Raw genomic sequence first — 72,089 nt, forward strand, 5'->3', positions numbered from 1 at the left:
TGCTTATGGCAGGTGCGAGCTATAGCTCGCGTGCTAGCTCGCTGCGCTTGTTGCTTGCGGTAGGTGCGAGCTATAGCTCGCGTGCTAGCTCACTACGTTTATTGCTTGCGGCAGGGCCGAGCGATAGCTCGCTCATATGAGAGCGAGAGCTCGGCCGCTCGTGGGCTTATCGTGGAGGCCTTGTTTGCTTCATTTATATCCTTTCTTTTGTACATATATATATATCGTCCTAAACCCTCAAATTGAGAAACACACAGTTTTGTTATCTCTGGAACCCTAAACACATAAACACAAACCTACCCTTTGAGATCTGAACAGTTCTTGAGTAATTCCACGCTTCGGGTTCGGGTACACGAATTACGAAGGAGAGTTGCGTTAAACTTGGGGGGCGTGCGTCATCAGGAAACCTGTACTGGTGGTGGCGTATTTCGCTTCTAAGGCAGTGGATTATGTTCCATGGCGCAACTGTGAGTTTGAGATCAAGAGTGGTATTATGGTGGCGAGTAGTTAATTTAAGTCGACTGAGATAAAGCACATCAGATAAAGTGGTCGGCCATGGGAGCATGATTCAGGTTCATTGATTGTCCATGCCGTCTATCGACGAGTATGTGGCAGCGAGATCGATTAAGCCTCGTAGCTGTACAAGCATTGTATAACAATGAAAGTCACAACTCGAAGGAGTCGATCACGCTCGACATACCAGGGAAGTTCCTTCTCAGCTCGTATATTAATGTTTATCAATTTCTAACTTTACATAATATTGGTGTCTATTATTATGTGCCCCTGTTTTATATGCATAAGTTTATTATTATGAGCTATTGCTGCATGTGGGGATGAGATGAGTTAGTTCTTGAGACTAACTAGTAAGTTAGTTGTACTCTTGTTGATGAGTGGCATTGAGGAGGAAGGTCTCCGAAAGTGACGTTTATCTGTGGCCTTTTGCTTGTTGGTTTGCAAATAATTTACCTCTGCTAATGTATGTTAGTTAATTTACTTATGCTCATGGACTTTAATGTGTTTTGTCCAAGTAGATTAGGGATGATATGTGTTCTATCTTACGATAGTGTGTTGTTGACCTTATTCCTAATCATGGACAATGTTTTGTTGAGCACGGAGTATGTGATAAGATTGTAAGTGTCCCTTTTTTAGATTAAAAGGGGATTTAGAATTATTGTTTCTTTTAATTCTTGTGATCTTAATTAGCTTTATTCACGAACTTGAAATGTATTTAATTTGCTAGAGGTCTAGCAATTATTTTCTTGTTGATGGTCTAGATGAGACCAGGTTGATTTCCGTGCTTATTAGCAGAATTAAAAAGGCTTGATGTAGCAAAGCCAGAATGGTCGTGCAAGTTTAAAGTGTAAGTGCCCCACATGAGGTAAGGATGGGAATTAACCTTCCATATGTCTTTAAGATCTATTAATATTCTGTGAATGTTAGGACTGTGGGGGTTGCAGATATGTTTCAGTTGTATTTTTGTTTAAGTAAGTAGTTCACCCAAGAATTTGGTTGATACTCCCTTATTTGTCACCCGATGCATGATTATTCTCATGTGGTATCTGTGATGTGGGGGTTTCCAATAATGAAGAATTGATTTCTATATATGTTTCACGTAAAGCAAGAAGGCTTGTGGGACTGTGGGTGATATGTATACTGAATATCTGCTACGTTTATCATGCATGACCTTGATATGCTAAATCCTGTGAAATATCTCAAGTATATGTTTTCTTCTGACATGACATGTTAGTTATGCTCGTTCATATATTTTGTTCTTGCTTCCTAAGCTTTTTTCTGCCAGAAAAATTGATGAGTTCATCGGCTAAGGTGTATTTGATTAAAGCTTGAACTAGTTTTGTATCATCTTGGTTTTACTTTCTTGATCGAAAGTTGTATGTAGATGGTTTGTCGTGTGGTATGTTTTCATGTAGTGGTGGATGATTTAATCCTGAAACCATATGAATACACCTTGATTAACTAGTTGTGGAAAGAAGCATGTTAATGCGAGTGTGAGCTCCTTTGAGTATTATATGCTTGAGAATAGTATTTCTTTCCTTGCTATTATAAATCCATCAGTTACAAGTATCTTTCAAGGTGAGTTGAAAGGTGGTTGATTGGATATAAGCTGAAGGTAAGGTATTGTGATATCAGGTTTTATTCTGTAAGTTTGGTGCTGACCCACATTTATGACTCACCTGGTTTGTTCTAAGTTGTCTGTTTTGCAGTATGGTTGCTTAAGCTTCCTAGCATGATTGATTGTAAATAAAGGGTGTGTATTTAAAACGTATGCACAGGTGACAACTTAGAAGATGAGGTATTTTTGCTCATGATGTTATATCCTTTGTGATATGTATGGTGAGTGGGGGTTAGATTTGAGTACCCTAACTTGTTATGTTAAGTTTTTCTTGGCATGTGTGTTGAATTTCTTGATGCATGTGTGATGTTACTATGGTTCGCATTGATTGAGTTCATATGCTAGAATGATCATAAGTTGTTAACTTCACATGCATGTTGTTTATTGAGATAAAGATGTATATGTGTCTCAAAGCCAAGAAACAAGTACAAGATAATGAGATAAGCAGAATGGTTCTAGGCAGTAAGCCAATGAACTAATAAAGGTACGCATTAATCTCATTTTTGTGATGTAGAGAAAGTGTTTTGGTAAATTATATTTATCATGCTAAAGCCATTTTTTATGATTTGGCCTTGATGTTTGATTCAAATATGCCAATGTTTTGCAATCTAAATGATGAACAAATTATTCTTGACGTGTAGTGGTTTTGTTGTGAACTATATTGTTCATTCTGGTTGCCAAGAGAGAATTACTCAATTATTGTTTTGAGTTTCAATTAGTACAGGGATGAAGGTTAAAGTGAGAAAGTTTCTCAAGTACCTGTCCAATCACTAGTAGAAAATAAGTGATGGGAAGCCCCAAATGGCAAGCGGTTTTGAAAATCCGCTTGCCATTAACCCAATTTTTTTTAAATAAACCTATAATATTAAATGGCAAGCGGTTTTGGCGCGAACCGCTTGCCAATATATGTGATGACAAGCGGTTTGGGGTTGAACCGCTTGCCATTAGATATATTGGCAAGCGGTTCAACCCCAAACCGCTTGCCATTAAAAAAAAAAAAAAAGCGGGATCACAATCTACAAACCCTAACCCCAGTAAATCCTCATCTCACGGCCTCTCTCTCCTCTCATTCATTCCCTCACTTCTCTCTCCTCTCTTCCTCCATTATCACGCCATCTTCTCATCTCTCCTTTCTCCTTCTCTTTCTCTCTCATCTCTTTCTTTCCTTTCTCACGCCAAGACCCTCATTGGTGCTTGTGGATTTTTGAGCCAATTCCGGTGGTAGTCCGGTGGGTTTTCGAGCGAATTCTGGTGGTAGCCAGGTGGGTTTTCGAGCCGGTGGTGCGTGTGGGTTTTTAGGGTCGAATTCGACCATAAAAACTCTAGATCTAGAGTTTTTATTATCGAATTTGACCCATGAAAACCAAATTTAAAGCCAATTTCGATTTTTTGGTGGTATTAAAGGTATTTCCTTTTTTTTTCTTTTATTTTGTTTTTCAGTTTTTTTTTTAATTTTATTGTGATGGGTGGTTGAATTGGTTTGTTTCAGATCGATTTGTTGTTGGTGGGGGTCGTGGTGGGTGGTGGTGTTGGCCGGTGTTCTGGTGTTGGTGGGAGTCGTTGTGGGTGGACGGGTGATGGTGGGTGGTGGTGTTGGCCGGTGTTCTGGTGTTGGTGGGAGTCATTGTGGGTTTGTTTGGGTGGGTTTTGGTGGCTACGGGTGAAGGTGGATCTGGTGGTGTTTGTTTGGGTGGGTTTTGGTGGCTACGGGTGAAGGTGGATCTGGTGGTGTTTGTTTGGGTGGGTTTGTTTGGGTGGGTTTCGGTGGCTACGGGTGAAGGTGGATCTGGTGGTGTTTGTTTGGGTGGGTTTTGGTGGCTACGGGTGACGGTGGTGGTGCGCGTGGACGGTGGTGGAACAAGAGCTGTTCATATTTTTATTTTTTGTAGATAACTTGTATTAATTATTTACTTGTATAAATTTTTGTAATTTTTTTTTTATGAAAATGTAATACTTACATCAATTAATTAATAAAAATATTATTGTTCTTATATATATTTTATTTGTGTTTCAATTTCAGAGAAAAAAAACAAAAAAAAAAATTTTTTTTTTTTATTTTTTATACCCCTAATGGGCAGCGGTTTGGCGCCAAAACCGCTGCCCATTCTCGTCAAATGGCAAGCGGTTCCGAACCGCTTGCCATTTAAATGGACAATGGCAAGCCCCCTAACAGGGAGCGGTTCAAAACCGCTTGCCATTAGGGGGTTTGAACCGCTTGCCATTTTGTTTATTCTACTAGTGAATAAGTTCTAAAAGGGCAATGATTGAATGAACAACGGGGTGGTGCTCTGTTTCGAGCGAGCTGCAAAACAAATTTTTGTACACTATCCATTATGAAGCAAAGGTTCATAAGATTGGATGACGTGTGTCAAGAAGATGATTGTTGCAAAAATTAATCTCTGGAAGTTTGTCCAGTGTGGGGGTAAGTTAATCCTCATGTATGTTCTCTACATTATTTTTTCACAAGTGTCTATGTATGTTGTTAGGAACTACGGACGTAGTGATAGAGTTAGACAGATCTTGTGGAGGTGATACTCATGTTAGAGTATGTGAAAGCAAAGAAAAATCAAGAAAGTCCTTATACAAGGATGAAGCACAGGTAAGTGCTTGTTTGTCTAAGGGAATATAGTTAAGATCCTGTGTGGTATTTTAAATTATTCCAGAGACGAAAATTTAAAAGATGAGTCTATGTTTGGAAGTGATCTGGCTTGATAACCCTCTAATTTATATGGATATGAGATGCTTTGGTAGACTTGTTGCTTGATGTTTACAGGTTGAGCTTTAAGTGCTCTTAATATGTCCATAACCCAGGTTGGGTGGTCAGTTGAGACGGCTCACATGGACACACCGAAGTGTTTTGATTTGTTGAACTTTTGTTTAGAATGGGTCTAGAGCCTTGTTTTGGTTGACTCATTGTTGGATTTACACCATTTATGTTTATTGAATCTATAACTCTTTTTAGTGGTTTGTTGACCAGGTAGATTCAGTAAGGTTGAGCGTGGCTCTTAATGTCGTTTGTCCAGTTACTCTTTGAGCAGGGATTGATAATGGTTCTTAAGTGGATTTAAGACCATTAGCCCAGTGGCTTTTAGAGTAGGATTGATAATGACACCAAAGGTGGAAGGTTGAGGATTGCTTGCTCTTAATACTACTAGCCCAGTTGCTTGAGAGTAGGGAACGATAGTGATCCTTAAATGAATTAAAATCACTAGCCCAGTTACTACTCAAGTAGGGAACGATAGTGGTACCGAATGAATGAGGTTGGGAGTAACCCTTAATGCATCTAGCCTAAGAGCTCGTTGAGCAGTGGATTGATAGATGCACCGTCTAGTTGATAGGGTTGAACTTTTCGTTCTTAATGTTCTTATTCCATTGCACAGAAAATCTTGGGTTTGCAAGGTGCTTGAATGTGTTTTAAGCCTGCATGGAAAGACCCTAGATGTGCTGGGAATGTGTATTTTATACACAGACGGAACACCTACGTGAGTACGAGGGGTGGCCTCCTTCAAGGGAAAATTGTGGTGTAGTTTTCCTGAAGTACTCATGAGAGCCCAAGGTGTTGGCCAAGATTGGCGGAATTACTCAAGTTCAAAAGGTGAAGTATGTGATACATGTTCCTTCCTCGCTCCTGGGAGTTTAAACCTTTGGATACTCACCAGAAGAGTGTTGAATACCTGTGTCACTAAGGCATTAGTTCAAACCTTATGGATACTAGTGCTTAAGTACCTAACCTTTCATTTTACTGTTCAGATTTCATGATCTCAAGTTCGTTTTGCATTAGTGGGGGATTGTTGGAATTTTAATACTTGTAATGCAAATCGGAGTGTTGCTAAGTGAGTGTTGTTATCCGTTAGCAACGTTGTGTGCATGGAGCTAGCGAGAGAGCTATAAATGGCATGGCAAGTAGACTACGCAAGGTCGAGCTAGCGTTAGAGCTATAGCTCACATGGCATATGAGCTACTGCAAGTTCGAGCTATAGCTCGGATGGTAGCTCGTATGGTCGCTCTTCTTATGGCAGGTGCGAGCTATAGCTCGCGTGCTAGCTCGCTGCGCTTGTTGCTTACGGTAGGTGCGAGCTATAGCTCGCGTGCTAGCTCACTACGTTTATTGCTTGCGGCAGGGCCGAGCGATAGCTCGCTCATATGAGAGCGAGAGCTCGGCCGCTCGTGGGCTTATCGTGGAGGCCTTGTTTGCTTCATTTATATCCTTTCTTTTGTACATATATATATATCCTCCTAAACCCTCAAATTGAGAAACACACAGTTTTGTTATCTTTGGAACCCTAAACACATAAACACAAACCTACCCTTTGAGATCTAAACAGTTCTTGAGTAATTCCACGCTTCGGGTTCGGGTACACGAATTACGAAGGAGAGTTGCGTTAAACTTGGGGGGCGTGCGTCATCAGGAAACCTGTACCGGTGGTGGCGTATTTCGCTTCTAAGGCAGTGGATTATGTTCCATGGCGCAACTGTGAGTTTAAGATCAAGTATTTTTCCCTTTCATCTTTTTTGTTTGTCATTGGAATCGACAGGTATTTTACCAACACTCATATTTCCCAAATAATCCTCCAAATATCCTCACTTTGCTGAAGTTGCACAGGGTTTAGACTTTGCTTACCAAGGCAATAACCGGACTTGACCTGAGTTGATGATAAATGTTCTAATAATGATGATTTTGTTAGAATACTATAGACAATGAAATCTAAATTGACGGACTTGAACTTGAGATCAATCAACACGATTCTTATTCAAAAATTACTTGACCCGATCTAATTCGATTAGAACAATCCAATAGCCGCCCTAACTCTTTCACTCGTAACTGTAGACACCTGATTGTGTCTCCCTGAAAAACCAAACCCAATGATGAATATCTTTCAAGTCATTGATTATCGAACGAGCTGAAATGTGAAAGAGTCTCGTGAATCTCTCTGTTTTTAATAAAAATACTTCTTTCTGTTTTTGAAAATATTTCTTTTCGTACCATGTTTATGAAAAACGTCTAATCCAGTTTAGTTTAGTCCATAATATGGGTCCAATAATTGTGTAGTTGGATGGGGTTTGAAAAGACCTTTCCAACGATATATTATAAGTCCAATTCTGATGAATAATGAGGAAGTTATAGCCAAAATACTAAACTGAGTCCAAACCGGATTTTACCTACAACTTAATGATCATGTGGAGGGTCCTAAGGCTTTAATCCCATTCCTAAACTAATTAGGATTAATTAGAAGCTTCTATAAGTTTCTAAGAGATTTTAATTATCCTTTTTTGAAAAGATAAGATTAAAGAATTTGAAATTGAATAAAACTCCTCTTTTTGAGAGTCCTTGTTCTGTGCGAAATGGAATGTGTTCAGATATTATTTTCGTGCCTCATAATTTTTATCCAAATTTTATATGGTTGGATAGATCTTGAAATTATCTTTCTAATATATATTATATATTAATTCCGAGCTATAACGAAAAAGATATGAAAGAAATACGAAATTCTATCCAAAACTGACACCCTTCCACTATTTCAGCCATATCTTTTTATCTACAAATGCTTTTAATTGGGTTGGAAAGTAGACTTCAAGAGCTTTCCAACGACATATTATATGACTTATTTCGACTTCTGAATCAAAAGTTATGATAAAAACAAAATCCACAAAAAACTGTTTTTATCGCGACGCGATAGTCTTATCACACCGCGTCAAAAGGAATTTTATTCCAATTCGAATTCTAACTCTTTTCTAATCGTTTCCAAATGTTTTTCTCTATAAATAGGGTCGTATTTCCCCGTTTTAATCACCAACAATCATCAACAATCATCTAAAGCTATTCTCTTCTCCCTTTAACCTAGAAGCTTGTTCTTTCTCCCTCTTTCTAAGCCTAGCCTTTTCAAAATACAATACCGCATTCACGAGACTTAGACACACATAGACAAGCTCGAATTTGTCTTCGCCCTAGACATGAAAGGTTGATAATTTCTGAGGGTTTGGTCCCAAATCCCTATTTCAATTATTTAAATTAATTGTTTGATTTAATATTTTCCTTGAAGTTACTAATGTGTGTATTGTTTTGATAGAAAGAGATACGAGACAACAAAGTAAGTAGTTTTATTACTATATATTTTTAAGAAAGCATGCTTATATTATTTTAATTCCTAGTATCATGTTAGGATGTTATTTATTACTTTCTAGTATCATGCTTAGGTTGTTTCCTATTTTGTTCCATCCTGTTATTATCATATTAGGGTTAAAGCTTTGATCATTGCTATTTAGTGACATGCTAGGATTTGTTATTAATCATGATAGTATCATGCCTAGGATCTTGCTAATATTATTATGCTTTGATGATAATATGATGATGATGATGATTTGTTGTATCATTAATTATATGTTGTATCATTAATTATATGTTGCTTGATATATTGTTGTTATTGCTTGATCACGCCCTCTCTGCAAGTTTAAAGGGAATTTGTATTTGAAATCACGCTTAATAAGATAATTAATAATTTTATTTAGGCTAATGTGATTTTAATTCAAGTGATCGCCAATAATAGTTTTGTTTGTGCATTAATAATCAACCAACATAGATTAAACAAGTTTAGGGTTAATATTGATTGTATGTTAGTTAGATAGCGCACATGAATATGAGAAGAATAAAGTAGAGGCCTATTTTTAGGGCAAATTCAATCTCTTTTAGGTTGGATTTGTACCTTCATCCCCGAATATCCAGTCATGGTTCCGGACCACTATAGAGTTAGCGATCTCATAGATTGTGAAGGGGTGTAACCTTCACTTTGTGAACGGTTTACAAGTTCCTAAAACTTGGTGGCGACTCTTTTGCTCTAACTTCCTTCCATTTGGACGCCACCATGCTTAAGTGTATGATCACAGTGGAACTCAAGTGTGGGATGCTTGAAATATTCCTTACAGTAACAAACTTGCATCTTTTTAGTTTTGTGTGTTAGATACTCCTACACTTTAATTTCCTTCTTCCTAATTATTATAAATGTATCATAAAGGTCAAATCAAGCCAACAAATGGGCTTAATTACACTTTAAAGCTAGTGGCCCTTTGTTACTTTGTCTAAAAGTTGGGATATGTTTTTTTTTTAAGTTCCCACTCGTTCAGCCTTTGAGATATTTTGAATTTGGGGGTCAATTGTGGGTGATTAGGTTTCAATCCCCACCTAATTGTTATTATGCGAGATCGAATACATGATATTCCTTATCAAATGCAATTTTAAGTTAAGTGTTGGTAATCTCTAGACTATTGAGAGTTCAATTTCCACAAGCATTTGGAGTGGGTTCCTCTTACCCATTTTCCTGCAACCCGAATGATAAAGTTCGAACTAATAAGACAATTTTTCCGAGATAAAAGAAAATAAAAAATAAAATTGTTAAAGAGTTTGGTGACGTAGTCTAACACTCTAACATTGGTCTCAATCTTTCTCAAACTGTCAAGTCTCCCCTACTCCAGCACTGCCATTGAAGCTATCCACCCCACAAAACTCTGCTTCCTTCAATAAAAATGGCTGCCATTATCAACACACTTGCAGCAATTAAACTATCCAATTCTGCAAATACCCATTTCCGACCTCGCCCTTTTCTCTCTCCTGCTTCAACTTCTTTCACCAGTAAGCTTCAATTTTTCCCCACTTCTTCATTTTTTTTTTTCCTTCTGAAAACTTAAACTTTATTACTATTTATAATTTCTTTTAAATTGTTGTTTTAGGAAGAAGATTGGCGATTAAAGCAGCTGACACTGAAACTGACACTGATGAAGGTTTCCTCTTGTCCTAATTATTCAATTTTATATTTTTGTGGATTTATTTGCTTAATTCATTGTTGATTAGAAGAAAGATTGGGTTTTAATGTCTAATTTATGTAGTTTACGGGAAAAAAAATCTGGGTTTTTTTAGAAATTTGAATTTGTGTGGCAGTGAAAGGTCGGGTACCAGATAAGGCACCATCAAAGGAGGGTTCTAGCTTCAATCAACTTCTTGGAATCAAAGGGGCTTCACAAGAATCTGTGGGTTCTTCCTCTTAACAATTATTGTATTATTTTCTATTTTAAGTTTTTGATTTGGGGTTTTTCTTTCTAATTTGAGTATTTGATTGGAATGGTACTCAATTGATGATAACTTGAATCTCTCCTGATTTATATTGTAGTTATAAAAGTGTAGTTGGATTTTGGATAGTTGGTTTGAACTTGTTTATTCATTGGAAAATACTCAGACCTTGTAGGAACTGACTGACTAGTAGTTATGCCTTGGAATGATAGACGATTCCGAATCTGAATCCGTGCTGATTGTCATTTAGCTAATAAGGCCACAAGCAATCCTTCTGGATACTTTTTTGAAGCACAGTCTTTTCTGTTATTGTGCTTTTGTTTTCAGATATATGGATTTATGGGATGGTGGACATGGTTCCACATGGATGAGAGTTGTGATGCAAAATAGAAGCTGGTTCTTGTGTCTACTAGTGTGTGTGTGGTGGCTATTCAAAAACAGGAAACTATTTCTGTAGCAATACTCTGGAAATGTTACAAACTCTTTATTGCATTCAAGTGATTCAACAAGAGTTGGATGGAGTATGTGAGGGTTAGAGCGTGAGAGGTAGATTATAGATAATGCTTTTTTGGAAGGTAGGTAACTGCTGAAAGGGAGCATTAGTGTACTGTGAAGTTGATTATTAATAGTACTTAGTAGCTCAAAAATCTTGATAAAGTCAAGATGAAATCTAAATTAGGTACTCCCTTCGTCTCTTTATTAAAGACCTATTTGGGTTTTTTCACACAAATTAAGAAAGTTAGTGGAACTATGGAAGTACATAAGTGCATATGGGGTTAGAGAGAGATAGAGAGAAAAAAAAAGTAATGGTTGGGAATAATTGAAGAGAGTGAGAGAGAAAGTGTTGGAAATTGATGTAAAAAGTCATTATTAGTGCAAAAAAGTGACGATAACTCGTCAAAAAGTGGAGAATATTCTCAAATAGTACAACTTTAAAATAGAATTATATCTTTAATTTTGATTTGCCAAAAAAGGAATACAGGTCTTTAATAAAAGGACGGAGGGAGTAGTACTAAAGCCATGCTCAGGATTTGAAATTAGTCTGAAAATATGAAGCATAAGTTAACTACATTTTATTCTTCACTGCAGTTAATCATTAATAGACCAAAGATATAGCAGCATTCTTTAAGGGCCTGCCTGGATTGTAGGTAATAGGCCATAATATTTTATGGGGTAATTGTTATGGGCTTCTGCAAACACCTGGAAATCTGGAATGAGGGTAATAAGTTTGGGCTGTAACTTTTACCCCCTAAAACAAGGGTAAAACATTACTCTAGGGCCCCCCCAGCGAAACTATTACGGGATGAAAAACTACAGCCAAAAATCTACCCCACTAACTATTTATTGGAATCCAGGCGGGCCCTAAATAGTTTTAACATCAAGATAAATTTAGAAAATAGGTAGCAATACTCTGCAAATGTCTTGCACTCTTTTTGGTATTCAATGATAGTTGAATGAAGCATAGGGGAGATAGAAAAAAGCTTCTTCAGAAGCTAAAACTGAAAGGGGGCATTATTGTACTATGAGATTGTTTAGCTATAATCACTATAAGATCTTGAAAAGGATAAAACAATTTGAAATTTTAACTAGATACTACCCCATTTATGCCTGGGATAGGACAATATTCATTAAGTAGATTTAGCATCACGAAATATGGAGAATAAGTTTAGGGGGAAATTTCTGGAGGTAAAGCATGCTTTGATGGCTTTTGCTTTTGTATATAATTTTATTAGATATTGCATTGTTTTCCTAAATGACTTGTGGAATAATATATAGGCCTTATATAATGAAATAGATCGAGAGCATAAAAAATATGTCTGTTTATAGGGTGTTAGCTTTTCTATGCGTAAATGTTTGCTGGTTATTTTTGTAGTTCTGTTTGTGTACACCACTACATAGTACTCTTACAATGTCAAGATATTGAATTGTATTAAAAAGAGGAAAGAACAATAATCAGGAAAGGGGAAAGAAACAGATTTATTGCTTGAACTAAATGTTATTTAGTTCTATTGCTGCAGAACAAATGGAAGATTCGCCTCCAACTTACAAAACCTGTTACATGGCCTCCATTGATTTGGGGAGTAGTTTGTGGAGCTGCAGCATCTGGTATACTTACATATGGTCCTTTCATCTTCTCCGATTTGTTATCTCCTGTTTATCATAGACATTGTTCTTCATAAAATTGTCATGCTGTCCATTGTGCTAGCGACTTTTTCTCAGCCCATATTACATTCGTCTATAGAAAAATTAATTTTGTTCTATTTATCATCACGGTTATGCTTCTGAGGCAATTTCTTGTTTTGCTAATGAAGTCCGATATGTGATCCATATATGAAGCATATGATGTACGTTTATGGTTAAGCGAACCCATTCTTACTCCCTTACCTTAATATTTTTTCAAGCTAGGATAGTGGACATCCCAATACTACTTCCTAAAACAGTCGATTCTCTTTTTCTCTGCGTCTTTTCCTCGTTTTTTATCCTCAAGAATTCAGTTTTAAAACCATTGAGACTTGTGACCAGCATATTGAACCAGTCAACTGGTCTTATGTATTAACGAAGTGCTATTATGTTACTATATATAAGATGTAAGCCACTGCTTGCTAAAATTTAACTTGACATTTGTTTATCCGATGTCTGTATCTTCAAACCAAATAACAAGCATGTTGGAACTGCCGATCAGTCTTTTTTTGATGAAACTGTATTGTATATAAAACCATTGCTAAAGCTTATTCAATATTTGTAGGGAACTTTCATTGGACTCCAGAAGACGTGGCTAAATCGATTCTTTGCATGATGATGTCTGGACCTTGTCTGACTGGCTATACACAGGTTGGGCTCCAGAAAATTATCTTTATCTAACCTGATTTACATTCGATTTTTGTTATCTCATGTATATATATTTCTTTATAGACCCTGAATGATTGGTATGACCGAGATATTGATGCAATTAATGAACCTTATCGTCCAATTCCTTCAGGGGCAATATCTGAGAATGAGGTATGTGGTACATTTGACTATGATAACTAACTTGTGGCCACTAATATTCTTTGTTATTGACGATTTATTCTAACTTCTTGCAGGTCATTACTCAAATTTGGGTTTTGTTTCTAGCTGGACTTGCTATTGCTGGAGGATTGGACGTGTGGGTAAGAAGATTTCAGCACCTATTATCTCTTCTCAATCTTTTCTTGTACTGATAAGTTCTTTTGCTACTTCAGTTATTTCCTTTTTTTTTTTTTTTTTTTTTTTTTAATCTGTCTTATTTTTAGGCAGGGCATAAATTTCCTACACTTTTCTACTTGGCTTTGGGTGGATCTTTTATTTCTTACATATATTCTGCACCTCCCTTGAAGGTAATTTCTTCTTTTCCCATAGTATTGTCCAACATTGGAGAAGAGTCCCATTTTACATTATTTTATTTTTTCTGCAGCTTAAACAAAATGGTTGGATTGGAAATTTTGCTCTTGGGTCAAGCTACATCAGTCTTCCATGGTGTGTTTTCTTCCTCTGTCTAATTCCCTCTGTCTGATTCCCTCTCTGTCACACACTCATAAACCTGTTGTGCTCTTGGGTTATTGGAGCTCAAGGAGTTACCTTCATCAGATGCCTAAATTAATGGCTTGGACTTTTAGGAGCAACTAAAACAGACCTATATCTCAGGTTGCTGGTTCTCAGTCAATTTATTATGTCAAAATGAATAGGGAGATGAGCTTTTCTTAATGACGTTTTAAAAATACTGTCCTTAGAGTCATCATATTTTAACTTGACAATTAAACTTGTGGTGAATCTACCAGCTGTTTCCATCTTTCCTCACATCATAGAGCAAAGCAATATATGCTCTAATCTTCAGTCAGCTTTTCCATGAACACTGTAGTGTTGTGCCATTCTTGCTCTCTTATGCTTGAATTATTGTTTTCGTACAAACACATGTCCCTGTGAATTCTCTTATGAATTGTTGTCTTTTTTCACAACTGAAATGAAGATCTACTTTTATGGATGCTTGTTCTGGTTTTGGCTGATTTATCGTAGTTAAATTCCTGATGTTGTGTTGGTAGGTGGGCTGGTCAAGCTTTGTTTGGCACTCTAACACCGGATATAATCATTCTTACCCTCCTGTACAGCACTGCTGGGGTATACTTTCTTCATTCTTGACTAACTACTCTCCTGTCCTATAATGAAGTTCACGTTGGTGGGCACAGAGGTTAGGATTACTTATAAAATTTTGAAGTAAATGTTGTGATAGGTCGAAAGAGAAACATATATAAGAATAAGTGTTGGGAAGGAGAGACGAAAAGGATTGATGGTTTGGAGGTCGAAACAACGATATCGGGATTTTTAACTTTTGGTTAAAAATGAATTTTTAAATTGTTTTGGGATATTCCAAAATGACAAACGTGAAGTTCATTATGGACCGAAATTTACATGATTGAAACCAATTTCTCACTAATTTTCTGTCTTTCACATTATGTCATAGCTTGGCATTGCCATTGTAAATGACTTTAAGAGCATTGAAGGCGACAGAGCTATGGGACTGCAGGTTGGTCAAATTTTCTGTGTTAAATTAGTTTCGCTGAGGCCTGAATTAATTCCCAGTATAAAATTCTTTGCAGTCAATTCCAGTAGCTTTTGGCATTGAGGCTGCTAAATGGATTTGTGTTGGTGCCATTGACATAACCCAGCTATCAGTTGCAGGTAATCAACGTCGTATGCATGAGAGTACATGTCATCATGCATTTTGAAATGTGCTAACTTCATTTTTAATTCTTCCAAGTCAAATTGGAAAAGGTGGCCAAAGTTTAGAGCTTGTTACATATTTTTTGATGATTAAAGATTGCATCTTCTCAATGCGGGCATACCTAGATTGGTCGAGAGAGTGATAATAATTTGACAATAATTACTCCATTTAGACCAAGTTTAAAGTGATATTCTATGTTGGATCAACTTTTTCTCTCCCTAAAGATATTTTTCTGTGGCTAATTTTTTCTTAGGGAAAACAAATTATTCTGAAAGACGACACTCTAGAGTATTTGTTGAAAACTCGAAAAGGAGAATATTTTAGGGCTACATGGTCTAACAGCTATAACTTGTGTCATTCTTGTTTTTGATCTATCCGAATCTGCACAAATGCACACATCTAACTATTGCATTATAATAGTTTCTTCTCAAAAGCTGTAGGAGTGTATATATCCCAGCCCTCCCACAGAAAAGTGGTCACTGATTCTTTCAATTAGGATGATTTTTTTCCTATTGTCATTGTGAAAATATCCCAGCCCTCCCACAGAAAAGTGGACGATATAAATTTTAGATATTCTTGGAAGGTATGTTTCTGCTGCTTCTGTGGATTAATCTCTGATCATTCTACTTGTATTGCAATTCAGGTTACCTCCTGGGGGCTGGCAAACCATATTATGCTTTAGCTTTACTGGGCTTGATACTTCCACAAATTTATTTCCAGGTATGCACATAGCTGGCTAATAATCCACATCTATGCTAATCACTGTGTTGCTAACATGAATAATCTTTCAATCTGCCTTTTTTGGTTGTCCGAAAATAATCATCCTGTTTTTTTTAAAACAAACGTTACTTTTCTTTCTCTGTAAGACATGAACCATTTTCCCACTATTTCAATACTATTTATCTCCCTCTATCCTCTCTTTAAACATTTTAAAATCACAGTTTAAACTCGTTTCTCAATCTTATTGCTAAAAGCTAGCATGAAAACTGTTAGGTAAGATTCCACCTTCACTAGTGTATAACTGTAATGCAAAGTTATACATAATTTAAGCATTTCAAAGGCAGTGTTACGACTGTTACCTTCTATAAGGAAAATTGTTGGGTGTGACTCATCAAATTCATTACCGCAACGTTTTGCATTCAGCATTTTACATGCTTTTTTCCTTGATTTTTTTAGAAGTTTCTTCTTTTACTTTATTATTTTATTTTTTGGTATTTTCTTAAATAATTTTGTCTTTTGCAGACCAAATGTATCCTGACAGACCCCATCAAGTATGATGTCAAATATCAGGTACTTCAAATATCTCTAATTTCTGTATTTTGCTATGGCTTGTGACAAGAATGTGATTTAGAATATACTCTCCTATGACTTGTGACAAGAATTTGAATTAGAATATAAACTGTCCTTTTGCTCTCCTTTCCAGGCTAGTGCACAACCATTCCTTATTCTTGGTCTTCTAGTGACTGCATTGGCAGTCAACCATTAAGTGGCTGTGTCACCTTGGTCTGCATTACCTCGAGCAATTGAAATTCAAACATCAGCAACAGGAAGTCCAAGACTGCGGAAAATTCTGTTTCAACACGCGCATATTCAGTTGGACATTTTGGGTGAGCACCCATTGTTTATGTACTGAAGCACAATAGAAATTTTTTCTTGTGCCTTTCATCATTCTCATATAATTGGATTAGTGTATCCTCTGTATACATCATTTTGTGCAATTAGAAATCGCTGAACGTAAGCATTTTGTATTACGATGTTTTAGGTTGTGTACTAGAGAATAGAGATCACGTAGACCTATGTTGTATTATTCTATTTGTAATTTTTCCCCCTTATATATTCATCTTTCTGTTGAGAAAAGAGCCAAAGAGGGGATTTAAATTGTGTACCAATAAACGAAGTTTCAAATGAGTAATATTATTCCTAATTCAGACTCACTTCCTTTTTCTTTGATTTTTACATTTCTTTTTTTTTTTTTTTTTTTCTTTTATTTTGTTTATATCACTTGATTTGCTTCTTAAAGAGCATGTCATAATGTTGTGTTTTACATGTAAAAAGAAAACAAAGAAAGTACTTATTATTTCAAGATGAAGAGTCAAGATAAAGAGAATGTACACTAATTAATATTGGAGTAGGTATTAGCTTTGTTTACAAGAACTCTAACATGCAAAAACGGAAGATCACCGTGCATTAACTTCAACGAGCAACGCTAGTAAAATTAATTAAAAAACCTTGAAATTACTTGGGAAACCATAGCAATACATGATACAGCTGAAACAAACGACTACAATTGTTCTACACTTCTACATACATACGTACTTGGTACTCACGACCTGAGATACTAGGTTGCAGGAAAACGACTAGAGAAAAATGTGAGATATTAATAAAAATTCATCCGACACCAAGCCATTTACAGGCTACATTAGCACGGGAACGGTGGGTTTCAAAAAACGGGAAAACATTAAACATCCGCGGTGAAAACTACGTACTAGATATAACCACCACCGTACCTAAAGTTAACTAAAAGGGTGTAACTGTAACATATATTTTATTACATAAACTACGTACTAGAGTGTAATTTAAAGGTCTTGAGTACTCCGTGGATAAAACTAACTAAACAACGGAAAAATGCGGTTTGAGTTGACAACACCAACGCAAGGTTAACGAAGAGGATTCATTGATTAGGAGCGAGTACGGAACTTGGACTCGTCGATATCGATGCCTTTCTCCTGAGCTCGCTCCTCGCCGGATTGGTCCATGGTGCTGAGTCCACCCTTGCGGCCCATTTCACTGTAGCCTTCGGTACCCATTTGGTCCTTGCGAGTCTGACCACCCTTGGTGCCAAGCTCCTGGTATCCTTCGTGTCCTAGCTGCTCCCTTCTTGTCTGTCCTCCCCTGCTCCTTCCTGCATTACAAATTTATTTAACTCTAAGGAAATTAAATCATCATGCATGCTTCTGTTACGTAAATACTCCGTTTTCAATACTCACATATTTGGCTAGCAATATATTATGAAAAAGTTTTCATATAAACAACTGGGAAAATTGATGAGGATAATTATACAAAGTACTCGTACCATTTAATCATGTTATATTCACCTGATATATGGATATATACAAGTACTATTAAATGTAAATTATTAATACAATTTAGTCATGTTGTTTATAGTTACAACTTTTTACTCTCAAGGTGAAAAAAACATGACCTAATAAATTAGTACTCGTATATTAACTTCTTTAACTATTACTTCAAATGACACACGGAGTACTGAAGAATAACTACTAAAAAAACAAAGAAAGTACGTACAATAACTACTAATATAATAGGAACTCTACATTTAAGTGTTATTATTGTATCATGTGATACTGTCATATTTACATTATGTAAAACTATGATGTTAAAATTCTATCTAAAACTAATGTTACATAAATTAATCTTTATTTAATTATATAAATAAATTTAACACAATACTAATATTTATTAGCACCTACCAAACTCGTACAAAAATAATTAAAATAAAAAAAGAAAGACCTTCGGCAAGGTGCTCTTGGGCTTCAAGTGACTTGCCACCAGTACCACCAGGAATAACAGTCTCACCCTGCCTAGCCCTTGCATCCAACTCTTTCCTACTCTCTTCTTGTGCCGATGCCATTTTCTCTCTGTTTCTTTTCTTTCACTCTAAGTTTAGCAAGTTAAAAAGACAGTTAACTTCTAATTATGGAATGTTATTATCTGAGTAGTAACTTTGACTATATATAGTAGTTTGGGTAATAGGATGACGCTTAAATAAGAAGGTTACGTGGCAGTAGAGGGTACAACATGGTACTATATAAGTGACACGTAAGTGCTTCATCAGTAAAATGTAAGTGAAGTAGCTCCTAAGTTGATGCCACCTTTTCACCAGTGGTCACTTCTTATTGGGCCGACTCTGTTACACTATTCGGTGTTAGATTGGTACGACAATAACTCCTTTATTATGGATATACATGGTCTATCAGTAATCTTTTGGGCCTTGGATTCTCACATCACATCACATCTCATCTCATCTCAATCTTTTCATTTACTATGTCTTCTAATGTACTTCGTATCCCTCTATATCTCTTTATACGAGAGGTCTTTGAGATTGAAATGTAGATACAGATAAACCTCTTTATTTAACCGATTTATATATTTTATCACACTCTTTTATACAAGAGTGTTTTAGGATTAAAATGTGCATGCAACATAACCTCCTTACACTCAAGGTGGAATATTCCTTGATTTTGAAAGAATAGGCGAATGAGATTTGAATCCGTGACCTTTTGTCATGTTGACTCTTGATACCATATTCGAGGAATCTATGCTAGAGGTCTATCTCAACCAAAAGTTTAAGCCGATAATTAAAGTTCATAATCGATTTATATACCACATAAGCCAAATTATCAGTCATGTTATAAACAGAAAAATAAATGTATATAATAGCATATCACAAGTTATTACTAAAATCAATTGATTGGTGGTGATTGGGGATACACTTGGTTGGGAGGACCACATGCTTGATCCTACAACAACAATTGGAGGGAATTGGAACATAAGCACTCATAATTAGACCTGGCAATCCTGACCCGACCCGACCCGAAATCATTAACTCGAAAATGACCCGAACCAGAACTAACCAGACCCGAACCCGAAATGGAGTTGACCCGAATGTGACCCGATGCCCAAAATGACCCGACCCGAATTGACCTGAAACCCGAACTTGACCCGACCTGAAGTGACCTGACCCGATTTTAATCCGAATTGATTGACCCGAATCGACCCGACCCGAAGTGACCTGACCTGAAGTGAATAGGGTGAAATGGTTAATTACTTAGTTTAAGCCTTTTTACTTTCCTAATAAGTAATAGGTACTCACGTTTTTTTTTTTTTTTTAACGAAATTACTTTATTCTTCCAACTATTTTTTGTAAGTGAATTTATTTTGACAATCTGACACAAACTTGGCCCGGCTCGAACTGACCCGACCCGAAAATTGACCCGAAAATTTATCCTAAAAATTGATCCGACCCGAACTGACTCGACCGAATTGGCACGACCTGAACTTGACCCGAAGTAATGACCCAAATTTGACCCAAAACTCGAATTGACCCGACCCGACCTAAATATTTGCTAACCCGAAATTGACCCAACCCGAACCCGACCCGAACGACCCGTTTGCCAGGTCTACTCATAATCAAGCCCCGAATTCGTAATAGTCCAAAGGCTGAATCGAGTGGAACACCAAAAAAACAATTTCTAACTAATTTAACAAAAGGAAAAAAAGACACCATATATATTCAATACATATAATCACAAGGCTTAACTAATGTAGCAATCTAAAAAAAAAAAATCTAATATAGTGCACAGCCCTAATTTTGGGTCCGGGATTGCCAGCCCTAATAGCAATGACACACTAATTAATAATTAAAAAAAAAAAGACTTCTTTTCCCTTTGTACTTGTTCGTTTTCCTATTTTATTTACTTTTTCGAAATGGCTCTATAAATGCCAAAATACTTTTTTTTGGTGATAATAATTAGAATTTTTTATTAGTTCAAAAAAAAAAAAAACAAAAGAACTTTTATCCTCGACTTTTATAGATTCAATTAGTTAGCATGATTATTTATATCAATTTTTAATACAGTATATATTTTTTGTAATTTCTAATGTATGTCAAATTTCAAATTTATTGTTGTATATGTAGATCAAATTGGTATTGAATTCTTGAAATTGGGTGACTGCATAGAGCTAGTTTCATACAAACCTAGGCCATTATTCGGGCCAAAATACTAATTAATCATCTAAACGTATGTGATCAGATAAGCATTTGAATCATGTTGTTTTGAAGGGAGTTGTTATTTCGAAATTTATAGACTATATGAATATTGATTTTTTTTTTTTTTTTTTGTGATTTTATTATCAATTATTAATAATTTTGAATTCACATTGGAACGTAATCAAGCTCTTATTCATGTATTTTAACCCTTTTAATAACTTTTTCATCCTATTCATGTATTTGGGAGCATCTATGGCCCGATTAGTTGAGTATTTGTATTTTGGTTTCTCTTTAATATTTGTGAACTGTTGTCAATTTAGTTCGTTAGTAAAGAGTTGTACGAGATTGCATACATGTATGTTTTTCAATTTCAGTTAGATGAAGAAGATACAAATTGTCCTCACATTTACAAAAGCTCCCTACATCATTTCTTTGAAAATGTTGTATATTCTAGTGATATATGTGAGAGAAATTATTATACTGTACAAAATCTTTTCAGCAATTGTTGTTTAGATGAAGGAATATCTTTAATTAATTCAACAGGTTATGAAGGAAAAATATTGTACTATATAAGATCTTTTCACCGATCATAGTTTTGAAAGCATAAAAATACAGCTGTTGTAACTTATAAGGATTAAAAAGCATAGGAATTATATGTTACTTTGTAAATGAAAAACACAAAGAACGTTTTAAATTTAGATTCTTACAAATCGTATTTACATTCAGTTGTCTTAATTTTATTCTGCAATTTATGGTTGTCAAACAAAAAATTTAACAAATGAAAAATTATTCTCTAAAAAATAAAGTAAAGATGCAAGTAATTTGAAACGATTGGAGTAATAGTCTAACTTGTGTTTGTTTAGAGACCATCAAAACAAACTTCAGCGGTAGAAAATACTATAGGGGTGTAAAACAAACACGTGAACAAGTAAAAATTTTGTTGGTTGCATGGCTCACTAAATTTCCCTTATAATTCAATTTCAATTTACTCATGATCGTTTGTTAGTTAGTGTACTGACTAGATGCTTCTAGTCCCAAGACAAGTTTCCAAAAAGGTTATGCAACTCCAAAATTTGTGGTTACAAGAAGAACATCAACACTTTACAATTGCCCCATTTACAAGTGGCTATTTTAGAGTCCACAACACCTTACTTTCAATGTGTGTGCCCATTCAAATCTACGTGACCCCTTCTTTGCTACACGACGTGGAGCCAATATATCCCCTAATTTGTATCTTACCTACTTTATTATAAATACATTACACTTCACTTGCATACTTCATCGAATTAAAGAATCATACACAACTTTCTTTGATAAAGCATAGTGCAACTTTCTTACTTTGCTTGTTCAATTTTTTTGAAGTTGATTACTTGATTAGCTTTTCTAAGTTAGATATAAAGTTTAAGGATTATAATGGCAATGTCTATGCAAGTGCAAGCCCTTCTATCCAACCCCGTTGGCGCCTTTGCTAATGGGTCTTCCAAGGTGTCTCCTCTAGGATTTTACCCTCGGATGGGAAAGCGGGTTAATTTTGGGGTAAAGTGTATGGCTGAGGAGAAGGTTGATGGTGAACCAAAGGTTGACTCCGGCTTGCCCAAATCTAACCCTAGCGTATCATCACCCACCCCAACCCCACCCCCTAAGCCTCAGCCTAAAAAGGTATATATGTTGTTATGACTAATCTATGTCCATTAATCCATGTTTTCCGTTCTTAGAAATTTTTTAATTCTTATAACATCTCTAAATTTCATGATAAAGTCAAATGTGTATGTTAAGTCATAGATTAGATTGGTGTCATTTTAACATGTGACATGGAGATAAACTTATATGAATCTAATTGAATTCTCTAATTAAAATGCACTCTTTTATCACATACTAGCTATATGTAGTAACTAGGCTATAATATTGATATTTTGCACATATAGATCACTTATGAATTACAAAGTTATTTACAACCCAGGAATTATACTAAATCATCTATGTTTGCATTCCACAGGTGAGCACAAACTTCACAGACCTATTCGCCTTCAGCGGCCCTGCACCCGAAAGGATCAACGGCCGTCTAGCCATGATCGGTTTCGTGGCCGCAGTAGCCGTAGAATTATCACAAGGCACAGACTTGTTTTCTCAGATATCCGACGGCGGAGCACAATGGTTCTTAGGAACCAGCATTCTATTATCAGTAGCATCATTGGTGCCGTTGTTCAAAGGTGAGCGAGCAGAAGCAAAGACAAGTGGGTTTATGAACGCCAACGCCGAGCTATGGAATGGTAGGATTGCTATGTTAGGCCTTGTTGCCTTGGCTTTCACTGAGTTTGTTAAAGGTGGAGCACTTGTTTGAGGAAATTCAGCATTTTTGAAATTATTGTTCTTGGTTGTAAAACTTGTATTAGTTTGAAAAAAAATTATATTTGATCAAAGTTTTATAATGTATATATGAAATTAATTATTATGGCCTTATGGGATGTTTACAGTTTAGGGAGCTGATTAGGTTACTGTAAAATGTAATATACTCCTATGGTGATAAATTATCTGTGTTGAATTATTGTTGATCAAAAATTAATAGCAATCATGGTAATTGAATTACTAAAGAAGTTGTTTACTAATCATATGTTCTTATAAAACTTCATGTGGCATAGAGTTTATGTTCCTACCAAGTACCAACTCAAAAAAAAAAACTAAACTTTGATTATGATCATGTGGAAATGTGAGTTAAGCATAAGAGAAAGACTTGATATTTGTTTTTTGTCACCTTTAAGGACCTCTCATTTTTTTTTTCACCTTTAAGCACCTGTGGTTAGAAATCAGGCCACTTAGCTCATCTTTAACCCATCTGAGCACTGATTAAAAGGTTAGTGCCTTAATTGGCAAATGTTAAGTCCTTGTTAGCATTTAATACAAAAAAAAAAAAAAAAAAAAAAAAAAAAAAAAAAAAAAACTCAATACCTTACATCTAAAAAAATAAATAAAAAAAAATTAAAATAACAACCACCATACGTATTTCTTCATAACATGTCGACCGGCAATTGATATCGTAGTCATTGCCTTTGTCTACCAAGAAAAAATTAAACACCTTCCCAGTTCCACCCAACTTAAGCTTAGTGCATGAAAGATACCTAGAACCCCCAATTTGTTTATCCCTAATTTGCCTATTTCAATATTGCTGTTATATTTTTGCTCAGAAAACATCTACTACCACCCAAAACACCACCCAATTCCTACCAATTCATGCCCCAAATCTGAATTAAAATCCGCCCCAATTTCGAAATTTAGGTCACCAGCCACCATCGCCATATCTACCTCTACTAATGATGAAGATGAGAGAGTTAAAATCAGCCCCAATTTCAAAACCAAATCAATTGACAAATTTCCAGTTGCATTTAGGATATTAAATTGATACGATTAACTGTTTTGTCATGGATGTTTTCCGAATTTTTTTTTCATATAATTTTGTAAATGGATGTAAGTTCCTCTCTAAAATTGGTTTGGTATTATGTCAATCAAAAATTTTGAGTTCAAGTATAGGAGATTTAATTATGGATGCAAGTTTTAGAAGATTAGACAGATTAAGGAGGCGTTAGTGCTTCTGGAAGACATGGAAAACAACATAGAAGAAATCAAGAAAGAAAATGGTTTTCTCTTTATTCATTTTTAGTGCAGAAGAGAGAAAATGGTAAATTAATAAATAATATTATTTTGATTTTCTTTGTAAAAGTAAAATAGTTAACCCAAGGACTTACTTATTTAACCCAAGAATCTAACTTTTTTTAATGGTAGTAGTTAATTTTGGTCGGAAAAGTGAACATAGGTTCTTAAAGGTGAAAAAAAAAAGTGGGAGGTCCTTAACTGTGAAAAATGTAAAAAGTGAGGTCTTGATTGTATGCTTAACTCGTGGAAATGTGGAATAGGAGTATATGATTTTAGGGGAATGGGACATAAACTTTCAATCCTTTTTTCCTCAATTTCCCATAGTGTTATTACATGGGAAAGGAAGTTTGGGTCTAGATTAAAAAGATTTATAATTATCATTTAAACTGTAGGTTGTAATTGAAGAAGGTTGTTGAGCTTTTAAAACTTTTTCCCTTGCTTCTCTTTTTTACGGACTAGGTTAAACACGGCTTTAAATTTTGCTCGACATTTGAAAATTAAATGGTGCATTTAGATGTACAATGTTTATTATGTCCAATCTAAAACAATTATGGATTTGAAAAGTATATTAATTTTTTGTCAAAGTTCAATAAAGCTAGAGAGCCGCAAAGAAAATGATGTCAAAATTCTATTTCAAGTCTTAGATACTACATAGTACTTTTACGGAGTACTTCATAAGAGGTTAACTACTCCGTAAAAATAGTAAACAGACTAAACACTAAACATTTGCTTAACAAAAATATATGTGAATACAATAATCTAAAAGTATAAACGGAATAATAAAACTTTTTTAGAAAAATGAATAAACTCAATATACACCTTAAGAAGCTAAAGGGACGTACTAGTCCAGTTGTGATGATATCGTGATTAGGTGACATTGTAAGTTGCATTAGTTTAATTCAGTCAAATCTATGTAGTCGAACTTCCGCATACTCCATATACTAAGTAGAATAGAACTATAGATTCCATTGAATAACACAACATTCTCATAATCACTAATAGTCTAAACCAAATTGTACGACACCTTAGCAAATTGTAATTAAAAATTAGGTGAAGACAGCCGGCAGGTATCATACAATTTTATGTGATCATGATTCATGTGAGTTGTAATGCTTAATGCATGGAAATCACACATGGATTTGACAATAAACAATGTGGAGTACGCAATGTATCAATTATAGGCATTTAGTCACTACATTAAAATTGAAATATAAAATTATTAGCTGTGACAATAAGAGAGCAATTGAGTGTATGGGAGGTTCAAACTAGTACAAACCTTGAGACTAGATTAAATTTTGGGTTTGAATTTAACCAAAAAAATATATATATATTGAACAAAACCAACCAATGTTCGCACACTTCTGTTAATTTTTTTTAAAAAAAGCAATTAAAATTAATCAGGTTAAATAAGTGAACAAATATTTTTCAACTCGTCTTGTGTGCAGCTTGTTGTAAAAGAACAGAATAACTCTTGTAATGCTGACCAAGTATTCCCTATAATACTAACTGAAAAACCCCTATGTATTGATGAAGTATTCCCTGTAACATAAATCGGTAACTACATGGTGCAACCAACCACAGTTATAATTTGTGAATATTTTTAAATATTTATAATATTGCGCTTTAATTTTTTAACAGGTTGGGAAGAAAGTGTTTTATAAGAGGAACAAAAAGCACCCACAAAGTTTGAACACAATTTTTAAAAACGTCATTTTAATATGGAAATTTTGACTTTTACCACCAAAAAAAATCAAAAAAATGTTTTTTACCACCAAAACTTCTAAATTTTTATTTTACCACCAAATAAAAAATAAAAAATTATTTTTTACCACCTGTCGTCAAAAACCTAACGAAATTTTTAAAAATCTTCGAGTTTCATGTCAAACACATGCTCTTTAGGGGTTTTGGGGGCATTTTGGTTCTTTGGGTCCAATTTGAGGTCATAATTGACAAAAAATGATCTGAAATGCCTCGTTTTGCGTGTTTAAAATACCTCAATTTGCGTGAACACGCAAAACGAGGCATTTTCGATCATTTTTTGTCAATTCTGACCTCAAATTGGATTCGAAGGGCCAAAATACCTTCCTAAACCTATGAAAAACATGTTTTGCGCACGAAATTCGAAAAGATTTTTTTAAAACCGTTAGATTTAACGGTTTTTTTGACGTTAGATGGTAAAAAACAATTTTTAGAAATTTTTTTGATAGTAAAATAAAAGTTTTAGAAGTTTTGATGGTAAAAAATAATTTTTTAATTTTTTTTTGTGATAAAAGTCAAAATTTCCTTTTAGTATTTTACCCATAAATTTCCAAATTAGTGGCAAATCTACACTCCGTAGTCCGTATAAAAAATACTCAAAACCGCACCTACTTAGAAGAACGAGCCACTTCATACCCACGTCAGAAAGCGGCTACTACAAAGCAACCTCATTTAACCATCTTCATTCTCTCTCCTCCCCTCAAACTCGGAACACTGGAAAAGAAAAAAACAAACCCCTTTTCTTCTTCTTCCAGTTTTCTCAAGAAATCACAAAAATGGCAGAACCCCAGAAAAACAACAACACCAACTCAACCCAAATCACAACGAGGGTGACAGTCCCACCATACATGAAAGCCATTTCAGGGTCAGTTGGAGGTATCGTAGAAGCCTCTTGTTTACAGCCAATTGACGTTATCAAAACCCGTTTACAGCTTGATAGGGCTGGAAATTACAAGGGTATCCTTCATTGTGGTACTACTGTTGCTAATACTGAAGGGGTACGTGCCCTTTGGAAGGGATTGACCCCATTTGCTACTCATCTTACTCTTAAGTATGCCCTTCGTATGGGTACTAATGCCGTCCTTCAATCGGCTTTTAAAGACTCTGAAACTGGTAAACTTAGTTATCAAGGTCGTTTGTTTTCTGGGTTTGGTGCTGGTGTTCTTGAAGCCCTCGTTATTGTCACCCCTTTTGAGGTTTGTTCAATTTTTCCCTTTTCTTAAGGTTTTAATTTTTGGGGTTTTGTTTTTGTTTGGTTACTTTAATTATTAATATTATATTCTTTTCTTTGTATTTGTGGAGTTGTTGATAATATTGATTGATTTAATTCGTAAATGAACATTTTTTTTTTTATATAGACGGGATTTGATCTCATGTCTTAGAATCCGTGATAGTTTTTTTTTCATAATTTTGATTAGTGGACGAAGAAGTTTAATTAGTTTTGGAATTTGGGTTCTTTAGGTTTTGATTGTGAAAGAACAATTAGAACTTCCCAATGTGAATTTGTGGTTGTTTTTGCAAATTGGGGGCTTTTGTGGGTCCCATAGGAATGCTCATTTTACTACGGCAGAATCCTAACCTGTGGTTGTTATTAAATTTTTATTAAAGAGGGGTAGTTTTGATTGATTGCATTTTGATTTGGATGTTGGTGTAGGATTCTAGATCATCTTGGATGAATTTGCTTGTTGTTGTCAAATTCTTGTAGGTGAGAAATGTTAGGTTCGTAACGATTATGAACGTCCCACGTGTTCATGACTGAGCTGGGATGAAAGATGAATCTTGGTAAAACTTTAGATATTAGTTTATTAGCTGTTACAGATCAAAGTTGAAATGGTGGTGGCTTTTCAAATGGGCACTTTGGATTACTTTATTAGTTTTCTTTCTGATTACACTTTGATTGTTCAAATTATGGTAAAGTACGTACTAAGGTTGTCTATGGGATTGTCGATACGATTCGGAACCTTATAGTTATTCCCCCCCAAAAAAAGATTAGGAACTTTTGCTTAAGTATCAATCTAGAAGCTTTTTAGAATTTCCAATTACTTTAGGAAGTATGGTTTTTTATGTACTACGTATATATATAAGGTTAAAGTGGAATTATTCTAACATATTTCCTTGTGGGTGGATTATACTTTGGGATATTGGCAAAGGGGCTGAGTTTGAAATCAAGTTTGTTGGATCATTATAAATTTAAAATCAAGTACTAATTATACCGTATATTTGTACAATTTCGAATCAGGCTATAGGGATGTCTTGCAGAACATTAACAGCACATAGCTTCTTGGGCTCAAGTATATAAATAAATGTCACCACCTCTGTCTCATAATGTTTATCTACTTCATAATCTATGTGCATTGCGGGATTTGAGGTCCCAACACCCAAAGAAATCTTAAATGGCCACCTACTTGCTGGGCCAAGTTTGCATGGCTGTGAATTGGGCATGATAAAGCATTATGAATTTGGTGTATACACTTGCATAAAGATGTCTGATAACTATATTGTTGCATAAAGATGTCTGATAACTATATTGTTTTAATGAGCAAAGCTTAATATACATGAATTCCTAGCGGTTGTTTACATGGATGAGATTATAATCAATTGCCACTAAATTTGTTAGGGAATTAGCAGTCATAGGCTTTTGTTTTGTCTTTGCTTATCTGTGTTGGTGCCAGGTTTGTGTACGCTATTTAATTCCTCCATTGAAAAACTGAACCACCTTGGCCCATTCTTTTTGTGCTGTGCCGATTATGTTTTTTAGAATGAATTTAAGGACTGGACTAGACTCAAAAAAATACTATTGTGGTATGTTATTTTGGCTTTCATTCTGATAACTGATATAGCCTCAAGGGATCTATAGATTTTACAGTAAAGAAGCACAATTTAGCATACAAGTTTGTGTTGTGCGTATGCAGGTCAGAGTATAATTTTTTTTAGGCTGCCATTCACTTTGTAATATGAAGTCTTTGAACCAGCTCAACGTTTTATTTCGGAATTTGGACTTTAGGGGTGCCTCATTATTTTTGTACTATGAGTATGAAGTCTTTTAGTTATGTTTTTCACACTTTAGAGTTGGTGGAAACTTGGGCTAGTAATTAGCTGATAACAGCTATGCCTATTAAGAAATTCTTATTTAGCAGGGTGAAGGAGGGGTTGGATCACCCATGTGGTTAGAGGAGGTTGTTTCCCATCAACCTACCTCTTCTTCTTTGCAAGAGTAAAAATTAAATAAATAAGTGCAGGCTGTTCAATTACTTAATTAGTCATTTTAGTTTAGCCCTTTGTTATACAAAGTCAAAGAGTTGTGAATTGTTGACTCCAACTCCATTAGAAATGAACCGGTAATTATAGTTCATAGACCTTGTTGTAAAGCCCAGGCACCTATAATTATCTTACATGAACGAGGGACCAGGGTCTATAAGGCTTAATTGCTGTTTATGGTTAACTGTGTCTCAAGACACAAAGACTAGCTTTTCCGGTGTTGCCGTGTTGGCATAATGTCAACCTTTTTCTGGTGGATATGCTGACATCTTGGTAATCTACATGATTATCTTATGATAATTGCAGCTATATTGGTGAGAAATGGCAAGTTATTGACATTTATATATTTATTCTTGATAGCATAAAAAAGAATAAAAGATCCACTTTTTTTTTTATTTAAGAAATTAAGGCTATCATGCCATCATACGTGAAAACAACCCAAAATAGTCACATAAACTATGTGTAGCTTTTGGAAAAATTACTACTTCCTCCGTTCTTTTATTATTGCACCACTTGCTTTTTTAGGAAGTTTCACAAATATTGAACCATTTCCTCTTTAGGAAAAAAATTATTTGTGTTCACACTACAAATACCCAACATACCCTTGCTTTTTCACAATTACTCCGTAATTTTCAGTTTATCAATATGTCACATGGGTAATTTTGTATTTTTACCTTTTTCTCTCTTACTTTTTTCCACTATCAAAATATTTGTACCCAACCCCTATGGTGCAATAATAAAAAAACGGAGGAAGTATAAATAATCCAACCTTTGCCCCATTCTCTCAAAATAAACCAACCTTTGCCCCATTCTCTCAAATTAAACCAACCTTTGGCTTATTCTAAAATAATCCAACCTTTATACCCCTTCTTCCCATAATGAATCCAAATGACCGATTACCTAAACAATCGGTCATCCCTTACTTTCTCCTCCATCCCACCATCTTCCTCCATTACCATCACCCAAAGCTCCACCCCCATGACCACCTCCTTCATCCCTCCTCCATGACCAACAACACCATCTACCACAAGCACCAAAAACAACCACCACTAACACCAAAACCACACCAGTAATACCAACATCTAAACTGCACCCAACCACTTACCAACACCAAAACCACACCTCACCTAGATCAAACAATCCCTCACCTCGATAAACAACCACCACCCCCAAAACAACCCCCCTCACCCACACGGCCACACGAAATAAGCCCCTTACCCAATACCCACTGCCCACCCCCGAAACAACCCCTTACTTACCCTTCAATTAGTGTTGTACTATTGTTTTCTTCTTCAACTTGCTTCGTATGGAGACAAGTGCCATTTATTAACTTAAAACTCTTATACTTTCAAATCAGCTAAGCTAACCAAGATTCACTAGCTTAGTTCTAATATACTTCCTCCGATTTCTTTAATTGACCCGTATTTTTTTGGGAAATTTCGTTTTAGCTGACATGTTTCTTTTTATGGTAAAGCTTGGTTATATACAGTTACTTTACCCTTGCTACCCCACATTACCCCTCCCAATTTTGAGTGGGTAGGAGTATTATGGTCTTTTTCCTTCCTTCATCTCACGTCCTTAATATGTGTGCCAAAATCAAGTGTGTCAACCAATAAAGAATGAAGGATGTACATCTTTGATACCAAAAAGTTGTTTTTTATTGAAAAAAATAAGCCAACAACGTTGTTTTCTACAATTGAGTAAAAAGTTGCTCTGTACAATTTAATATGAAGTCCTTCAATGTCCTAAGCATATTTACGGACTATGTCACTAGTTGAAGCATGAACTTCAGATTGAGATCTTCTAAAGCCAATAAGATACCTTTCACTGTTGAAGTATCTAGAATAATAATTAGTGTCATATAACGATTAAGAAATGAGAACTTAACTTTTGAAAGTAGATATGAGTTGACAAGAAAGAAGCCCGATATGGGAAGTTGCTGATTGCGGAAGACTGTAAAAAGGGTGAGAAACATGAGCAATTCAAAAAAGCTTTGGTGTTGGCAACAATATTTAGGTTTACTAGGGTGGCTAACGCGCACAATGCGCACGCCATATATAGTTAGCAATATTCGGGAAGTTTTTTCCGGTTTGGCTCTACATCACAAATTAGTTGCTAGTAGCATTAATGAGGGGAAAATATGTAAACGAATATTGTTAGGGGTATAAATGTCCGCACACTATTTTTAAGAGTTGAAAAAAAAAGCTAGTTAACATTAATGGAGGCAAGTAAATAAACATTTTAAGAGGGTATACTTGTCCAAGCACTATTCATAAGAGTTATCTCATACTTTTTAAAAGGTAGGGATAACTTGTGTGTAGATTGACCCTGTATGTTATGTTTGATGCTGGACTATACCTTTTTTCCCTAGGTTTGACTGTTAACATTCTTGCATTTCCCAGCTGTTGATGATGTATTGTATTTCTCTTTATTTGACACAGGTGGTGAAAATTAGGTTACAACAGCAGAAAGGATTGAGTCCTGAACTCCTGAAATACAAAGGTCCCATTCATTGTGCCCGTTTGACAATACGTGAAGAAGGAATTCGAGGGCTGTGGTCAGGTGCTGCTCCAACAGTCATGCGCAATGGAACTAACCAAGCAGCCATGTTCTCTGCCAAGTTCATGTTTGACAAGGCCTTGTGGAATAAGCAAGAAGGTGATGGGACAGTTCTCCAGCCATGGCAGTCTATGATTTCAGGATTTCTTGCTGGGACAGCGGGCCCCATATGCACTGGTCCATTTGATGTTGTGAAAACAAGGCTGATGGCACAAAGCAAGTCTGGGAATAATGTAAAGTACACTGGCATGGTCCATGCCATTAAAACAATCTATGCTGAGGAAGGGCTACGGGCTTTGTGGAGGGGATTACTTCCAAGACTCATGAGGATTCCGCCTGGCCAGGCTATCATGTGGGCTGTTGCTGATCAGTTGACTGGGCTTTATGAGAAGCGGTTCTTGCAAAGTGCACCCTTGTGAATAACTTAACTTCAGTCTCTCTTCTTGTGCTTTGTGTTTCGAGGTAATTGAGAGGGCAGGATATGTGTCTTATGGGCACAAAAAGAGTTACTAGTGTATTTTTGACGAGTTCCCAGGAGGAAAGCTCTCACTGGTGATACTTGATAGGGATTTTTGGACTTGTTTGTTTGAGCAACTATATGATATGGTGGGCAGCTTGATCAGATTTTGGTGCATAGAAGAAATCATGCTCTTTGACAAGTAATGCCATTATTGCTTTTTCTTCTTTTTATTTTTTTCTTTTTCTTTTTTTTTTTTACTAGCCTTTAGCTTCTGATCTTGATGATGTCGAAAATGATGAGGATAGGTCGTAGTTATAGGTGTTTTGGCCATATTTCTGACCAAGACAAGCATGTTTTTTAAACAATCCAAAGAGTACCTCCCATTCATTTGTAGAAAACATAAATTGGTTTCGGTCTTTAGCTGTAATACTATCATCTGTATGGCTTTTTTGCTCTTTCTTTGATGTCTTTGCATGTACAAATTAGGTGATTTCCATTATTTTTCAATACAAACGCAACATCAGAATTTCAAATTGAATAACCTCGGCTTGCTTTACAGCCTTCTGTTAGAATTACTGCAGTTTACTGCAATTTGAGTCTGCTACACAGAGAGCTGATTTGCTATAAGATGTGCAGCAGTGCAGGATAACTAGTTAATCACTGTGCTCAAGACTTTGAGTGAAGGACTAAGAACACTACAACAGTATGGAATATAGATGAATGAAGTGTTAATGCTGATGCGATGTATAATGAGCTCTGCATGAGAAGCAAATCAGCCCCCAGACAGGTGCTGTTAGAGAAGCGATATTACCCTTCAAGGTTAGCGCCCACAGAATTGCGTACCCAATCAACAAATTGGGCAGAGATTGGCAAGTGTGTGTGGACTTAGTTATCTTGACTTATTTCTTTCTAAATAAATCCATAGCGAGAGCCCGTCAAATAATTTGGGTAACTAATTACTTGAATCAAGCAACTGCACTAGACCCTTTTAATGGGTAAAACAAAACCTTTACATGTTTTCATAGACAAAGAGAGAAATTGATTAAAACACAATCTCCTATAAATTTTTCATTGCCAATAGTCCCAACTAATTAATGCAAACAAAACACATTGTTTTGCAGTTTATCTTTTGTTTAAATGACAAAATATTTCCTCGTTATGAGACCACTAAACAATCTAACAAGATCAGATAGTATTGTCATATTGATAGATATTATAGTTATGATAATATTTGTGCAGATTACAATATTTGTATATATTCTTTATCCTTATCATACTACGATTACGAGTTTTGTAAAACTCTATATATATTGATCAATGGTACAACTCTGTACCATTGATCAATATATATAGAGTTTTACAAGGATACAGAATATATACAAATATGCAGAATTTATTTGTTAGGATTGGTGATATTATTATGTATTTTATGAGAAAGACATCATAACTGGGAATTTCTCAAGCCACTGGTTAAGGGGCTTCTATTGGATGTTTATTCCCAATGGGAATTATATTGTACCTTCTGATGTGTTTTAATTCTAAGGACACTCACAAGTAAAGGAAAATGTTGAAACTCATTATAGATTTGTAGCCCACTTATTAGTGTCCCACATTAGAGAAAGATGAGATACGATTTCACTTTATAAGGTAGAGAAGTTACTCATAGTATCAAAATATAAACACATAGTTAATGTATTCTCTTTAAAAGTTGTTTTCTTTAATTTGGTGATGAAAACATGATTGTGAGGATTAAACCACCATATAAAATTAAAGTGGGTCACTTTCACTAATGTGTTGTGCCCATGTTTGGATGACAAAACCAAAAGCTATTGGACTTGATGAACTATATATAGAAAGAAGCTTAAGCAGTTAAAATTTGCTTACAGTACGTGAATTCGAAACTTTTAAGCTCGCGTAGTGTAAGAATTATTGATACCTCATTACCTCGTATACATACTACCATGTTATGTCATTTCGTAGATATATGCTAAGTTTGAGCAATATATTCTTTGTTTATACAAAACTTATACTCTCTTCGTTTCATTTTGTTAGTCTCATATACTATTTTGAGTGTTTAAAAATGATTTACAGATATTAATTTTTTGTGTGTAAATTTTGTTGCTAATTTTTACCTACGTCGGATGGCATGGAAAGTGAATAGTGTGGGCTACCCATACTCTCATAAAAATTTGTACCGCAATATTTACCCACTACCCTGTTGAGTATCACCTATCAAAGTGAGTATTAATTTAAATACGCACTCACTTTGTCAAATTAGAGAGAATAGAGTGAATAGAGTGTTGTGTTTTGTATTAGGGGTATGCACAAATATATATACAAGAGATTAGGGCACAAGAACTAGGCTCGTTAGCTATATAATCTACATACTCAATGTAGGCCCTAACAATACCCCTAATACAAAACACAACACTCTATTCACTCTATTCTCTCTAATTTGACATGGTATCGGAGCCTCTAAAATTCTACTACTACTACTACTACTAATCCCTAATTCCTAATTCTAATTATAATTCTTCTACTCCGTGACATCGATTACAACATTTTTCTACTTTGAATTTGGGGTTAATTCCTAATTCTAATTCTTCTGTTTTTTTTTTTATTGTGCTTGTACTGCCTTGGTTGGGTGTTGTGTGGTGCTTTGTCTACTGTTGCGTATTTTGTTTCTATTTGGTGTGTTGTGAGCTCTTTGGTTGGTGCATTATTTCTACCTTTCTATTACTCTTGCTGCTAGATTATCAATGACGAACGCTATTGTTTTCAATCAACAAGATACTATGGTTAATAGTACTTCTCTGTCTAGGCCTCGTCATAAGTCGACACTACATTGTTCTCATTGTAATCGTAAGGGTCACGATTATGAGACTTGTTTTCTTGTTCACGGGCTACCCGAATGGTGGCTTAACAAATATGGCCGTTCTTCATCTACGGTCACTGATTTTACTACTCCTACTTCTACTACTCACTTTCCCACCAATACTCCTATTTTAGGTGGGATTTTGATGTTCCTACCGATCGTATTACCGGTGATAATTTTTCATTGTCATGGATTATTGACACGGGAGCCTCACATCATGTAACGGGTGACGAGTCTTCTCTATTTGATACTCAATCAATTTTACCATGCCCCGTTGGTCTTCCCGATGGGGCTCAAGCTTTTGCAACAAAGGAGGGTCGTGTTTTCTTGGCAGATGGAATCATTCTTGAACACGTCTTATTTGTCCCTAAATTAAATTGCAATTTGATTTCAGTGTCTAAGTTGATTGATGAATCTAATTGCTTTGTCCGATTCACTAATTCTCTTTGTGCTATACAGGATCAATTCTCGGAGAGCTTAATTGGAGGCGGTGAACGGATAGATGGACTATATTATTTCCGGCGTCTCCCAAAAGTATGTGCACTCCCGGGTCCAGAGATTTCTACATTTGAGTTGTGGCATCGCCGTTTGGGGCATCCATCGGAGAAAATTGTCAAATTGCTTCCTGCTATTCGAGGTACTTCTGGTACTAAGTGTTTACACAAAGCTTGTGAAATTTGTCCTCTTGCTAAACAGACCCGAGCCAGCTTTCCTGATAGTGATAGTCGTGCTAGTCGTATTCTTGAAATGATACATTGTGATTTGTGGGGACCATATAACACGGCCTCTACTTGTGGCGCTCATTATTTCTTAACGATTGTTGATGATTTTTCACGTGGTGTTTGGGTTTATTTATTGAATGACAAAACCGAAGTTTATTCTTCTTTTTGCTCTTTCTTTGCTATGGTTAAGTGTCAATTTGATGTCAATGTTAAGTGTGTGAGGAGTGACAATGGCACAGAATTTAAACCCATGATCCCATATTTTACTGAAAATGGCATTCTTTTCCAAACCTCTTGTGTTGGCACACCTCAACAAAATGGTCGGGTAGAGCGTAAACACCAACATATATTGAATGTGAGTCGTTCTTTGATGTTTCAAGGCAATTTGCCGATTACTTTTTGGGGTGAGTGTGTCCTTGGGGCGGTTTATTTGATTAATCGTACTCCTTCTACTTTGCTAGCCGATAAAACCCCATATGAAATTCTCTTTGACAAAGAACCCGATTTTGATGCTTTGAGGGTGTTTGGTTGTCTTTGTTTTGCTCATAACCAAAAAGCTAAGGGTGACAAATTTGCACCTAGGAGTAGGAAGTGTGTGTTTGTGGGTTATCCTCATGGCAAGAAGGGTTGGAAGTTGTATGATTTAGAAAGTGGTGATATATTTGTCTCTCGTGATGTGAAATTCTTTGAGAATGAGTTTCCATTTGTTGATGATGGTGCTTCGGTTTCTCCTAATGTGGATATCGAAGACACATCTAATGCCAATGTTGGGGTTGATCTTGACTTTCTTGATGATTTGGAGTACATTTTAGAGGTTGGTGAGCAATCTCTTGTGCCCAAAAATAGCAGCCACGACCCTACCACTACTGCTTCTATTGCTTCCCATAATGGCAGCCCTGCTACTACTGTTCCTACAGCTCCTGTTACGGCCCCCCACCGCAGGCCACCTGCGGCATCTAGCCCCCCCAGCAGCCCCGTTATGGGGTCTTCTGGCCCCTCTTCTACTGCTGCACAGCCCTCAGACAGCAGCCACACGGCTGATCCGAGCTCCTCTATTATTGAATTAGGTCGTGGTCAAAGGCCGCGGCAAGCTCCTGGTTGGCATCGTGATTATGTCGCACATATTGTCTCTCTTCCCGATCCATCTATTTCTCCAAGTTCACCGTCCACTCCAAGCTCCTCAGGTACTCCTTATCCTTTAGCACATTTTGTGAATTGTGATAAATTTTCTGTGCGACACCGTGTATTTATTGCAGCTATTGATACGGTGGTTGAGCCTCGTAATTTCAAGGAGGCAATGCAAGATGAGGGGTGGAAAGAGGCAATGCAAAAAGAAATTGATGCATTGGAAAAAAATGGAACATGGGTAATGGAAAAATTACCTCCGGGCAAGAAAGCTCTTGGGTGCAGATGGGTTTACAAGGTCAAGCTTAATTCTGACGGCACTCTTGAGAGATTGAAGGCTCGCCTGGTTATATTTGGTAACCATCAGGTTGAGGGTGTTGATTATACCGAGACTTTTGCTCCGGTTGCTAAAATGGTAACTGTTCGTGCTTTTCTTGCTGTTGCTGCTGCAAAGAATTGGGAATTGCATCAAATGGATGTCCACAATGCATTTCTTCATGGTGATCTTGATGAGGAAGTTTATATGAAGCTCTCCCCTGGGTTTCATGGCTCTCAACCTGGTATGGTGTGTCGTCTTCTGAAGTCGTTGTATGGTCTTCGCCAGGCACCTCGTTGTTGGTTCTCTAAATTGGCCTCATCTTTGAAAAGGTACGGATTTCTGCAATCGTACTCTGATTACTCTCTCTTTACTCTGCAATCTGGGTCTATTCAACTGAGTGTTTTGGTGTATGTTGATGACTTGATAATATCTGGTAATGATTCTTCTGAAATTTCGAAATTCAAATCATATTTGAGTGACTGTTTTCATATGAAATATTTGGGTGTGTTGAAGTATTTTCTTGGCATTGAGGTTGCACGGAGTCCGGAAGGCATATTCTTATGTCAACGGAAATATACACTTGATATAATTGCAGAGTCCGGTTTGCTAGGGGCACGTCCGGCAGGTACTCCTATTGAGCAAAATCATAATCTAGCAAAATCTGAGTCCTCTCTTCTTTCTGATCCAGAAATGTATCGGCGACTTGTGGGTCGTTTGATTTATTTGTCTTTTACTAGACCTGATCTAGCTTATGCGGTGCATATTCTATCTCAATTTATGCAAACCCCGCGACAGGACCATTGGGAGGCTGCTCTTCGTACAGTGCGATACTTGAAAGGGTGCCCGGGTCAGGGAATCCTTTTGAGTTCAGAGTGTGATTTACATCTTACAGGTTGGTGTGATTCGGATTGGGCAGGTTGTCCCTTGTCGCGACGATCTATCACTGGCTGGTTGGTGTTTCTTGGTGCTTCTCCTATCTCTTGGAAGACTAAAAAGCAAGACACTGTGGCCAAATCTTCTTCAGAGGCCGAATTCCGCTCGATGTCTAAAACTACTGATGAGTTGAAATGGTTAAAGGCTCTTCTTCTGAGTTTAGGTGTCTCGCATCCCCGCGCAATGAGTTTGTTTTGTGATAATCAATCTGCTTTGTATATTGCGCATAATCCAGTTTTCCATGAGCGTACCAAGCACATCGAGGTGGATTGCTATTATCTTCGTGATGCGATTCAGGACGGTATCATTAGTCCGTCTTATGTGAAGACAACGGACCAATTAGCAGATATATTCACTAAGGCTTTGAGTAAAAGTCAATTCATGTATTTACTTGGGAAGTTGGGCATTTGTGATTTGCATGCTCCAACTTGAGGGGGGGTGTTAGGGCCTACATTGAGTATGTAGATTATATAGCTAACGGGCCTAGTTCTTGTGCCCTAATCTCTTGTATATATATTTGTGCATACCCCTAATACAAAACACAACACTCTATTCACTCTATTCTCTCTAATTTGACACACTTCATCATACAAATGAATATCCACTACCTATCTGGCTATCTATTACTTGCATGGTTGCATATAACTGTCTATTGTATACCTGCCTAAAACCCAATTACACTAATGTGAAGACAAAGTAGAGATTAGATCGACGGGTGGATATGAAAAATGGATGAGTGTATGCAAGGTGGTTTAGGTGTATATGAAAAGGGGACAATGACAAAGTAGTACATTATTCATCATGCATGCAATAACAAACTAAGCTAACTTTTTTGTAAAGTTACATACACTATACAACGATTTAAAAAAAAAAAAAAAAAAAAAAGACATTAATAACCTTTTTGATCCATTGGACGGGCCGCCGCGCTCTCTCGAAACTGTCCATGATCCGTGCGATTGCAAATCCATTACCAACGCATTATATATTCATACCGTTCATGAGCAGGATGCCTGCTGAGCCCACCCAACCCGGCCTGCAAAAAGGGCGGAGTTGGACAACCTTTTTGAAAAAAATGGATATTTGGGCGGGCTTGGTCCGGCCCGTTGATGTAAATGGACGGGTATGGACAAGAAAATATGTATCCCGGGTTAGTCCACCCGGCCCATTTATTAAAATAATAATAATAAGGAAAAATTAAAATTAATAATTCCACCTTTCACCGATCTGCTCAAAATAATCCCACCTTTGAATAATCCCACCTTTTACCCTTATCTTCTTAAAATAGGCCTTGAACGGTTTTGTAAGGCTAGTAACTTGTTGAAATAGGTAGCTTGCCACGTGTCAATTTTTTATTAGTCTAGTTTTTTGTTTTTTTAATAAAAATTTTGTTAAAAGAAAAAACTCCTTCCTCTTCTTCCCCCTTCCCGTTCCTTCCTCTTCGCCCACCATCCCAACCACGCATTACTGTTCTGTCCAGGCAACGCACCACCAACAATCCTTAAGCATTCTCACTAGCTATTCAACCCACAAAATTATCATACTCCGTATCTTACTTGCTTGTTACTGTAGCATCTATCCGCTATATTTGAGATTTATTTGTTGGGTGGGTAAAGAGGAGAATCAGATCTAATCATTAACAACAAAATCCCACAAATTACAATCGAATTAAAAATCAATAGCAACTCAATCAAACTCACAAATCCCACAAACTAAACGCCCCCAACAAAATTAAAGTTCCAACTAACAACACCACAATTTCAATTGCTGCCAAGCCAAATAATCATAGAAGAACATTTCAAAGCTAAAATATCAATTAATACAAAGTAACTCATGACAACCTCAATAATTAATTAATTTCTTTATATATGTAAATTTGTACGTAGTACTCTTTTGGGGTTGAATATGGTAAATGGTGGGTTTAACAAAGCCAAAGATCAGAGATTCATGAAAAAACGGAAAAATACAAATAAGGTGGGGCGGTGTTTTCAGATAGTGAGGGCGTAGTGTTTTCTAGGGTGGCGATGGCGGTGTTGGTGGTAGTGAAGTGACAGTTTTAAGCATGAGAGAGGGTTATGAGAAGAGGAGAGATTTAAAAATAAAAAAAATAAAAATAACATGTTCAACAAGTTGTAAGTCAAAAGGCGTATTTTGAGAAGATTAATATCAAAGGTGTGATTATTGCTAAAATATTTAAAAGTGGGATTATTTTGAGCAGATCGGTAAAGTGGGATTATTAATTTTAATTTTTCCTAATAATAATAATATTTTAATAATTTTATTTAGTTAGTTAATTATGACATACTTTGCGTATTTTAGAAAATAAATGCAAAGAGACTATATTGATCTATAAGCTTTTATTAGTTACAATTATTTATTTTAATTTTATATTTTATCATTAACACTTATTAAATAAGTTTTTTCTTTCATATATTTATAACATACGAAGTATGTCATAATTTCAACCTTTTTTTTATTTAATATCTATTATCATTTGTGAACAAAAAATTTTAAAGACAACTCTACCAAATAATTTTAGCACTAGAAAATAATAATAAAAAAAAGATTAATTAGTGTTATAAAAAAAAAAAAAAACAAAATTTAAGGCCCGTTAGCCCACGGGCAAGCCCGACTCATTTAATAAGCGAGGATGGACAAAGTCGCATATTCTTAGGTACACACTCATGCACCTAGAAATAGGTGTAACAACAACACAATATGAACATTAGCTTTTCAGAAAGTGAACATTACCTTTCTTCTCCTCTATTTTTCTCCTTCGTTTTTTATTTTCTCTCTCCTCTGTTTTTTTAATTTTTCCCATTTTTTACACTTTGTTGATGAATTTGTTTTCTTTAACATGAAAGTAGTTATTAAGTATGAATTTTTGTGTGAATTTCGATTTTGTGCTTTAATTTCGATTGATTAAGGTTTATATGAATCTTTGAATTCACAAATTATACTTTGTTTTTTCTCCTTCCTTCGTTAATTCCTTTTTCCTCTGTTTTTTTTTTTCCATTTTTCTCGTTTTTTCGATTTAACGATTGAATATGTTCCTTACAATATGGAATTGGTTGTTTATCTGATTTTTTGAATTCATATGAATTGAATTTTTTTAGCTTCGATCAATTTCATCTGTGTATGAATTTCATCTGATTTTCTGCATTTTTTTTTATCAATGAACATAATCATGCAAAATATGAACATATGCATAGGTTCCCTTAAATGTGAACATTAGCTTTTCAAAAAGTGAACATAGGCATAAAACATATGAACATATGCATTTCAAATAGTAAACATAACAATTCAAAATATGAACGTAAAAATTGGTTTCCTTAAAGTGAATATAACCATTAAAAAGGTGAACATATGCGTAAAAAATATGAACATATGCATTTAAGAAAGAGAACATATGCATAAACAGACTTAATGAGAATATTTATGAACAACAAATATTTACTATGAATATTTACATTATGAACATATAAAATATTATTGTGAATATAAGGCATTTAATTATGAACATAAAAAATTGAAGAAATAAAAATAATATGATTATGAAACATATGCATCATAAGTATTAAAAATATGAATATATGCATTCAAAATATGAACATATGCATTGGTTCATTTTTGAATGCTTATGAACATAATTAAGCATTTCAGAAGGTGAACGTATACATAAAAAAAATCTGAACATATGGATTTAGAAAGTGAATATAAGCATTTCAGAAAGTTTACAAAAGGATTCAAAATATGAACATATGCATTTCGGAATGTGAACATAAGGTATCCGTTTGATTTCACTAATTTTTTTGACAATTCCAATAAAAAATTTCGAATAATAGAGTATCGAACAATATTCAAACAAAATTAAATGATAATCATATAAATTCAAACAAAATTAAGTGAAATTTACATAAAATTGCCTTTTTTTTAGGGAGGATCCTTTTGATTTTGCATCTCTTCACTAATGTCCATTGATGTTTTTGCAGTTTTTTAGTGAGAGAATGAAATAGAGGAGAGAGAAAGTGAAAAAGAGGAGAGAGAAAATCATATAGAAGAAGAAGAGTTTTGAGTTTGGAAGTGACGTTACATTTATTGGGTGTGGGTGGATGTATTGCAGTTTCCGTGTTTTATAGTTTTAGGGCTTTTTTTGAGAATAGGGCTTTTTTTTAATTGGGTTGTGTGTAGTTGGGCTTTTGGGCTGCATTGTTACACCTATCTAAGGTGCACAAGGGTGCACCTTAGACTAATTGGGACAAAGTATCAAGCCTGCATAAAAGGATTTGGGTTTGCTACATAAAGCCCAAGTCCGCAAATGATCACCTCTTATTACCAGGTATGACTTATAATATCCATATCAGTCTACTACCCATTACTCCGTCGGAAAAGTCGAAATTTCCAACGGATTGGATATTTTCGACGAATTCAACAATTCCGACTGAAAATAAATCCGTCGGAATATATATACTTTTCCGACGGAATAAAAATCCTTCAGAATATAATTTTTTTTAAAAAAAAAGCTTTTCAAAAAACCCTAATACCCTACCTTTTTTTTCCGCCTATTCTTTTTCTCTTTCCCCCTTCTCTTTCTCTTTCCACTTCTCCTTCTCTCTGTGCATCTATCTTCTCCTCTTCTCTCCTCTTCTCTTTCCTCCTTTTCTTCTTCTCGTTCTCCTTCAATCTCCTTCTCTTTCCTCTTCTCCTTCTTCTCGCCTTTCTTTTCTCTCATCTTCCTTATCTTCTTTTCCCCCTCTTTCTATTTACCACCGCCAACACTAACCACCCGCTGCCACAACACCGACGTGAACAACAACACCACCAACACATACATCAACATCAACATCAACGGTGCAAAACGAAGGTTTTAAGGTCAAATTCGACCATAAAATTGAATTTGGCCTTGTATACCTAATTTCGAGGTTTGTGTGGTCAAATTCAGGTATGTATCTATTCTTTTTCTTAATTTTGATTTTAGTTGTCCTTTTTCAGATTTTTTTGAAAATTTATGGTGGTGACCGTTGAAGTTTGGGTTTTGGAGGTTTTTTTGATAATTTATGGGGATTTTTTTTTATGTTTTGTTTTTTTTAAGTCGGAATTTTTGTGATTTTTGGTTAAGGTTCGGTCAGGTTTTGGTTTAGTTGGGTAGATCTGGGTTAGGTGGGTGAATCTGGGTTAGGGTTTGGGTTAGGTTGGTGAATCTGGGTTGGGGTTTGGGTTTGGATTAGGTGGGTGGATTTGGGTTAGTTATGGGTTGTGGTAGTGGGTCTTTGTAAGTCAGGGGTTGTGCGGAATTACGGTGATGGGTGGGGTGAATTACAGTGGTGGTATTGGTGGTGGGTGGGGTGAATTACGATGGTGTTAAGGTGATTTTAGAAGGTGGCGTATGAGGGAAGGGGATACGGGTGGTGGCGGGGCAGAGTTTTTTTTAAAGAATTTTCCGACGGAATTTCCGTCGAAAATTTCTAGAGGAATACAGTCCGTCGGAAATCACTTTTAAAGAATTTTCCGACGGACTTTTTCGCCGTGAAAATCACTTTTGACGGACCGATTTCCGTTGAAATAGTGTTTTCGACAGAAATTCCGTCAGAAAAGGCCGTTTTTCCTACAAAAGGTTTTCCGACAACCGATTTCGACGGAATTTTTGTCAGAAAACAGGGTGTTTCCGACGGAAAAATTCCATCTTTATTTGCCTGTTTCTATTAGTGCAAAGTCATACTCTGATACTCATACCCACCACCATCCTAACATAGAAACCTACCTGCATCATGATTTATGTTATGATCAAAATCATCAACTTGTAAAATAAAAAATTTGTCAAAAAAAAGTGACAAAAAATTGACAAAATAATAATAAAAAAAAAAACATTGAAGTCCTTAGACCATCTCCATTGGTGAGACTCAACTTTGAGTAATGAAATATAAAATGAGTTGTTTTTCACCTCCAATGGTGATACCCAACTCACTTCTCAATTTAGCAACTCATTTGAAGTCTAATTTTCCAATGTTAAGACTCTCTAAAGTATACTAATGTCACTTTCAATTTATGGCCCGCCAATTCCATATTGTAAGTTTTTCAAAAAATAAAAATAAAATAAAACTTAAATAAATTACAAAATATATTTTAATATTGATAAAGGTCCATACTTTTTGTCAAATGAGACTCAAAGTTGAGTATCTAAACTTAATAACTTTCTTTTGGAGTTGCTAAGTTTAGATACCAACTTATTGGTATCCTTTGCAAAAAAATACTCTTTCTCTTAAAAAAAAAAACTTCCTTAAGTCTCACCATTGGGGTCTTCGCCGTATAGAAGAAGGATCTAGGTTCAGATCTGTATGTTCAAGGGACGTTATTGACGTTTTTAGGGGTCTTGGGCTAACTCTAACACCGCCGTCAAGGGGTTGCCGGAAAAAAGGAAACCGCGACGGTAATTGGTGAAGTTAGGGTTAGGGTTTCGTAGATCTCTTGCGCTCGATTTCGAAATTCTTTGTTCTGGTTTTCTTCTTTGGTTTGGCTAGGTTTGATTTCGCAATTAAACGTTGGTGCTCTAGTTTGGCTCTATAAGTCTTCGTTTTCCTTAGTTCTTCATACTTTGAAGCTAGTATGTTAGTTTTGAGTTTAAGTTACTGCTTTGTGGTTGGATGTCTCCTTTTTTGGCTTTGTTGGTTTGTTTATTTCCTTGTAATGTGTCCCTGTTTGGTTTCTGGTTGGATAGGCATGGTGGGCTTGTCCAATCTGAAGATGTAAGTGGAAATAAATTTGGGTTAGACTATGTTTTGGGTGGTAAGAGGAAGTTATGGGGTGGTAAGAGGAAGTGGTGCCTTGCTCTTCACCTATGTTTCATGTGTAGGATTTGGAGAAGTTGGTCTTCTCGTTGTAGTCGGCTTTGGCTTACTTTTCCTAGGCAGAGGGTTTGCCTTGAAGAACAATCTGGGTGAAAGTCATTTAATGGCTCTTCGTCCGTTAAGTTTGCGAGTGAACGATAGGAAGGTTTGGTGTTTTGTTTCGTCATTAGTTGGCTCTAATTTTGTTAATTGGAGTTCTTTTCGTTTTTTCAGGTCTGTAATGGATTTTTTACTTATTACATTCAAAATTTCAAATATGTGCGCTGCTCCCAATTTATTTGGGGTTCATAGTATGCTACCATTCATGAATTTCTTTCCTTTAAAAGAGAGAAATCAAGTTACTTGTTACTGTGATATTACCTTCCTTTCGTTTCTTGCTTTGGCTTTGTTTTTCAAGCTCTACAGGTTAAAAGGTGTTTCTACCGTGGTCAATTACCCAAGCTTCACCCTTGGTGGGAAAAGGATACCAGGAATAACATGTAATGTAGGCTGCAGTTCACTAGAATCAAGGCAGTGCTACCTACAAAGTGGTTCCAACACTCATGGGATGACTAAGAAAGTAGTTTCTTTTAAGTTGGTTTGTTTTCTTGTGTTCATAAGAGCAAGTGTTGCTTATAGCTTTGTTATTGTAAAGGTCTTAATAGGCCTCGTTATTATTGTTTTAGTTTTCAATATATGCAATTGAATCCTTTGTCAAAAAAAAAAAAATTCAAAAAAAAAAAGTCTCACCATTGAAGATGGTTTTAGGGCATGTTCTCTTCAGATTATTTTTAGTTTAGTTTAGTTTTAATAAGTTCAGTTCTGTTCTGTGGTACCTGGTTTTTAGTGGACAAAGATTAGTCTATAAAGGTTCCACTTAAATGTCTGATAAGACTTATAAACAAAACTTAGAGTCGCCACCTTATTTTTATCCAAATAAGGACGGATTTTAAAACAATCAATTTTAAGAAATAAAACATCAATTTTAAGAAATAAAACTAAAAGAAATCAACTGTTAACTCCATAAAGATAAATAAGGCACAGGATTCGGGGTTTAGGTTAAGAGAATCGAACGTCTGGAACTCGTCTTCCCTTCCGTTCTAAGGAACGGACTCTTACTATTGCGTTGTTAAAAATCAAGTTTTAAGACATGTTAATCACAAAAAAAAATGATATAATAATTAATATAAGGTAGGTTTGAGCACCAAAGTTGCACTACGTACCGATCATAGTGAGATTTGGAATTCACTCACGGATCAAAACCTTCGTAGTTCGGACTTGATGCCATGTTTTAAGTAACCAATTCCATTGGGTTTTTAATTTGGGTAGTTGACATAAATGTCATTTTTTGTAAGTGGGATTTTTGTGATCTTTGACGGATTCACTCATAAAAGTAAAATGAATCACCTTGATTGAGGAAAATCACCCCGATTAGTGATCAGTAAAAATGTTTTTTGAACAAGACAATTCAACAAATGCGTCCCAATTGACGACTTTTTGGTGGGTCAAGGTATTTTTTGAGTGAAGCTGGAAGGGTTCACTGTATAATCTCACTCAAGGGTAATTTTTGTAAGGTTTTAAGGGTTATGTGTTTAAGCTTAATGGAACTGACCAAATAAAACACGACACCTGTCAAGGCCTTACTTCCAAATAAAAGGGAATAATAAACTATTTAATCATATCCGATTGTCAATTAATCCATCGGGTAATTATAATGGGATATAAGCTTATTTTTATGGAGATGGATAATTGTTACAACCTTATACAACTAAATAATTAATCTTAAACCTCATGTTTGGAAATGAGGCCATAACCTTATGTTAACTATCATTAATTATTAAAACAAACAGGCAAAGTTACGATTCATTCTTGTGTTGCGAAAGGGTTTGAAATAAGAAGGTTCACAAAATTATAAAAGATTTTAAAGTTTATTAAAACTCTTATCTCTGAAGTCGTCTTAAAATAGAATTAAAGTCCTTAAGACATCACTTATTTCAAAAGTCATTTTTTAAATAATATTAAAGATTTTTTTAAAAACAACAACATTTTGAATTAAAGTTGGTTAATAAATCTTATTTCTAAAGTCATCTTTAAAATAAGATTAAAGATTTTAAAACACTTTTTAGAATTAAAGATTGTGAAAAACTCTTATTTCTAAAGTCATGTCTAGATAAAATTAAAATTACTTAAAACTCTTAATAATTAAAGTTCTACAAATATAAATACATGATATAGTGAAATATAGGTTCCATGACACCATTAGTTTCTTGAAAATAAATTGATACAATTTTTTTTAAAAAAAAAAATAAGAGAAAAACGTGCATATTTCATCTCTTTGATAGCTTAAATTAAAAAAATCTTTAAAAATCATAGAAAAATCGAAAAAATTATTGTGAGATACGGTTGGAAAGCTCTTGAAAAGTTCAATCACTTGAGCTAAAGAAATAGAATTGTTTTTGGACGTAAGAGTTGTTTTATAGACCATCTTTGGGACGTAGTAAGTAACTCTTCACTCTTGAACATCCTTTACATAAACTCTTAATTCCTTAGGTCTTTAAGCTCACTTTAAGAAGGAAATTACTTTAAAAAAATATATCATAGACAAACACATGAATTATTAACCTTTCATGTTTAAAATGCATTAGAAAGAGATGCAATGCAAAATGCAATTAACCCCCATCTTTGTAACCTATCACCTCACCAATAGGCCGGCTCTCTAATTTGGAGTAACGAAAGATTTAGAGCTAATTTAGAACCTAATATCGTCATTACCCCTATTGGTATCATCACATGGAAACAAACACATTAGTTAACATAATAACAATAATTAAGGAAATTAAGAAAGGAATAAAGATAATACCTTGAGCTAGATGTAGTAATTTTTGGATAACCTCTTTTGTTTATCAAGGATGAAAAGGTGATAACTCCTTAATTAAAATGCAATGAAAGAGACTAAGTGATATTTTTTGGAATTTTGAGATATTAAAAGAAATTAGCGCAAAATAAAGCTAATGAACTTTTTTTTTTTGATTTTTGATTATAGAAAATAAACTTGAAAAATAAAACTAAATCTTAAGAAATAAACTTTTTTTTTTTGGTTTTAATATAGAATAGGAATACTTAAATAATTAACTAAATTTTTAACAAAGATGAAAATAACAACAATACTTGAACTTGAAGTATTTTTTTTTTATAGGAATTGAAGATAATAACAATACTTAAATAAAAATAAAAATAACAACTTAATTATATGGTGCTTTTTACAAGCTAATAACTTAAAAATAAAGCTAAATTAGAGAGATTTTAACTAAAGCAAAATATTAGAGGAGAATTTTTTAGAGAGAATTTTTAGAGAGAGAATTTGTAGGAAACATTTTCGTGTTCTAAAATGAGAAAATTAGGGGGATATTTATAGGAAAATGTTAATTTGTAAATAAAAAAAGTAAATAAAATATAATTCAAAAATTATTTTGGTAAATATCAAGATTTTGGTAATAATGAGAATCTTGATATTAAATTCTCTCGTTTTATATGTAACAAACTACTTAATCTGTTTTGCAACACTTAAACTGATAAAATAAAGAAAACCGTAATAAAATCAAATCTAATATTCATATAATAAAAAGGTTCTAAAATGGCATGGTATTACAAAAAAGAAAATATATGACCAAGTCATGTCACAACTCAAAAATAATACTCACATGGTATACGATAACAGAATGCCTAAATTTATTTAGTGACTATTATACTCACCAAGGTACTAAAACAACACTTGTAAAATAAATATCAACTCTGAGATGTCAGGTCTGAAAGTTACACAAAGATATTAGGTTACAATACTAGTAGGGTTGGACATAATATTTCAGAGTTTATATAAAAAGTAAAAAAAATAAAAATAACCCCTGCCCTTATTAGACAGTACATATAAATTTATCCAAGAACATCTAACAATACGACAAAACCTTATAAATACGAGCATTACAAATAATAACTCTTACTAAAAGTATAAAGTAAGGTAAATCATATAAAATATAAGATTGACATGATCAAAGTGAAAATACACCATGTAAAATCACACAATATTAAGTCATACGATATAAATTTAAGGTAGTCTGGAGTAAAATATATTCCCTTAATCGGATGACCTTAAAAAAAAGGGTAAACTCTTATCTTACCTCACTCTACTAAAACACAAATTTATATTTATCATAGTCGTAAGGGGAAAAAAAAAGATAAAAAAGATAAAAGGTACAAAACTTGATCAAAACAACAGGAAAACGAATAAAACAGAAGACCAAATTCACGTCGGCAACGTAACGGAAAAAACTATATGAATAGTGTCAAATAGTGTATGAATAGTGTCAAATAGTGTTTTGAATAGTGACATGCAATATGTGATGCGTATGAAATCTAGCTGTCCTAATTAGCGTTAGATAAATATTGATACAATTGATCCAAATTGAAATTTATTGGACACAATATTAACCACGGGGGATTTAAAAAAAAAGGTAACGTTAATTCACTATTGACGATTGTTTATCAAAATTGACGAAAGAATACACAAACTATGTAATACCCTGTATTTTATTATGTATTTTCTAATTAATTAATTAAGAATTATTTTATAAAAAGGGTATTTTAGTAAATTTATTATTTGGAGCCAAAATAATATTTGAATTTTGGCGCCAAAAGTATTTTGAAAACTAATCATTATTTTGGATAAGATTTATTATCCATTTATCTTATTTTAAAAACCGGATTATTTACATATTTCGAATATTTTAATTAAAGCAAATTAATATTTTATTAATTATTTAATATGGTCGAAAATTCCCAATAATTATCTAGGGATTTCGGATTTTCCATGTATGGAAAATTTGATTTTTCTTGGTTATTTATTGGTGAATAATTGGTAATTAATTAATTAATTATTTAATTATTTATTCTATATTATTTATACAATTATTTTATTCCTTAAAAACGGAGCAAAATCTTCCTAAATATATTTATAGGAGTCCAAAAATTTTGAGCTATGGTGAGCTCAATATTTTCGGCCCTATTGAATTATTTTGGGGGAATTTAATTGGTAATCCCAAAATCTCTTATTTTCGTTAATTCTAATTCTCCATCTTTTTAATATCTAATCATCATATTTTCTTGCCATTCATTCTTCTTAATTATTCCCCAAGTAATTCCAATTTCCTTATTATTTTTCATGACATACATACCTTCCATATTCAATTATACACAATCACCTTAATATCTAACTTTCCTTAATTCTTTTACTCACTTCTCCAAGTAATCCCTTAAACCCTACTTGCCATAATTCTTCCCACATTCTCTTGCTATAATTCTTGCATGAGCTAGCCTATAAATACCCCTCCATACCTCTCACATTTTTCACACCAATTCTCTTCTTTTCTTCTCTTCTTTTTACACAAATCATCCCGTTTATCTTTAAAGCCAATTTTCAGGCACTTCTGGTCAGTTTTTGGGGTATTGACATTTCACAAAAGATTGTTCCTCTCAAAAAATCCTTGAGGTTAGGCTCAAGAATCACCCAATTCGGAGTTATATCGAAGGAGTTACAGCCTCTGCAAGTTCTGCCTATTCTTTCCAACGCGAATCCAATTCTTCTCTTTTCCTTGGTTCCTTATCTTTTCTTCTTCTCTTCTCTTATTCAATTATTATTATTATTATTATTATTATTATTATTATTATTATTATTATTATTATTATTATTATTATTATGGGGGATTTATAAAAATTATTATGAGTAGTTTTAATTATATAAAATTAGATTTTTAATGATGTTTATGAAAATTAATTTAAAAGGTTCATGTACATATAGTTGGGGGTTTTTAATTTAATTATTGTGATTATTTGTTAACCTTATATTAATTAAGGTTATATTTATTTGTAGGGTGTGTTCGATCAAGAATCTTGAGGTTCCTTTTGTGTGTTTGCTAAGCGAGGATCAAGGTACGTTAGGTGGTTAGATACCTTGAAAAAGATTGGTTTGAATGAGCATGTTTGAATGATTTATTGTGATGATTGAATTAAATTGAATTGAATTATGATTATGAAATAAAAGTATGTTTAAATAAATTGGTTTTGATAAATAAATTGGAGTATTGATTTTATATCATGTTTTAAATAATTAAAATTATTATTCATGTTTAAAAGGTTTGATTTTGAAAGCATGTGGATTTAAATAAAAAGGGAGTTTGAATTATTATTATTAAAAGTTGGAATTATTGGATTTAAAGAGGATTTATTGAATTATTATTATTAATGCTTTACAAGCATGTTGGTAATCCCACTATGCGGATTTGGTTTATTGATAAGGCCTTGGACTTTGTATGACCGGGTCTTTCCTCAAGAATAGCCTCTTAATATAAGAAGACTAGCTTGGGGGTGTGCACACTTGGGTGAGGAATTGGTTTTAAAGAAATTGGTTTTAAAGAGGAATTGGTTTATTGAATTGATTATTGATATTGATTATCGAAATTGGTTTTGGAATCTTGAGTTGGAATTATTGATTTAATTATTGGAATGGATGGAATTGATTTCAAAAGCATGTTTATGAATAAATTGAGTTTAATTATCTTGCACTTATTGTACTTAGCATATTTTGCTAATCCGTATTTCTTATTTTGTTTTGATTCGCCCTGTTTATCTTAATGGTAAGTAGTGTTACTAATTTCAGACGGAGTCAATAATTGAGCATATGGAGTCCCGGGAATGGTTTCACCTACATTAGGAAGTGTTGGTTTTGTGTTTCTTTTTGAGTACTCATGACAATGGTTACTATTTATAGTCTATTATTAATAAAAGAAGAGTATTGAAGTTTTCCGCTGCAAAGTATAGGTTTTGTTTAGTAAGTTTGAGTAGCCTTGCGCAATCACGCGGCGGTAATACACCTAAGTCTATCTCTACGGTATAATTATACCTATTATACTAGTATTTTCGTAGAGGGAGATTTGGAAGTGTTACAAATGACTGAATAAACAAATCACAGAAAAAAAAAAAAAAGATAAAAACAAAAAAGAAGAAGAAGCCGATGGGAAAAACTGGATGAGAATGTGGCGCTTGCGAAAGGAGGACAGGCAACGGAGAGGAGAATAGTAGTGGGCCTTCTCTATATAAAACCCCAACACAACACACACTCTAAAACACTCACCCCCTTAAAACCCTAACTCTCTTCTTCTTTCTTCCGCTGCACAATCCAAATCCATTTCCATTTTTCCCCTATTCCTGGTATTTTTCTCTCTCCTCATAAACCCTAATTTTTCTTTTCTCCATCTTTGCCCTAATTATTCGATTTTCCCTCTTTCGTTATTTCGTTCTGTACCAGATTATTCGTATCATCTGTTAATTGATTGAAAAATAGTGTTGATTGTTTTTTCATTGTTTCAGTTATTTTCAAGCGAAAGCGTTAAAATTTTGATTAGATTGTTGAAGAATCATGTCGGACGATGAGAGAGAGGAGAAGGAGCTGGATCTTAGCTATCCTGAAGTTGTCACCAAATACAAGAGCGCTGCTGACATTGTCAACAGTAATTTTCTTCATCCCATTTTTGTTTATTTTTATGATGTATTGATTGAATTTATTGATGATTTTCATCTGAAATGTGAAATTTATTTGTTTTCAATTTTTTGTTTTCGTAGGAGCTTTGCAGCTAGTTGTCGCAGAATGCAAGCCCAAAGCTAAAATTGTTGACCTTTGTGAGAAAGGAGATAATTTTATCCGAGAGTATGATTCTTAATCCATTTCTTTTGTACTTATACTATGGTTTATGAAGTTTGTTTTCAATATTTCAAGAGAACTTTGAAGCATTTTCTCATAAATTTGACCTTTTTGGCTTTGTTACTTGACTCCAATAATGGGTTGGGTTTGAATATATTAATCTGGGTTTTAATTTAATTTTTTTTTTTGGAATTTTTTGTTTGATAGAAAGTGTGGTATCCTAGGTTGCAATGTTGGTTTTTTTTGGTAGACTTTTATTGTCTGGGTTTTATTATGTTTTAAATGATATCTATAGATCTTTGAGTGGCTATGCACTGTTTTGAATGGTGTTTGTTTGTGATGTATAGGCAAACTGCTAACATGTACAAGAATGTGAAAAAGAAGATTGAACGAGGTGTTGCTTTCCCAACTTGCTTATCTGTCAACAATGTTGTTTGTCATTTTTCACCCCTTGCGAGTGACGACTCAGTGCTGGAAGAAGGTGATTTAGTGAAAATGTAAGGTTTTCAATGCGTATTTGTTCTTTCAATTAATCGGGTTTAAGTATAAACTTAACGAGTGTTTTTTGTTTGAGTACTGAGTGTTGGATGATTGTTTCGTTGCAGTGATATGGGTTGTCACATTGATGGCTTTATTGCTGTTGTTGCACACACTCATGTCATTCAAGAAGGCCCGGTAACTGGCAGAAAAGCTGATGTTCTTGCAGCAACCAACACTGCTGCTGAAGTTGCTTTGAGGCTTGTGAGGCCTGGCAAGAAGGTATGATCTTTACCTTTGCTCATGCTGTTATTGTCAACTTCAGTAAAACAATAATGTTTTGCTGTTGACTTTATTTTTTCATGACCTTGAGTTTATAATTTGTGTTGGTTTGTTATTGGTATTGCCATTGAAATGTTTTCAATATTGTGTGCTTTGTGCTGCTGTTAATAATGCCTCATGTGAGGTTTAGAAGCCATGTTGATAACAAAGTAAGTGCAATATAAGTTATATCAAATGAGATGAGCTAGCCGGGGACCTCATACCATATAAGTTTGCCTCGAAGTGTTTTGTTTATTATGGCTTTCATCAAAAAAATGTTTGCTATTTATTTTAAATGCAATTAGAATTCTGGGTTTGCCCTCTCTTCAGTCTGTTCCCTGAATGATGAAAACTTAAAGAAGCTATGGATCAAAATCCACATGATGCTTTTTTTTGTCATAGTTACACTGACAGGAAGATCAAACCTCATTTGCTTGTCAGCAATGTGGCTCCCTCCCTTTTGACATGTTTTCTTTATTGAAGTGAATTGTGCACAATTATTAAGACAGATATTTAATCAGCTGATTTGAGAGATCGATTTTAGATTTTTAGCCCGTGCAAGTCAAAACAGCTCTTGAAAGTGCTGTCATGTATCTTCATTCATGATTCTGATTGCTTTGTAGAAAAGGCAGCTTCACAGAGGTGGATTGATCTTGTTGATTCCCAGTTGTGGCTGGTTTGTAATTTTTGCTTATGGAAGTTACTGACTGTCCTGCTACTTGTGATGAGACTGATAATTTCTGCATCTCCAGTCTCATGAGGGGCAGGCTCTAGTCTTCATCCTGTTGTGGAATAAGGGCAACATCGCCGAGGTGATCAACATCTTGCATGCTGATCACCTGCTTTCATGTTGCCCATATTATGCTGCAAAATGTGAGGCTTTGGATCATATTGTGTTTGAATCTCTAGGCCTTGCTGTGGCTACACGTGTACAATTGATTATGTGCCTAAAATAGACTATATAGATGACTGCAACTTTGGATTATATTGCGCTTGTATCTCTAGTTGTAACCTCATCTGAGAGCTTTCAACTTTGGAGCTCGTCAGTCTTTACCCTTTTACTGTTTTCTATGAGTGAACTCTTGAGTTATTTTTCCAAAGATGGGGTGGAGCAACTTTGCCGAGGTTGTGATTCCCTTATTTGCTGATAACCAGTTTCCTGTTGTCAATGGTTTCCTGTTTAATGCAAGGTGTTCTGGAACAGTTTACTTGTGCTGTTTTATTCTTCCTTGTCCTGGCTATATATCTATACAAGTGAGTCACTATTAATGTGCTTAATTGGGCTGAGTCCCCTAATGGCAATGTAACTTTGAAGTTGAAATTTTTTTGCCTTTAATGATAATGCTCATATGTATATTTGAGTCCATGGAAATATATTTATTTTGTTACTGTTTTGCTCATTGTTCTTGAATTAATTTTTCTGTAAATTATTGCCTACCTCTTTTTAAATTTGATAAATTCTGCATTTGTTCTTAAATTTATTTCTTCTTTGGCGTCATCTTTTCCTCACTTTTACAAGTATTTCTTCTCACATGATTGCTCTGCATGATGCTAATTGTTTTGGCTATTTGGATTTTGGTCCAATGAAGCTTAATATAGTCATAGTTACTCTGATGGAGCATCATGTCATTTTTTTTTATTCCTGCTCTTAATTATATAAATTTATTGTATTTTGAGCCTAAATATGTGAGCTTATGTTGGTGGGGTCTTATGGCAGCATAGGAGTGGTTGAATGTCTCTGTTTCTTTATTTTTTTATGAAGAGATCCACTTTTTATGTATGCGGTTTTGTCATTTATGGTGATGCGGAAAGATTGTTCTACTGCTTAGTGCAAATTCAATCACCTTCGCATGCAGCAGTTTGTTATGATGGCAACCAAGCTATGTTAATGTGTTTGCTCTATATGATGAAGAAAGCCTTTGCTATATGGATTAATGTCCAATGAAGCTTAAATGTCATAGTTACACTGATAGAGCAACTTTCCTGCATTTTCACTTAGCTTGGTAGCCTTGTCTCCATAAATTGTCCATCATACGTGCCTTAAAAAATTGTAAATTTGAGTTTTAATTCTTTTTAAACTACATGCTTAAAAAAATTGGAATGCATAATGTTTGTAGTTCTAAATTAATTTGGAACTGTAGATTACTATAAAACAATTTATGTGGGATTTTGTCTGTTCTTTTGCTCTGATCTGTTTGGTTCCTTTAAAAACTCGAGAATACCTTTTTTGTCAGTGGCGTTCTTACTACATTTTTTGGTTGCAACAGAATAAAGATGTAACAGAAGCAATCCAGAAAGTTGCCGCCGCTTATGACTGTAAAATTGTTGAAGGTGTTCTTAGTCACCAAATGAAACAGTTTGTGATTGATGGAAACAAGGTGGTGTTGAGTGTATCAAGTCCTGAAATGAGAGTTGATGATGCTGAATTTGAAGAGAACGAAGTCTATTCTGTTGATATAGCTGCTAGTACGGGTGAGGGAAAGGTAATAATTTAAAATTTTGTTCGGGAAGAATGAGTTTGGATCTTGAAAACTACTTTGGATGGTTCTTTTATTCTAATGGTTTATGTTTGTGATTGTAGCCTAGAATGTTGGACGAGAAGCAAACAACTATTTACAAAAGAGCCGTGGACAAGAACTATCATTTGAAAATGAAAGCATCAAGATTTATCTTAAGTGAAATCAATCAGAAATTCCCGATAATGCCATTCACAGCAAGGTCTGTGCTGATTCTCATTTTGATATCTGCCTGTGCCAATGATTGGTCTAATCACTCTGATGTATAGTTGGTTATATCTAATAGGGCATTGGAAGAGAAGAGGGCTCGCCTTGGACTAGTAGAATGTGTCAATCATGACCTCTTGCAACCCTACCCTGTTCTGTATGAGAAGCCTGGTAAGTTGACTCTTCTGGGCTTTGAATGCAGCTATCTGATGCTTCTTATCACTGGGTTTTTAAATGTTATGTCTTGTACTTACTAGTAATATGTGTTGACTATGCAGGTGATTATGTTGCTCACATAAAATTCACTGTTCTTCTCATGCCAAATGGATCAGACCGTGTTACATCATATCCTTTGCAAGAATTGCAGCCAACTAAATCAACCGATGACCCTGAAATCAAAGCTTGGTTAGCATTGGGAACAAAGACAAAGAAGAAAGGTGGTGGTAAAAAGAAGAAAGGTAAGGAATGTGACTGGGGAAGGAAACAGGCTGATGCCCTGAGAATATATAGCTGAAAATTTTCTGCGTATGTCAGGCAATTTTTTATCTGGAAATCTAAACTACTCTGATTTTGTTATTATTTCAGCCAAGAAGGGTGAGAAATCTGGTGCTGAAGAGTCAGCTGATGCAGAGCCCATGGATGCAAATGGCGCAACTGCTGAAAATTGAAAAGACAAAAATGTTGGTTCAAATTTTGTTACTCGTTGATTCTCTTTTGTATTTGCTTGATGGGCAACTTAAACATGTTAGATGTTGATCTTCAATATTTCATGTTGCCTCTCACCCGTGTAAAGTTCTGGGTTTGGGCCCACAAAATGAATTTTTCTTTATACAGTGTTGGGGCTTTTTCTGGTTGACTGTGAGCTTATGTTTAGCATTCTATGTTGTTTCATTTTACAGCTACTTGATTTGGAAGTTTGATTCAGGAATGAGGTTAGATGATAAATGTTCATCTTAAGCTATGGCATTGTGGTTGCATTGCCTTTTAATCAACTCATGGCTCTATTTCTGCTTGAACTTTGGAATGATTGGGGTGCGTTGAGATGTGAAATGATGGAAGTGATTTGGTCACAATTTCGTTGTGATTGTATAGTTACAGTGTATACTTGCCTATTGCCAATTGATGATTTCGCTACTAGACAAAGTTTGTAAGCCATAGCTACTGAATGATTTACACTTACGCCAACTATTCTGCAAGAGCTGTGGGAAATGTACTGGGAAACACTTATATATCTGATTTCAGCACAATGAGTAGTTTAAGTACCTGTCTACCTGAATGGCAGCCATTGATGTCCTTTTGCCTTTGTACTGCAAGCTTTCTTTTACTTGTGTGTTGTTTATGCAAGGAGAGGAGGGGATATTGGTTGGTTTAACCATTAGTTAATATTCCCATTATTCTGTGATACTGAGTACATCGTCACATTGGAAATGCAGATTGAAAGCCATTCGTTAGAGACATGGGAGAAACTCAAAGCATGAAGAAATGTACTAATTAGTTGGGTGAAGTACAAAGCAAGAAGAGGAAATGTGTGAGCTGCTGCAGGAGCTCAATGGACCTATAAATGAAGACGTATGAGGATCAATCACTCAATCAGTGTGCTGTTTAAGTCTATCTAAATATCCATGTTATGTGAAATAGTTCTCCACAATTCCACCCAAAGCGCTAATTAGCAAATAAAATGGGTGGGCTATGGTTGTAGGAAAAAATCCGAGCAATTTAATTAATTTTACAATACCCGGATACCAAAACAGCGATACTGCAACTACATTGTATGTAATTACAGGCAACTGCTGCTGCAAATTATGACCCAGTTTAGCAGACTATAATTTTTTGTTTACTTACAACACTTCTCATTTCATGCAGTCAAATTGTAAAAATAGTAGTGCGTTATCTAATTAGAAAACCTCGTTTGGCTTTGTAAATCTCACTGCATTGGAGTATATGTAGTCATTGGCCATATACTCATGTGAGTCATGTACTCATGTTTAGTCTTATTGTGTTAGAAAACCCGACATAACACAAAACATATTTAAACAAAATAGTATCCTAAACCTATGGAGAGAATATTCTTTACCACCCCATAGTTATATTGGGTGGAGGTTGGCCACTAAGCTAGAAACTCCAAAAATAATGATTAGGGAAATTTCTGAAATTTGATATTGTGCATGGACATGGAGCTTCAAAGTTGAAACAAAGCGACCTTTCCCTGAAATAAATGACTATTCATTTTGACATGCTTGATGCGATGTTTTTGGAAAAATGAATTGCACTACATTATCATAGTGAACGAAGAGGGCAGTGAAGCTCAATCAAGAGATTGCTATGCCTCTAAGACACACCTCAGAATTTTTCTTTTGCCCTTTATATAATGAAGTAACTTGGTGTTGGATAACCTAAACGGTTTTTTCACCATATAACCAAACAAATAACGATAACCTAAAGTTGGATGGTGCATTTATGAAAACTCACCCCAATCAACATCACATTAAGTGATCAACCATATATGAAAAGAAAACAAGTAACCCATAAAACAATGGTACCTTGAACACAACAAATGTATTTTTAATATAACATGATGTGTCTCCTTGGGATCATGTGTAAAAAAGCACATTAGCTAATAAAGGTGATGTACCGAAGAACACCTATCAAGTTGCTTAATCATCGAGCAAGATCGAGTGATCGATCCAAATTCTCTCCATATTTGGACTTGTTGTATGCATGAGTAGATGTAGAGGGCAAAAGGAAGATCCAAGATTGAAGAAAAAGATAAATACAACGATTTAATCTACAGTTTGTAATCTGAGAGCAATATAAAAACAATGCCTACAATATTTAAAAGTTGAGACTTGTACTTGGATTTTGAAAACATACGCACACACTTATACATCCAATGAACATCAAACATAAAACCAAAGAACATGAAGTGTAAAAAAAAAAAAAAAAAAAAAAAAAAAACAAAAACAAAAACATTAGCTCCAGCAAATGTAACATCATCTTAATTATATGTCAGTTTGTCACATATCATCTCCAACACTAAGGGTGGGCGTCATTTGGGTTTGCTACACCCAAAAATAAGATATTTGACTTGTATTTTTTTTTTTTTCCTTTCTTGACTTTGACCAAGTAATTGGGTCAGAGTCAGCAAAAGGCCTTCGGGCTGAACCGACAAGGAAATAAGAAGAATTGGGCTAACATCTTATAGAGGCCAAATGAGTATTTTAATTTTTAAAGAGAGTTGGCGCCAAAAAACATAGCTGCACAACTTATGGAAGTCAGCCATAATCGCTCCAATTTCCCTATAAATAGAAGCGTGAGGATCGAAGGAAGGACATTAGTAAATCAATCAACATCAAGCATTTCATTTCTTTTAATCTTTCTTCTTAGCTTTCGTAGCTTCACTTGGCTTAATAGCCAAGCAATAATTTAGATTATCCCTTAACACGTATTGATTATCGTTCGTCTTTTCCAATTGTATGATCATGGAGGTAACCTTTCCTTCCTTCAACTTATACAATTGTAGACTTGACTCTATCCTTTAAGTAATGAAATGCATTTGTATCTTTTGTCATATGTTTATCTACTCGTTTCTTTAAGCAATCTAACTTGTTTTACTTTGTTTGGGAAATCTACCTTATTGTTTGTGTTGTTATGTTAACAAGGTTATCAATCTTTGAAATCGGTAATTCGAAGGGCAGCCCCCTAATATAATACTCCCTCTGTCCCCTTTTGTTTGTCACTTTGAAAGAAAATTATGGGAATTAAGGTGGAGAATGTGAAATAATAAAAGTATATGGGAAAATGAAATTCCCAACCAATAAAAAATTAAAAGTGCATGGGAAAGAGACATTTTCAATTAAAAAAGTAATTAAAGTACATAGGAAAGAGAAATTGAGAGATTTAAGAATGTAAAACAATAAATTAGTCAAAAGTTGGCACAATTTTTATGGTAAATGTTAGGGTAAAATAGAAAGAGAACTTAATAAGGACAAAAAAAAAAAAGGTATAAAAGACTTTTAATGTATCTTAATAATTATGATAATATGAAATGTGACAAACATTTAGGGGCACCCAAAATGGCAAAAAGTGACAAATAAAAGGGGATGGAAGGAGGGAGTACTCTAGAACAAGATAGAATATTTAACTTGTTGGCAAAGAACAATATTTGCCTCAATAGGGTCGCTAGAGCAATAGGGCCACTAGAAAACAAGGCATAATCGTGGCTAGGGGGCTTGCCCTAATGCCCTTGGTTGCCAGTAGCACACTTCTCCCTACAGAGCTTTATTTTCTATATGTCTTGAAATACTAGTGAACACCTACTTGACAGTAACACAATAATAGGCCATTAGAGGGCTCAAACAAAGTCCAAATGAGTCCAAATTTGAGGGGTTTATCATATTTTTGGCTAATGAAGACCATGGAAGTGTCGCTTTTTCAGCTGCCGAATTACGACTTTTGATGGAAAAAAGTGTGGAAAATGATGGAAGCTTCTAGAAGGTTCTGGACTTATCTTCGAGGTTCTTTGAAGACTACATTGGAGGGGATGACTCTAGAATAATCAAGGAAGGTCTTGTACATAGTAAAATTCTTCTAGGTTCTTCTACGTATGTACATAAGTAGGGTGTGCTCTATTTACGTGATTTTTACTTATTAGGACTTATTTTATCTTATCTGAACTTATATAAACTTATCTAAACTAATCTAAACTTATATGAATCTATTAGACCTAGTTAATTTTATTTTAGTTGTAATTTGTAATTGGGTAACCCTTATCAGAACTTATTTTTCCTAAACTGAAGTTCGAACTTATTTGAACTTAACTGAACTTATTCAACTTATTAGAACTTACTACACCTAAAATAAGTGATATTAAGGTGAACAGAATAAATGCGTAGTGTAATGTTCTAGGGTTATCTTTAACATTCTAAGTAGGAAAGATGTAGAAACCTCCTTGTACATAGGTTTCTTTGGAGGTGGGAACTCTCTAGATAGTCGTTGTCTAAAGCCCTCCATTTAAGGAGGTTAGGAAGTTTCTAGAGAAGCTTGTAACTAGGGTGGAGCACAATAAATAGGCTCCAAGATTCATTTGTACATTTCAAGTTGAGAGTTCAATATAAGAAGCATTCTTAAGCACCTGTGTTCTCTTGCAACTCAATCTCTTCCTTAAAATTGGCACGAGGGTGCTAAATAAGTGTTCGAGCATACTAGCAAGAGTGTTGGTTTGTGTGTTCAATTGCCTACGTACGACACTTAGTCGTAAATTCAGAACTAGCCACTAAGGGAGAGTGCTTAGTTCAACCAAGGGGCTTTGCTTGGCACTAAGGAGACGTGCTAGCAAATGTATTCGTCTAGCACAAGGGTTGTGCTATGTTGTTGGGAACAAGGAGTAGTGCCAGAGAGAGAATCTGACTTGTCTAACAACGAGCTGTAAGCGGGTGGCGCATAATGCGTGACTAGGGCAACGTAGTCGACACGTGACATATAAATCTTATGTTCATTAGAATTAGTCTTCATGTGCATTGGGTGTTTTTTTGGCTTATATGTTCATTAGATCTAGTCTTCATGATTAAAGGATGGTTATTACTAATTTAAATATTATATATATATATATATATATATATATATATATATATATATATATATATATATATATATATATATATATATATATATATATATATATAGGGGAGGGATCCGGTAAGAACCCCTAGATATATAAGAACCCTAGATATATAAGAATCCATCTCAACCGTAGGATCAAATTGTTTTAGACGGTTAAGATTAAAACACGTGTTCAACTTTTTCAACCCCTTACCCACCTCCCAACCTTTTCTCTCTCCTCTAACTTTCTCTCTCTTCTTCCCGATTTTCTCATTTTCTCTCTCCTAAAACCCCCAAAAATCTGATACAAGTTGCAATTTGAAGGATTTTCGCTTCAGGTATGTTTTTCTTTTCGATTTTGTTCAAATTTTCATGAAATTAGCATGATGTTCAAGTGAATTTGCAGTTTTAATTGGTGATTTTTGCAATTTTTAGGGTTCGGATTTAGGGTTCTATTTTTGCGATTTTTAGGAGTCGATTTTTGCGTATTATTTTGTGCGATTTTTGAGTTGGATTTTTCGTATGGAGTTTGATTATTTTGAGTTCAAGTTTAGAAAATTTAGGGTTCGAATCTTTGCGAATTATTTTGTTCGATTTTTGCGAATTATTTTGTGTGATTTTTGCGAATGATTTTCGATCGATTTTTGTTCGATTTTTGATCGATATTTGTTCGATTCTTTTCAGACTTTTCTATTGAATACATTCTGTTATGAGAGAAGGTTTATGGTCCATGTTTGGGTTATGTGTTATGCTAGCAGTTTGAGAGAATAAATTGTGATTTGTGGCTAATTAATGGGTGCTTACTGCTCAAGAGTAGATTTTTTTTTTGTGGATTTATGTACCGTGCTTTGCATTGTTAGTATCCCTGGCTGCCTCTAGTCTCATTGTGTTGTTTCTATTGAAATTAATATTTTGCTGTTTGCTTGACATGTTTTGAATTGGATTGTGCTTGGGTTCTTATTTACTAGAAGAATCTTGAACAGCTTCGAGCATTAGGATTCTTAATTTTATTTCGGTAGAGGTTGGGATTTGTTTTTAGTAATACTGGGAGCATAATCAAGCCCATTAAACACTATGCTGATTTTTTACTGGAGAATTAGGCTTGTGAGTATTGGGAGTATATTCAGCCTGACTTGTGATTTGTGATTGTTTGGGTGTGATTTTTCATCCATACGAAGGCTTTTTTTTGGTCTTGAAGGTATGGTGGTTTGAGTCTGACTAAAGAAGGATTTCCATTGTGCTCTTCATTAATATATAATATGCTTAGTTTTAATCTCTGCATTTACTGGTAGTTTCTCTTCGTGCAGTAGTAGTGACCGCTGAGTAAAGGTGTCAAAAACTAACCTGACCCGATTAGAACCTACCAGAACAAAACCTGATTAACATTTCGACTTTTTAGACACGCTAATTTAGCGTGGCTCATTTGAAATAGCCCTGATCCAACTCACCGAACCCAGAGTTAGTTACTGGAATTGATCCCTCTTGGTGGGCCATAATTTAGGTCTAACAGCACACTTGATGAGCACTATTGAAAAATAATGATCGTAGGGTGATTGAACTTATTACCGTATCAAATATTTCGTACGTGTTTATACTTGTATACTTGATGCCTGAAATGTAGTTGCTATTTGTAGACACCCATTTGTGTCTCCCCAAAACCAAACCCGGTGATGAATGCCTTTCGCGTCGAACCATTAATCGAATGAGGTGAAAGTGGTTGGAAGTCAAGTGTTGCGGTTTAGTTTTTATTAAATTCTCTTCTCTCTGTTTTTGAAAATGACTTTATTTGAAAATAGCCAAACCAGTTTAGTTTGGTCCATAATTAAGGTCCAATAATTGTGTAGTTGGATGGGGCTTTGAAAGACCTTTCCAACGATATATTATAAGCCCAATTCCGATGAATAATGAGGAAGTTATGGCCAAAATACTAAACTGGGCCTGGTTAATTATTTAAATACGGCCCAATGATCTAGAGGAGGGTCCCATGTTAATTATTATTCCTAAAATCATTAGGATTAATTACAGTTTTCTGGAAGTTTCTAGAAAGTTCTTTTTAATTCTAATATTATTAGATTTAGTAATTAATTATTTTAAAATAGACTTTTATTTGGAGTAAAATATTGTTTTATTATCTTAAAAATACATATTTTATCTTCTGTACGGATTCCGTAGATCAAGTTGATTAAATATCGGATTCCGCGTGAAGAAAACACGCTAATACAGGTTGTCGCCAAACGACAAGTCTGTCGCCGCGCGACAGACATTGTCGCGTCGCGACAGAGTCGATTCCTGGCGACAGCGTGTAGTTTTATTCTTTATCAAATTCTATGTTTTTCCGGACTATTTTTCTTATAAATAGGGTCCGAATTCCTGTTTTCAAAAATTATTCACAATCATCATTCACAATCATCAATTCTTCCTTAATTCTTTTCTTTCTCCCTCTCTTTCTAAACTAGCTTTTTACATACAATATTCCGCATTCACAAGACTTAGAGTCTCTTAGCCAAGTTCGAAGTTGCCTTCGCCCTAGACGTGCAAGGTTGATATTTTCTGAGGGTTTGGTCCAAAACTAGTCTAAACTTTATTTAATTTGATTTCAATTTAATTCTTTAATTATTCTTTATTATTTTCATTGAAGTTTACTAACTTGTGTATTTTGTTATTAGAAAGAGGTACGAGGCTTCAAAGTAAGTAGATTAGCTTACTTCCTATTTCTTTCACAATGTAGATTGCATGCTTATTATTGTTTATGATTCCTAGTATCATGTTAGGATGCTTTTAATGCTTTCTAGTATCACGTTAGGATGTTAGTTTATGCTTTCTAGTATCATGTTTAGGGTGCCTTTACTCTTTCTAATATCATGTTAGTACTATGTTAGGTTTAAAGCTTTGATCTTTATTGCTTAGTGACATGCTAGGATTTGTTATTAATCTTGTTAGTATCATGCCTAGGATCTTGCTATTATTATTAAGCTTTATTATGCCTTGTCATGTTATTATCATCGTTATTTATTTATTGATTATTATTATTATGTTGCTTGATATATTTTATTGTTATTGCTTGATCACACCTTTTTATGATTGTTAAAGGGAATTGGTCCTTGAAATCACGCTTAATAAGATAATTATTAATTTGGTTTAGGCTAATGTGATTTTAACTCAAGTGATCACCAATAATAGATTTGTTTGTGCATTAATTTCAACCAACGTAGATAAACAGGGTAGGTTTAATATAATGTTTGTATGTTATTCGAAAAGCGCACATGAATACGAGCAGAACAAAGTAGAGGCCTATTTTATAGGGCGGGTCCTTTCTTTTGTAGATTGGATTCGTACCCTCATCCCCGGACCCTGTTTGGTTCAAGACCTTATGGAGTAGTTGATGGTCCTTTTGGATTGTCTTTTGGGTTTACAAGTTCCTAAAACTTGTTGGCGACTCTTTTTGCTCTTTTTCTTTCCCTTTGGAACGCCACCGTACTTTAGTGTATGATCACAGTGGGGTTCAAGTTTGGGGTTATCATAATGCTTGAAATATTCCCTACAGTTTTTGGCGACTCCACTGGGGAGGATTTCTATTTATATTCCTGAAATTTATTTAATTTTGGCAATTATTTAGAATGAGCGGATGAGACTCGAAAAATTCTAAGTATTTCATGTGTGTGATTTGATTAACATTATTGTCATATGCATTAAAAGGTCCTCATGGGAGCACCCCATGAGTCAATCCATAGGAATTTTACACGTAGGAAATTTGAGAAATATCTTTCATGACTAGAATCGAAAAGATGATGCGAAATCTGGTAAATTCGAAGAACACAGAAACTTGCCAAGGCATGTAGGAACTAGCGTCTAGAAAACAGGGCTTGTCGCCCGTAAAAAGTTTCTGTCGCCTGGCGACAGTTCTGTCGCTTGGCGACAGGAGCTTTTTTGCGGCGACAGTCCCTGTAGTCTGGCGCCAAGTTCTTCCAATACCGAGCCAGGGGTCTGCCTTCTTGCTTTGACCATTTCTAGCATTGTTGGCTTGATTTTGCTTATTGATTGAGTCCTTTTCTCACTTTTCTGAACCCATATGTGTTCTACATATGGAAATAACCCTCTAGGGGTTCCTGCTTCACCTGCCCAATGGAATATCCCACTATCATGTGCAAAGTTCAGATTTGGGTACGTGCAAAGTTTGTGAATCCACCAAACCATGGAGTCGAGTTCGATTTCATCACGAACTCGCGGAATCTTGTCCATTCGCTCCAACCCTCCCGGTAGGCTTGTGTGCAATGCATATGGATTCATAACCATGGACCTTTTTGACTTAACCCATATCCTCAAACTTTAGAGAACTAGAGCCATGGTTAGGTTGCAAACTCATCTTGTGACTATGTGAACTACTTGTGCCCTTGCTTGTATTTATTATATATGCGTTAACCGTTTGTTTGACTTGTGATTAAGACTAAATAAAATTGACTAATGACTAAAAGGACTTTGTCTAATTAATTAATTAATTTTGAATTAATTAAAGGCTAATAAATTAATCAATTCGACTTAGTACGACTTTAGGCATGTCCATTTAGAGTAAAATTACTGTAAACAGTCCAGATTAATGTTCCAGCAATGGCACAGAAATTTGGACTGTGGCGCTGCAGTTTAGTGTCTGTCGCCTGGCGACAGACTCTAAACAGTGGCGACAGTCCTGTTGTTTTAGCGACAGTCCAGTTTTCTTGCTCGAGTCATCACGACGAGTCTAATAAACAGTCTACTAACCAGTTAATCAATTTATTAATGGTTCAAACCATGTTTAAGTCTTTAATTGAGTTTAGGCACTTAAAGTCCAATGGTCATACACTAAGAGTCAAAGCATGTCACTCACACACACATAAAGCACACACATAATATGTTTGTCACATTATGACCATTTCTAGAGAGTCTTGAATGCGTATTTTCCGTCATTTTTTTTAGGGGGGTAAGTCGGATATTAATCCTCCAATTTTAATTTAAAACTCCATATAAATTTCCCATACGATATATACCCCATTTTTTTTCCCTATTCTTTTTAATTTTTAAACTATAAAGTTAAGTCAATTAGAGTCAAGTATTAAAACAAATATGGTTTAACTTACAGCGCGTGGGCAAGAAAGGAAGGGCGTTTAATCAAAGACAACACTTTTGTTCAAGTCTTACTTTTTGACAAACCAATCGGTAGGAAAAGGAAATCTAAGAAGGCAATGGCTAGTCAAGAAGAACTTAATGAAGTCAAGGGACAGGTAGCCAACTTGGCTGAAATGTTACAAAACCTATCACTGCAAATAAATAGTCCTGAAAAACAGAAACAAATGGACCTAATCCAGGAAAGCTTAGGCAAGCTGTCCAACGACTTTAGATTCCAAGAGATTAGCTCCCAAGGGGTCTCGGTGGATAAGGACCTGCTCCCACAAAAGTTCAATCCCAATGACATCCCTAAATTTAAGGCTATGGATAACCCTTATTTTCATTTAAGAGCTTTTGAAACTGTAATGAACATTAAGGGGATAGATAGAAAAGCATTTCACCCTGTATTTTCATTATCCTTAGAAGCTGTATGTCAACAGTGGTACTTTTCACTTGATAAAGAAAAGACCTCTAGTTGGGAGTCTATTGTAAGCGCTTTCATTGAAAGGTATAAATGCAATATACAAGTTGAAACCGATCATAGAGAGCTAGAAATGCTTAAACAAAAAGAAAATGAAGGTTTCACCTCCTTCTTTAATAAATGGAGGGAAACTACTGCAAAGATGGTTGAAGTACCTAGTGAGAAAGAATCTATCAGGATGTTCATTAAGAATCTCCAAGAAAAATATTCTAAGCACCTCAGGTACCAAAGCAATCTAAACACCTTCAAGGCCGTCTATGATATTGGAATTAATATTGAAGATGACCTCGCTAAACAAAAAGCTGCTAATAGTAACTCAAGTAGTGGCTGGAAAAATAAGAAGAACGACAATCCTTCTTCATCCAAATCTACCCACTCAAATAATGTTAGCACATTTAATCTAAATGAAGTTTTGACAATGAACAATAATCAAGGACAAATGAAACCATTTAGGAAGAATTATACTCCTATTGGTATGATTTATGACACCGCATTTGACCGCCTACACGCAAAAGGTCTTATAACTCCCATTGGACCATTTGGAGACCTACCTGTCGAAAGGAGAACGGCTAGCTGGAACCCAAATGCACATTGCAAATATCACCAAGGAAGGGGTCATTCTACGGAAAATTATTGGAGGCTAAAGGAAGCCATTCAAGACTTGATCGATAGTAACAAGCTCCCGTTGCCCCCTGCAAGCAAGAAACCAAGTATCAATACCGCACCGCTGTCGGATTCCTTGGCTATTTCTGACGAAGAGAATCAGGTGGATCCATCTAGCCTCATAGAGCCTATCGAGACCATTGAAGAAGAAATCTTCGAAGATGCTCTCGAATTCCATGGCCAGGAACCTGCAACCAAGCAAGAAGTAGTGGCGTTGACATCAATATTGACAGAATTGAAAAAATTGATCTCACAAACCTTTGAGGCTATAAAAGAGAAAAATGAGTTACTTAAAAGTAGACCTCCACCCAAACAAAAGAAACCTTTTTCTCTCCAAGTAATTGACACTCCCAGAAAGAATAATAGAAAATATACTCCAATTAGGACGTCGTATGCAAACATGTTCAAAATGCTCTCCGAAAATCGTAAAATTCAACCCCTCGAACCGAGACCATTTGAATCACTAAAAAGAGTGGACAAATACTATTGTTCATATCATCAATCAGGGGGACATACAATAGAGCACTGCTTCAAGTTCAAGGACTTGGTTCAACGTTTGATTGACGAAAAGAAATTAGTTCAACTTCCACGAGACGCCACGATTAATGGAGTATGGGACAGTGATGATGAGGATGTTTACCTTAAAGATATTGAAGAGACTCCTCTATCAACAATATACCCAGTAAGTGACATTTGGGACGAGGAGGATTCGCCCATAGATGTCCTCACTAGGTCAGGGAGAGTACAACCTCCCATTTCAACACAACCTATACCTTCTATCCAGCAAATTCCCGTGCCTATTATAGAAGACAACGATGTCGTCAAACAGTTAAAAAGGACTAAAGTGGAAATGAACGTATGGAAACTCTTAGCTACGTCTCGAGAGCATAGGGTTGCAGTCATGGATGCTTTGGCTAAAGTAGGCATAGATTCGGACACTACTCCTGAGGGACTTGCTAACTTCCTCACGAGTGACCTTCCAAGTCCAATCAATTTAGTCACCTTTTCGGATAAAGATCTGCCACCGGAAGGTGATAAACACAATAAAGCTCTAAACCTCACAGTCATATGCAAAAGGATGAACGTTCCTATGACTCTTGTAGACAATGGTTCAACAATTAACGTGTGCCCACTTAGAACCGCAAGAATGTTAGGAATAAGAGATGAGGATTTATCCCCATCAACCCAAGGCATAAGAGCTTATGATAACTCACGCCGTCAGGCACTAGGGACAATTACCATGAATATAACGGCAGGTGTAATTGAGCGTGCCACTACATTTCAAGTAGTGGATATCAAGGCATCCTTTAACTTGCTATTGGGACGCCCTTGGCTTCATGATTTAAAGGCCGTCCCTTCATCTCTTCATCAACAAGTAAAAGCCATAGTTGGAGGAATTCCAATTACCATTGATGCTTCATCCATGAGGATCAAAACAGTAGAAAATCCACTAATTAATGTGGAACATGATGAAAATGATGAGGATTTGTGGGGTTTTAGCGAAGAGTTCTCCTTAATAGAGGAAGACGAAAGGACCCCTCTTCATTACGACCTCCATTCAAACATGACGACGAATGCTATCCTAAGAAAGCAAGGCCATTTTCCTGGAATGACTCTAGGAAAGAAGAAAGGAATAGCTGAACATATGGGACTACCTGGCCTCCCTAAATTGGATACTTTCGGACTTGGTTTTGAACCAACTCATGAAGACCTTAAGTGGGCCCGGGAAAAATCAAGAGCACGAAAGAATGCCCGCACACAAAAAAGGGAGATACCCATGGATCAATATCCTCTCACCTTAAATGGACAATTTATAAGAGAAGGAGAAGATTATCCTTGTCATGAATTTCCTGAACCTTTTGATGTAAATGGTATAAGACAACCTGGGTTCGAGATCTTTTTGGATTGTTACTTCCTAGACGAGATCCCAACTCCAATTTATAAGGAGAAGACACCCTCTTGCTTTGACTTTAATGTCATGGGGCTCCTCTTTGGAAGAGAAAAGGATGAACCAAAATACACGGAGGATGATTCTTCACTTATCCAAACGGTTCTCCAAAGTGAAGGCTTTGATCCCTCGGAATTTATCACCCCAATAGAAGATCAAGAGCGTGGATGGCGCAAGACAGTAAAGATAACCACTACAAATGGAAAGAAGATTTCAATAACTACAGGACAAGGACCAATGTTCGAAGAATCGTCTGAGTCAGAGTCTGAGTTAGAGTCTTCCCCTATCGAGTCTTCTAAACCTTTAGTTGTAGCACCCTCACCTTCCATTTCTACTCCTAGGATAGTTAGCAATCAAGTCCCAATGGACATTTCTTTATTTGATGTAATGATTTCTGAATTCAATAATATGTCTTCTTCCCCGTATTCTTCTTGTTTCTCTTTATCTAAAGATGACGAGCATTGCTTAACTAATGATGAAAATGATAAAGAAATAATTAAAGCAATGGAAACACCTGAAAACAAGACACCAATAATTGAGGATACAGAAACGGTTGATATCTCAAAAGATCCAACCATTAAAAGAGAAGTTAAAATCGGACTAACACTAAGTAAAGAAGAAAGAACCGATTTAATTAATCTACTTAAAGAATTTATTGATGTATTCGCTTGGTCATACGAAGATATGCTAGGCATTAATAGAGAGTTAGCTCAGCACACAATACCATTAATTCCAGGAATGAAACCTGTAAAACAAAAGTTACGTCGAATGAAACCTGACGTAGCTCTTAAAATAAAAGAAGAAGTACAAAAACAAATAACTGCAGGTTTTATCAGGGTATCCAAATACCCCGAATGGGTCGCCAATGTCGTCCCGGTTCCGAAAAAAGATGGTAGAGTTCGAATGCGTGTCGACTATCGAGATCTAAATAAGGCAAGTCCAAAGGACGACTTCCCTTTACCACACATCGACATTTTGGTAGATAACACAGCAAATCATGCACTTCTCTCGTTTATGGATGGGTACGCAGGATACAATCAAATCCTCATGGCCGAAGAAGACATGGAAAAGACAACATTCATAACACCTTGGGGTACTTATTGCTACACGGTAATGCCATTCGGGTTAAAAAACGCGGGTGCTACTTACCAACGAGCAGCAACTGCCTTACTCCATGATATGATGCATAAAGAAGTGGAGGTCTACGTGGATGACATGATTGTAAAATCAAAAGACCGCCAAGGACACCCAATAGCCTTAAAAAAGTTCTTCGAAAGACTAAGAAAATACAACATGAGATTAAACCCCTCCAAATGTGCTTTTGGAGTTACCTCAGGAAAACTCTTGGGATATGTCATAAGCTCTAGAGGAATAGAGATAGACCCCACCAAAATCAAAGCAATCATGTCTATGCCACCGCCCAAAACCGAAAAGCAAATTCGAGGATTCATTGGCCGGTTGCAATACATAAGTAGGTTCATATCCAAGTTAACCACGATATGCGAACCAATATTCAAGAAGCTTAAGAAAAATGTACCAATTATATGGGACGATGAGTGTCAAAAAGCCTTTGAAAAGATCAAAGCCTATCTCTCGAATCCTCCTGTATTAGCTCCAGCACTCCCTGGGATACCCCTAAGATTATACTTAACCGTCACAAAGGAAACAATGGGAGCTATGCTTGCACAAGAGGTAGAAAATAAAGAAAATGCTATTTACTACCTAAGTAAGAAAATGCTCGAATATGAGACACGCTATACACCATTAGAAAAGTTGTGCCTCGCATTGGTGTGGG

The 72,089-nt window shown here is 35.2% G+C and overlaps 5 protein-coding genes across 5 annotated transcripts; 4 read left to right on the forward strand and 1 right to left on the reverse strand.

The window, feature by feature from the left end:
* Positions 1-9,523: 9,523 nt before the first annotated feature.
* Positions 9,524-16,862, forward strand: LOC145568992 (chlorophyll synthase, chloroplastic-like). The gene is made up of 15 exons (XM_081628367.1): positions 9,524-9,755; positions 9,854-9,904; positions 10,062-10,150; positions 12,209-12,296; positions 12,937-13,022; positions 13,104-13,190; positions 13,274-13,339; positions 13,463-13,546; positions 13,624-13,685; positions 14,249-14,324; positions 14,668-14,730; positions 14,804-14,885; positions 15,572-15,648; positions 16,171-16,218; positions 16,352-16,862. The coding sequence occupies exons 1-15, from the start codon at positions 9,650-9,652 to the stop codon at positions 16,412-16,414; spliced, it is 1,128 nt and encodes a 375-aa protein (XP_081484493.1). The 5' UTR covers positions 9,524-9,649; the 3' UTR covers positions 16,415-16,862.
* A 713-nt stretch (positions 16,863-17,575) lies between these two features.
* On the reverse strand, positions 17,576-18,613 carry LOC145568993 (protein SLE1-like). The gene is made up of 2 exons (XM_081628368.1): positions 18,457-18,613; positions 17,576-17,830 (listed from the first exon to the last, which is right to left on the reverse strand). Exons 1-2 carry the CDS (start codon positions 18,575-18,577, stop codon positions 17,607-17,609), a joined length of 345 nt encoding a protein of 114 aa, XP_081484494.1. The 5' UTR covers positions 18,578-18,613; the 3' UTR covers positions 17,576-17,606.
* Positions 18,614-21,988: 3,375 nt separating this feature from the next.
* On the forward strand, positions 21,989-23,151 carry LOC145568994 (early light-induced protein 1, chloroplastic-like). Its single transcript, XM_081628369.1, has 2 exons — positions 21,989-22,375; positions 22,713-23,151. The coding sequence occupies exons 1-2, from the start codon at positions 22,130-22,132 to the stop codon at positions 23,055-23,057; spliced, it is 591 nt and encodes a 196-aa protein (XP_081484495.1). The 5' UTR covers positions 21,989-22,129; the 3' UTR covers positions 23,058-23,151.
* Positions 23,152-26,799: 3,648 nt separating this feature from the next.
* On the forward strand, positions 26,800-32,854 carry LOC145568995 (mitochondrial succinate-fumarate transporter 1-like). Its single transcript, XM_081628370.1, has 2 exons — positions 26,800-27,318; positions 31,822-32,854. The coding sequence occupies exons 1-2, from the start codon at positions 26,899-26,901 to the stop codon at positions 32,356-32,358; spliced, it is 957 nt and encodes a 318-aa protein (XP_081484496.1). The 5' UTR covers positions 26,800-26,898; the 3' UTR covers positions 32,359-32,854.
* A 19,490-nt stretch (positions 32,855-52,344) lies between these two features.
* On the forward strand, positions 52,345-57,363 carry LOC145567639 (ERBB-3 BINDING PROTEIN 1-like). The gene is made up of 10 exons (XM_081626968.1): positions 52,345-52,454; positions 52,614-52,753; positions 52,866-52,950; positions 53,292-53,441; positions 53,550-53,703; positions 56,010-56,225; positions 56,324-56,460; positions 56,545-56,636; positions 56,744-56,923; positions 57,051-57,363. Exons 2-10 carry the CDS (start codon positions 52,663-52,665, stop codon positions 57,131-57,133), a joined length of 1,188 nt encoding a protein of 395 aa, XP_081483094.1. The 5' UTR covers positions 52,345-52,454; positions 52,614-52,662; the 3' UTR covers positions 57,134-57,363.
* Positions 57,364-72,089: the final 14,726 nt, after the last annotated feature.

This window comes from Chenopodium album, chromosome 11 (assembly GCF_948465745.1).
Source record: "Chenopodium album chromosome 11, dcCheAlbu1.1, whole genome shotgun sequence".
NCBI classification, from domain to species: Eukaryota; Viridiplantae; Streptophyta; class Magnoliopsida; order Caryophyllales; family Amaranthaceae; genus Chenopodium; species Chenopodium album.

Excerpts from the sequence above, each read along its gene's own strand:
- LOC145568993 (XM_081628368.1), bottom strand. The coding sequence starts at position 18,577 with ATGGCATCGGCACAAGAAGAGAGTAGGAAAGAGTTGGATGCAAGGGCT. Across the intron at positions 17,831-18,456 it reads CCAAGAGCACCTTGCCGAAG|GAAGGAGCAGGGGAGGACAG; the intron begins GTCTTTCTTTTT and ends TTTGTAATGCAG.
- LOC145568992 (XM_081628367.1), top strand. The coding sequence starts at position 9,650 with ATGGCTGCCATTATCAACACACTTGCAGCAATTAAACTATCCAATTCT. Across the intron at positions 9,756-9,853 it reads TGCTTCAACTTCTTTCACCA|GAAGAAGATTGGCGATTAAA; the intron begins GTAAGCTTCAAT and ends TTGTTGTTTTAG. Across the intron at positions 9,905-10,061 it reads TGAAACTGACACTGATGAAG|TGAAAGGTCGGGTACCAGAT; the intron begins GTTTCCTCTTGT and ends TTTGTGTGGCAG.
- LOC145567639 (XM_081626968.1), top strand. The coding sequence starts at position 52,663 with ATGTCGGACGATGAGAGAGAGGAGAAGGAGCTGGATCTTAGCTATCCT. Across the intron at positions 52,754-52,865 it reads CGCTGCTGACATTGTCAACA|GAGCTTTGCAGCTAGTTGTC; the intron begins GTAATTTTCTTC and ends TTGTTTTCGTAG. Across the intron at positions 56,637-56,743 it reads TGTTCTGTATGAGAAGCCTG|GTGATTATGTTGCTCACATA; the intron begins GTAAGTTGACTC and ends TTGACTATGCAG.
- LOC145568995 (XM_081628370.1), top strand. The coding sequence starts at position 26,899 with ATGGCAGAACCCCAGAAAAACAACAACACCAACTCAACCCAAATCACA. Across the intron at positions 27,319-31,821 it reads TTATTGTCACCCCTTTTGAG|GTGGTGAAAATTAGGTTACA; the intron begins GTTTGTTCAATT and ends TATTTGACACAG.
- LOC145568994 (XM_081628369.1), top strand. The coding sequence starts at position 22,130 with ATGGCAATGTCTATGCAAGTGCAAGCCCTTCTATCCAACCCCGTTGGC. Across the intron at positions 22,376-22,712 it reads CTAAGCCTCAGCCTAAAAAG|GTGAGCACAAACTTCACAGA; the intron begins GTATATATGTTG and ends TGCATTCCACAG.